The sequence below is a fragment of the Myotis myotis genome, unplaced genomic scaffold, assembly GCF_014108235.1.
Source record: "Myotis myotis isolate mMyoMyo1 unplaced genomic scaffold, mMyoMyo1.p scaffold_m19_p_2, whole genome shotgun sequence".
NCBI lineage: Eukaryota > Metazoa > Chordata > Mammalia > Chiroptera > Vespertilionidae > Myotis > Myotis myotis.
Window position 1 is genome coordinate 68,831,431 of NW_023416324.1, and position 71,803 is coordinate 68,903,233.

Here is a 71,803-nt window from a genome sequence, read left to right on the forward strand (position 1 = left end):
ATCTATAGCATTCCCATTACTGGAGAGGAAGGATTTGACAAGTTAATTGGTCTTTTCTCTTACCTAACAGCTTCTGCCAGCCAAGTCCTCCCACATTCCAGGGCGCCGTCTGTCTCCTGCATAGAAGGTGGAACAACCCACAAACCCTCCTTGCTTTACAGTGTTTAAGGGACAAAACGCAATGGAGGAGGAGAGGCATTTTCCTGGGTCTCAAACTGTGCTAGTCACCAGAGTGGGTCACCTATGCCAATGCTGATCACGCATCCCTGCGGGTTGAGGTGCCTGTGGGTTCTGTACTACATATATTTGTATGTGTGTTTGGCATCTGTGGGGCCCCAAAGCCAATCCAGGAAGTTCCCTTCTCTCTGTGCAGGTCTGACTGAATCTAAGTCTAGTACATGGAACCTACCTATACCTTAACCCAGGTCACATGCCCCTGGGCCTTCTTTGCCCAAAGGGTCCAAGTTTGGTCTCTTCAGCCCCCCCCCCCCATTTCTGCACCAAGTCTTCCAGATATATATATTTTTTGTTGGGAGGGTCTTTGAAGCTATCAGTCAAGATTTATTGGTTTTTAATGGCATTACATTCCCTTTTCTATATCCTAGAGTGGACCCCGTTGGTTATAAAGTTGCTGATAAAAAATTTGCCTCTCCATTAAGGGAGGTTATGCTGTAATTTACAGATAACCTCTACTCGAGACACCCTGCCCTTATTAAAGAAGGTCACAGATAAACCTCCTTGAGGACAAAGTCTTCTTTCTGCTTCCCAGAGTCCAAGAATGAAGGAAGTTTTCAGTAAACAGGAGGGACTCTTTCTTCTTCCTTGTATTTTTGCCTTTTTTAAAAAAATAATTTGTTGTTATGACATGTTGTTCCATGTGCCACGAATCCAGTGCTCTTGATGAAGTTCTCAATACTATGTTCCAGTTTAATAAGATCAGACACGCGTAAGAGTAATCGAGATGTAAGGAAAGTGCTTATTCCAGTGTTTAGCATAAAGTAAGTGCTCAATGCATATTAGCTTTTCTTTTATTAAGATTATATGATTGTGAATTTAAAAAGGGCTCTACAATTTCCAGCGCACTTTCATATAAACTCTATTATATGATCATTCTAATTACATTGTGAGGTGTGCGGGGAAAAATGGCTCCCTTGTACAGACAGTAGAACTGACGATCCGAGAGCTGAAGTTACTAGAAGATCCCACACCTGGACACGGCAGACTAGAGCCCACGTTTTCTAATTCCTTCTGCTCAAACAGAAGCAGTAAAATAACTTTTTTCTTATTTTCACCAAAATACCTCAACATAGGAAAACATCTTGAGCCTAACATCTCCACCCCCCCCCCCCCCCCCCCCACGCCATTGGAGCATCTTCAGCATCTTCAAAATTCTGGGTATGGATTTAATCTGATGAAGTTGAGTTTTATAAGATTCCCAAGTTTTCTACTTATGGAAAGTGTGGGTCAGCGCTGTGTCTGTCATTGAGGATGATGCCTAACAGGTCACCCATCCAAGTCGAAAGCACTTGGCAGACAACGCTCCCTCAGAAGTTTCCCAAATCAAAGCACAACATTGGCTGAAAGCTGCTGGACACGTGGCTTTACTTTCCCTGCACCCTGCCTGATACATCTCCCCGCTGTTTTCTCCTTGTAGCCATGGACGTTCTCACTAGAAGCACAGAAATGCCTTTCTTCTAGCATTAACCAACCCCCAATTACTCTCCTCACCCCAACCTCCCCCTTCCACGTACTTCTACTGCATTGATGCTATCCACTGCAACATTTAGCTTTACAATCTATACCTCAGACAACAAATTAGTCTTATCTCCACAATACCTCAACATGTTGAGGTATTTTGGATTTTAAGCAACTTAAAGGAAAAGATAATATTCATACTGTTGTGTCACTTATAGTAAATAGCACAGTGCTGAACACCTGTGGGGGTTCGATCATGTTCTTCCATTGATGGATTAAACCAGCAATTCTCAAACTTGTTGGTGTCATAACCCCTTTATACTCTTCAAAAATGATTGATGCTTGAAGCATGGCCACTATCATGAATGACACAGTAACTATCCGGACCAGGAAGTTCATGACCAACAGACTACTTCAGTGGAAACAAATGGTCATTGGTGTCCTTCACCCTGGAAGGCAACAGTACCTAAGACAGAAATTTGGGGAAAATTAGACAAAATGTACAAACCACACCAGATGTCATCTTTGTGTTTGGATTCAGAACAATTTTGGTGGTGGTAAGACAACTGGCTTTGGCATGATTTATGATTCCTTGGATTATACAAAGAAAAATGAACCCAAACATAGACTTGCAAAGACATGGCCTGTATGAGAAGAACTCAAGAAAACAGAGAAAGGAATGCAAGAACAGAATAAAGTCAGGGTGACTGAAAAGGCCAATGTTGGTGCGGGCAAAGTGAGCTGGAGATTGGACAACAGGAGTAAATGTTCTTCAGTGACTTTATGGGGTGATTGTGCAGAGTTTTCATGAGAGGCTTAATAAACTAAGCTTGTTTGTGAAAAAAAAAATGTTTGGGAATGTAAGGATGTTTTGTTTAGGGGGGCTCTGTCTATCTAACACCATATTTAAAATTTTTAACTTAGAAAATTCTAAAATATCTCTGCAAAACAAAACAACAGAAGTGTACTTTTTGTTGTTTCTGAATGGATGCAAATTAGACTTTGGGATTTCAAAGTAACAATTCAATGGACAATATTGAGGTTCACAGATTATACCAGGTATAATTGACAATAATGTAGAGCACAGAAATACTTCGAACAAGTGAGTTAATCTCAAAAATGCATGTTTATATCTCTAAATCTACCTTAGAAAATTCTAGAAAACACAAAATTACAGAAGCATGCAATCCATAAGCTGTCAGAGCAATAACATTACCCCATATTATGTAGTCTCTGGAAAACTCTATTGTACACTCATGAGAGAATAAGAGTGAGTAGGCAAATAATATTTCAGTAGCATTATAAAAATAGTTTGACTTCATGGATCCCCTGGAAGAGTCATTGGGACCCCTAGGGGTTCTACTAGTAAGAGTGGACTTTGGAAACCAGCAGATTAAATTATGGATAGTCTTGGCTAATTATACCACTTAAAGATGCTCATTATACAAAATTACTACCAGAGAATTATAGGAAAATTTAAAACTATTTTTTAAATATATTTTATTGATTTTTTACAGAGAGGAAGGGAGAAGGATAGAGAGTTAGAAACATCGATGAGAGAGGAACATTGATCAGCTGCCTCCTGCACACCCCCCACCGGGGATGTGCCTGCAACCAAGGTATATGCCCTTGACCGGAATGGAACCCGGGACCCTTCAGTCCGCAGGCCGACGCTCCATCCACTGAGCCAAACAGGTCAGGGCTAGAAACTATTTTATAGTGATTGGCATTTGTATTAGTTATGTAATACAGGATTAGCTATCCATCCATTTGTATTATTCATCTAGTTACCCCTAAACCTAATGGCTTAAACCCATAAACTTTTATTATCTCTCAGTCCCTGTAGGTCAGGAACCCAGGTGCAGCTTAGCTGGGAGCCTGTGGCTCAAGGTACCTCAGGATGTTGCATTAAACTTTTGACCAGGGCTGTGGTCTCATATGAAGACTCTAGTTGCAGGGAATCTGCTTCCAAGCTTGCGCATTTCTTTGTTGGTAGGATTCAGTTCTTCACAGTCTACTGGATGGAAGCCTCAGTATCTCACTGGCTGTTGCCTGGAGGTCCTTGCCTCATGAGCCTCTCCCTAGGACAGCTTGCAGTGTGGTGGCTGGCTTTCCTTAGAGCAAATGAGTGAGAGAGCAAGGGAGTGGTCCCAAGGTGGAAGCCACAATCTTTCTTTAACTTAATCTGGCAAGTGACATCCTATCTTTTCGGCCATGTCCTATTTGTTGGAAGCAATTCAGTAAGTTCAGCCTACACTCAAGGGGAGGAGACTTCAAGGGTAAAAATACAAAGAAGCTGAGGTCATGGATTTCCACCTTAGAGGCTGCCTACTGTAGCATTTTCTTTATTGAAAAAGGGAAGGTATGACTCTGAAAATGAACGATAAGCAAAAAGCCAGTTCCTCACATTATTCTGTTCTCTTGCCCTGCTTCCTCTTGTTATATAACACAGTTCCTTCCTTCCATGTCTAAAACTGTTACCAATGAATGAAGTGGTTTCATATTGGTGAGAAGAGCCTTTTGAGATATTTTAAGGTTAGAGCTTTATGGCTTTGGTTCCTCTTAATTCAAGTTCATCAGACTGTCTATTTTAATCAATAGTTCGCATCCATGGGTGTGTCATACTACTAATCATCCTTCAAAATCCATCTTTTTCAGATTTCTGGGCACATGGCCACCTACCTAGCAATTACATTTCCCAGTCCCCTTGGCAGCTAGCAGTGACCATGGGCCTAAAGTTTAGAATAATGGGATGTGAGAGGAAGAGATGTGTATAACTTCTGTGTCATCAACAACTTAAGAAGGGCTCCCTGTGCTGGATTTTGGCTCATCACCCTCCCTACCAGCTGGAAATGGTGACAACTGGAGCAGCTTGGAAGCCATATGTTGGGGATGGCAGACCCACCCTGGCCTCATGGAGCAGAGCTACCCCTCCAGCCTGACTCAGCCAGACTGTTCCTTGAGAGAGAAACAAACTCCTCTCTTATTTAAGTCACTATTTTAGGGACCTCATTATTTTTATCAGCTTTGTTATTCTCCAGCTATTACATTCCATGTAAATTAGACTGGGAAACGGAGCAGAACTGTTTTACTCTTAGTTTAAAACACTGTTTTCGTCTATAGTGGGGACTGGGACCACGTGGGGACTCTGTACTTTCCATTCAATTTTGCTGTGAAGCTAAAATTGCTCTAAAAAATAAACTTTATTACTTTAAAACAAAACTTTGTTTTACTCTTAGTAAACAACAGCAAAATATTTCATTCGGTCATCCTATATAATAAAAGGGTAATATGCAAATTGACCCTAACAGCAGAACCACTGGGAATGACTGGTCACTATGACACACACTGTCCACCAGGGGACAGACGCTCAATACAGGAGCTGCCCCCTGGTGGTCAGTGTGCTCCCACAGGGGGAGCTCTGCTCAGCCACAAGCCAGGCTGATGGCTGCCAGCACAGCGGTGGTAGTGGGAGCCTCTCCTGCCTCCTCAGCAGCGCTAAGGATGTCCAACTGCAGCTTAAGCCTGCTCCCCGCTGGCAAGTGGACATCCCCCGAGGGCTCCCGGGCTGCCAGAGGGATGTCTGACTGCAAGCTTAGGCCCAGTCCCCCGGGGAGTGGGCCTAAGCCAGCAGGTGGACATCCCCTGAGGGGTCCAAGACTATGAGAGGGCACAGGCCAGGTTGAGGGACCCCCCCCCCCCCCGAATGCACAAATTTTTGTGCGCATGGCCTCTAGTTTGTTTATATCATTCAATAAATATATGAACACCTACTATGTGCCAGATACACTGGGGATATTGTTGTGAAAAGCTAGTCACATTTATTATCCTCATTGAACATTCTGTTTAGGGAAATCAAAGTTAAATAAGCAATTATGCATGCATTAATTAATTTGTGATAAATGGTAAGAAGGAAAGTACAGAGTGCTATGTGAGTGTATAACTAGAGACCATAACCTGTAAAGCTCTGACAGAGATCATGTACATTTTAAAAGAAAATAGATAAATGCTCAATAAAAATAATTCATATTGTAATATATTTTACTTCTTGAAAGAGATGCCCTAGGGCCTAGGGGAATAAAGTATAAAAGTTGGTATGTGACCTTAGCTTCAGTTTTCCTCATCTGTAAAGTTTAGACAAAGATACAGTTAACATTCATATGGTATTTAGCTTTTTCTCCTCCTACAGCTCTGTCTCTACACCAAATCTTCACGCACATAGTATGACCTAATTTTTTCCAACAGCATTTTTTCCCCAATAGCACTGGATTTATTATTAGCACCACGCTCTAACCAACTGAGCTAACCGGCCAGCGGTTGGATTTAAATAAGAGAGACTCTTTGTCCCCAACAATAATCTGAATATGTATGGAAAAGGACCTGTATCCATGTTTCAATGACATAAAATAAGCTCGAAGGAGAATAAGTTTAAGGTTAAGCTGACATTTCACTTTTTTTGTGTGTTGATGTGTGAAAAAAAGAGCAGAATATTTATCCTTATGACACTTTGCTAATATACTGATGACTTGAGTAAATTTGTGAAGTGCAGTGAGCTCTTTGGAGGACAGACAGACCCCAAATCGTAGATCTGGGTTAAGGCCTCCTGAACACAAGCACTTGGAACAGTTGGGCTTTCTATTTGCTGTGCATCAGTTGTCCTTTTGCTCTTCTGTAGTTCTTTCCCCATGGAGATAACATGGGAAACAAGCTGGAAAGTTAAAACAGAGGTAACTTGAAGCTTTGTACCTGTGAGAAGTCAGGCTGTATGTAGTCAATAAGTACATACTAGTAGACACTTTATCCAGGCTACTTTGATATAGAAAGGGCTCTCACACTTTCTAGCTGTGTGACTTTGGGTAAGTTACTTAACTTCTCTGTTCTTCCACTTTCTTATCTGTAAAACGAGGGTAATAATAGCATTGACCTTAAAGGTTGTTGTAAAGATTAACTGAGTTTTAATCCATGTAGTGTTCTTAAGAACCAGGGCCTGGCATGTAACAAGTGTTTGTTGGTAGCTATTTTTAATTCCACTTGAGTAATATTTTTTTCATTTACAATAGTTAGAAAATGTTAAGTTAGGTTAACTCATTAACGAAGGGGGGCACATAGGGGCAACAACAAACAAGTGCAGAAAAGAGTTCTTTGAATAATCAGATGTTTTGTTTTCAGAGAAAACTCAGTTTGTTTTATACCAGATCCCAAAGGCTCCACCTGACCTTTCCTGGTTAGAAAAACGAAAGAAAAACATCATTCCTTGTTTTCTGCTCTCTATTTTGGTCAAATTTGGACCCCTAAATTTAAAGTATATGGCCCATGGTCCAATTGAGTTTTCCCACCAAACCCTACACTTCGCTTGACAATACATTCTTCCTAGTTCATAGTTTCCCCTGCATCATTCGAAAGAATTTAAAACCTCATCAAAAGCACCAGCCTTTCTCAGCAAGTCCCACATCCCCAAAGTCAAGTTCAATCACACCTCCCAGTGGAAGGAACCCAGTCTCCGGAAAGAGAGTGACGGCCGCGCCTCAGCACAGCGTAAATTAATATCACAGCTGCCACTTTCATACGAAAATCAAAACCAGCTTTTCAGTTTGTAAACATAAACTTCACAGGCCCACGGTAGGGTAGCGTGTTCCTAAGTATCCTGAATTTGCAACACCCAGAAAAACCTCGTGAGTGTTATTTACAGCATTTGCTTCATAGGGAGGAGAATTAACGTTCAGGGAACAAATGCGCAGATAGGAAAGAGAGCTAGCAAATTATTTAATGATTACTTTGTAAAAATATGTCTGTGCAAAAAAAGTGTGTGGAGATACACTGAAGGCCCCTGTCACTGTATGGCACTTCTTCATTATCACTTCAATGGCCACGAATCCAGGGGGTGGGAGCACAAACTCGTGCTGAAACACTTCATACAAAAGTAATGCCTTCTGTCCTTGGAGCCCCGCACAATATTTTAGAAAATACTGTGTTTCTACCTTAAAGCAGTACTTTTTTTATTTTTTTGGCATCTCAAACATTAGATGCGCTGTTTTCGGTTATATTGAATGAGCATTTATTTACATTTCACCAGTCCTGATGAAGTACTATCAGTAATGTATTCTTCCCTTATTCCACCTTAAAAAAAAACACACACACACACAAAAAAAACCATTTACAATGGGATAAAATAAAAACTCATCAGATCGTCTGCCCTTGCCAATGCCGAGTGAATTTTAAATTTCCCTTTCCACAACGCAGCCATCGCTGAGGCACTCCGAGGGCGGATTAATGCTTTTCTGGTACTTCAGTGTATCAGAACATGGATTTGCCGACAACAGCTGCGGCAAATTCCCCTGACTGAGAAGAATTACAAGTATTATCACCTAGATCATTAAACTGGGTTCATAGATTGCAGAATGTTTTCAATCAATTCATCTAAGTTAACGTGAAGCCAGCTGGACCCCCTCAGTGAGAACTTGACTTAATTGGCCAATAAGTGGCTGGGAAAGGTGCATGCTATTTGATAAAATTACCGAGTGAGCAAGTGATTACAGTTTGGAGAAGCACTGAGTGTAGACTGCGGGTCAGCCCTTGTGGGGAGGGCTAAGCTAATGTCCACTATTAAGTGCTGCTGTGAAAAATGGTGGCTTGCTTGGAGCTCAGACGGAAAGGGGGATCCAGGTCAGGCTTCAGCTGATGGAGTGGGTGAGAGGCACACATTTATCATCTCCTTGGCCTCATTTCTGCCTTGGTAATAGTCCCACACTAACCACTTCTGCAGTCGCCTGCTTTTCTGTCTCCCTTTCATTTTATTGGCATAACTAAAAATATTGCCCCAGCCAACAGATCCATCTGGCAGGAAAAAACACTTTTTCCTCAATAATGTCCCAAGAGTCTTTTCCACAGAAAGGTTAAGGAATCAAGGAGTTGAAGAACATACCATTTATACCTACGTGTCAATAATTATCTCTTCCTCTAGTGAGCCGATTGAAGTATTATTGTCTGCATGTTAGATGTCTACATTTTATCAGCACACTTGAAGAAAATGGGCAAATAAAAATCAGAATACCAAACTGTTGGCAGAAATTATTAAATAAAGCCACTCTTTCTTCATGTTGAAACAAAGGTTTCTTAGCATATTGCTTCCATGGCATTTTTCCCCTGCCACTAAATGTTTTAGCCAGTTTGCAAAAAAAAAAAAAAAAAAAAAAAAAGAAAGAAAGAAAGAAAACTTTTGACAGATTTAGTACAAGATTTCAGGTTAACAGACCTGCAACAACACATTGTCACTTGAATTATTGGTGTTAGACAATAATAAGGTATTATTCAGGGGGAAGTCCCAGGATGACGGTTCCAGCACACAATGCACTCATTTACTCTTATCCAGAAATATACTTGTTTTATGGATTTTTACTAAGCATATTAATTTTACTAAATAATCATCATCACTGGGTTCTTAGAAAGTAGAAAGATGGAAAATAGTTCAATCCAAGGCCACAGTTTGAATTGTAGCCTAAGCAATCAGCCACATCCTTTTTTTAAAATAAAAATTTTATTTTAGAGAGAGAAACAACGATTTGGTGTTCCATCTATTGATGCATTCATTGGTTAGTTCTTGTATGCGCCCTGACCAGGGATCGAACCCGGAACCTTGGCATATCTGGACCACGCTCTGACCAAATGAGCTACCCAGCCAGTGACAGATATATCTTACGTCTGCCTCAGATGAATGAGTTCTTCAGCTTGCAAATGCCAACAGAATCACTGATATCCCTTTAACTCTATTTGTTAGCTTACTTTTGGAAGAATGATCAATGATTCTGAGCTCTACATTGCTCATTAGTATGTCGTTTGGGCAGATGTGACTGGCGTGCTGTGGAAGAAATCTGTGCACGGCACTCAGTCATATTCACTTCGTTCTAACTGCACAGACCTGCTTTCCAAGTGGGAAGTGTATTCCCACGTCGGAGCCTTTGCACCGCTGTTCCCTCTGCCTGAAGTACCCGTCCTCCAGTCTTCGGGCCTGTGCTCACAGGTCACACCCTCAGAGAGACCGTCTCAGTCACGTAAAATAGCCACCTGCCATCCTAACCCTGTTCCTTGCCCTGCTTAATCTCTACTGATCATATCATGTATTTATGTGCTTATTTTATATCTCCACCAGTGGAATATAAGCTTTATAGAGACTGGGGTATAGTTTGTCTTGTTCATATCGATAGCCCCGTGCCTGGCATATAGGATATACTCAATTAACATGAGTGAATGAGTATCTTGTCCCAGGGCCACTAAGAATGTAACCCACAGGCTGCAATACAGACAAGCCACCACACGCTCACCAGAGGCACTCCCGAGGAAAATGTGCCTGCAAGTAACCAGGTTAGCTCAAGAGCGGCTCTCATATCATTTCATTGCTGGGCAGCTCATCACCCTTCTCAAAACTCACAGGTCCCCCAGGGTCCTGCCATGACCCCATTTATTTCTCCTTGAAGACCTTCCCCACCGCTTCCCCCCTTTAATCTCTCCGGCCGTCCCCACGCCTGTCTTCTCTCCTCTTTCAGCTGACATCGCTTGTTTGATTTTCATCATATTCTTTCTTCATTCTCCTTAGTAGTTTCCTGTCCCCATATCATTTTCCCAATTAGTTTGTAAGCTCATTGAAGTCAAGAAATAAACTCCAGATAACTTTCTCAATCCTCATTGTTTCAATATCATGAAAGGAAAATGATAAGCATATGTAAAAATTGGAAATATTTTCGAATAGAAACTATTCATTTGCATAGTAAAAGCAGCTAACGTTGCCCTGGCGGGTGCTCAGTCATTAGAGCACAGGCCTGTACACCAAAGGGCTGTGGGCTCAATTCCCAGTCAAAGGCATGTACCTGGGTTGCAGGTTCGATCCCCAGCCCTGGTTGGGCCCCATGGTTGGGGCACATGAGGGAGGCAGCTAATCCATGTATCTCTCTCACATCAATGTCTCTCCGTGTCTCCCACCCCCCACCCCCCCATTCCACTCTCTTTAAAAATCAATGGAGAAAATATCCTCAGGTGAGAATTAACAACAACAAAAATACAAGCAGCTAACATTTACCTAGAGCAGTGATGGTGAACCTTTTGAGCTCAGTGTGTCAGCATTTTGAAAAACCCTAATTTAACTCTGGTGCCATGTCACATATAGAATTTTTTTGATATTTTCAACCAAAGTAAAACAAAGACTTATATTTTTGATATTTATTTTATATATTTAAATGCCATTTAACAAAGAAAAATCAACCAAAAAAATGAGTTCACGTGTCACCTCTGACACGCGTGTCATAGGTTCGCCATCACTGACCTAGAGCCTAACCAGCCAGGCAATGTATGTTCCAGTTATGGAATGAAACTGTGCCATGTATTCCTTCCAGCCACTATGTAAGTAGTTTCTATTGTTAAGCTACACCTTTTACAAATGAGGACAAGACCTAGAACAGCGGTTCTCAACCTGTGGGTCGCGACCCCTTTGGCGGTTGAACGAGCCTTTTACAGGGGTCGCCTAAGACCATCCTGCATATCACATATTTACATTACGATTCATAACAGTAGCAACATTACAGTTATGAAGTAGTAACGAAAATAATTTTATGGTTGGGTCTCAACATGAGGAACTGTATTAAAAGGGCCAGGAGGTTGAGAACCACTGACTTAGAGGAATGTAATCATTGGGCAAGGTGCCAGAGAGACTAGATGCACCTGAATTCACACCCAGGTCTTTCTGTCCCAGAGCCTGACCTCGTAAGGGCATTACTCTGGGGCTTCTGTGACTTGCAGCCTTTTGACTTCTCTGTGGATCCTTCTTTCCTTCGGCCCCGAGTCTGCCAAGGACAAATTGAAAGTCAAACATACTCTGCAGTGTATGTTTTCGATTGTCTGATTTTTATCGTAGCCATGACCTAGGTCTGACTAATGGGAAAGCAAGTCATTTTCAACGCAGTGCCTTATAAATCAACATCTCCCTATGCAACTTCAATCTGCATTGATTTTCCGAAGAGGAGACTTTCACCTCCACACTACCCATCTCCTGCTTCTAAGATATTGTTTTCACAGTGACTTTTGAAGAAAAATAAGGTAGGGGTTGGGAGATCGTCTTTTTAAGCTTTCTGATGACCACACTGCTGTTCTATCAGCTGTTTGAAATGGAAATCCGTTTCTGGGTGGGAGAGCCAAGCAGAGTTATAATTTCCTCCTCCATCGGATATTCCTAGAGTATTTCAGTGAAGAGTTAAATCAGGGAACCCTGGACTGGTGCACTCATTTTTCTGCTACCCTGAGATCTTTCGGGTGAAAGGGCAGCACTGAAGAAGCATTTAGTGTATTCAAAATCCGTGACCCAGAGCTGGTGCCTGAAAGCATCATGGATAATAAGGTTGGAAGCACATTACACTTTCCTGGTATTTATCTCATCTTGCCTCGGACAATCTTCTCCAGGAATCATAATTATCCCAGTAGGAAAACTGTCCCCGTTGTCTGCGAGTCTTCACCGGCAGGAAGTTTGTCTTGCTCCCTCTGACTGTATCCTTTCTCAGCAGGGCCCATTATTTCTCATTTAATTAGTAGCACTTGATATAAATAGCCCTTTCTATTCATTTATGCTGTTTTCATTTAAATAAGTACACAATACAATGTTCCACTCCCTGGAGGCACTTGTCCTGGAGGCTGAGAAATAGGGTTGAAAACCACAGGCTTCAGTATTTCTTTCAAGCAGGACGCCACCTTCTTCAAATGAACAAGGCAAATACCTTTGTGCTGATGGTGGGCCTTCAGGAATGTGGGAAATTATGGTTCCCTCCAGGAAGGAACACAGATGCTAACTGGCTGGCAGGCCAAACTACCCAGTGATGATGCATCCAGTGGAATTCCCACTCTGGCCTGGGCACCATGCAAGTGCTGAGGGTAGGGAGGTTGGGCAGTCCAGATGCAGGCCTCCCTTCATGGGGTTTGCATAGACTCTAGAAGAGAGAGAACTCGGGGGAGACTCTCAGACAGTTCTTCTCAAACATTTATGTGCATAGGAATTTCCGAATTTCCGGGGACTTGGTTAAGAGACAGGTTCTGATTCCATAGATCTGGGTTGGGCCTGGGAGTTTGCATTTCTAACAAGCTCTCAGGTGACATTGGCACTGCTGGCCCAAGGACCACACTTGGAGTAGCAAACAGGTCTAGAGCAGCGGTTCTCAACCTGTGGGTCGCCAACCTGTGGATCGCGACACTTTTGGGGGTCGAACGACCCTTTCACAGGGTCGCCTAAGACCATTGGAAAACACATATATAATTACATATTGTTTTTGTGATTAATCACTATGCTTTAATTAGGCTCGATTTGTAACACTGAAAATACATCCTGCATATCAGATATTTACATTACGATTCATAACAGTAGCAAAATTATAGTTATAAAGTAGCAACGAAAATAATTTTATGGTTGGGGGTCACCACAACATGAGGAACTATATTAAAGGGTCGCGGCATTAGGAAGGTTGAGAACCACTGGTCTAGAGAATGAGGATCTAGACTTGTCTCTACTGCCTACCTGCCAAGTGACAATTTGTCATATGGGCAGTTTCTTTAAAGAAGTGGAGACAGAGAAGCATCAATCAGATGCTCAAACCTCAGAGGGAAGGTAGGGGAGGGTTGGGGTAAGGGGGAGAGATCAACCAAAGGACTTGTATGCATGCATATAAGCATAAGCAATGGACTGGACACAGACAACAGGGGGTGAGGGTGAGGGCAAGAATGGGGGGATGAGGGGACAATGAGGCGATAAAGACACATTTATATTACCTTAATCAATACAAATTTTTTTTTAAAAAAAAGAAGTGGAGTCTTACCATCAGGCAAATGGGGCGCTAATATTCACTCCACCAAGTTGCTGTGAAGTCAAATAAGTGTAAAACCATTTGATAAAATTTTATTTGCTATACAACCTCATCGTAGTATAAGGAAATGATATACCTGCACTCAATGCATCTTTGAATATGCAGTGAAATTAAGCAAATTCTGATGTGACATTGTTTTGAACAATGATTACTTCCATGTCTCTTAAACTGGGCTTTCTAAACACATATCTTTAATTTTAAGACCAAGGGAGTTGTGCTTCCAAGTTATGGTGTTATAGGCAAAGCAAGGCCTCTATTCATTAAAGCTCCAGGATATTTTGACTTCTCTGAGGACCAGGGACCACCAAAAAATGGATTCGAGACAGGACTTGAATTTTTGGATACTTTTAATTAAAAGGAATAAGACATCAAATTGGCTGGAAAATACTGATATATTGGGGGTAATTTTAAATAAATTTTCAAGCTTTGGGTTCTCTGTTATTAAGTGTGGTTAAAGGCAAGGGTTTTGGTTTGTAACTTATTAGCTGAGTAACCTAAGGCAAATGACTTAACCTCTCTGAACCTAAATTTCCTCAATTGTAAAATAGGCGCAATAACTACACCTAATTAAGGATGCTGTGAGAATTAAATAAGCTAACGCATTAAAGGCTCCAGGTACCTAACAAATAACATCATTGCGTACTTGCACCTGGGATCTTATGCATATTTTGGTTCTTCCTTTGACCAGGAGCTCTGTGCTGGTCTGTGCCACCTTCCTTTGTGGGCTCCCATTGAAATTGCATCTGAACTCCATGAGAACCAGGGATATTTTAAACCCCAATCTTGAAGAAAGTGGTCTGGTTGATAGTGAAGATTATTTTCAGCGTCTAAACTAACCCTCTGTATATGAATAATGGTATAAAGATAAACAAGGGGGAAATGAGCTATTGAGACTATTGAGTATTATTACGTATCGGGCACTGAGCGAAACACCGTACAAACATTACCTGTGCTATTAGTTCCACTCTCCAGATGAGGAAACTGAGATTCAATGATGCTAAATAATTTGTCCAAAAACTATAGCCAGTCTGTGAAGTCACTCATTTCACTCCAATGTCTGTGATTTTAAAAACATTTTTATATGCCTCAGTTCATGTGGTGCTTGCTCAAGGCGAGGGCAATATATCTGCACCTGCTCCTGGAACCATTCAGGGGATCAAGCTCTGTGCCCAAAAACACCCTACGTGAACCATAAGGCCAATGAGGCCCAGGAGTATCTGCTGCTTCAGTGCCCACCAAACTGCATGGAGGTGGGCCAGCTGATCACGGTGCCTTACCTGGCTGAGATTTCTACATAGGAGGTTTATCAGGCAGTGCTCTCTGGAACAGCATCTGTGAGGAGGGATGAGGGGTGCAGGATAAAGGCCCCAGAAGATCCCCAGGATACTCTGATATCAGGGTGGTCTTCAGAATTATCCCACCTTGAGGCAAAGGACTCCAGACTTTAAAATCCCCCTATTGACCAGCTACTAGGTGCAGGATGCTTGGGGGTGGGGATGGGGTATGACCTTGATGACTCAAAGAGAGTGACTCAGCGGAGCAGGGAGGAGGATGTCTGCCGAGGAAGGTCTGGGGGGTACCCAACAGCAGCCACTACAATACTCCTTTGCTTCTTGCTCCCTCCTCCTCCCCGGGCATTCTCTTCCCTGCCAAGAGGTTAATGCTAGAGACTGGGAATCGTGGGGTAACCACATCTCCTGAGATGCCGCAAGCTGCATTCACTCCTTTTCTCGCCTGTAAATGATGTGATGGAGAGGGAGGCAGGGAAGAAATGGGAAATGGTACCCAGGCTCTGCCAGCTTGGGGGCAACAACACAAAAGCACACCTACTCCCAAAGCGCCACCCATGGGCATTTTATCTGCATCTCGGGGTTTTTGTTTTTAAAACATCTTTCCCCTATGTGAAAAAATATTTTTTTTAATTTAAAAAAGAGCCAGAAAATAGTCTAAAAGCACGTTACCGGGAAATTGTTTCTGCTGTGTTTAGGACTGTTCTTAATGTTTTATGAATAAGCTAAAAAAAAAAATGCTCAAGCATATTTCCTTGGGCACTCTAGTTAATTACTTATTCCGAGTGCTTCTACTCCATTCCTTGCAAAATGTGTTGTGCATTAATTCTGATTATGTACAAAAACCCACCTGCAAGGAAAACCTCTGAATCAGTAATGCTGCTAAAATGAGCAGGCCTCCTGGGGCTCCACTGAGAAAGAGGGTACTGGACAGAATTAGAATCTTGTAGCTAAGGCTATTCATAATGTCATTAACATAAAGGCAATTAAATGCGTTTTTAACCTACAACCCTTTATTGTTATTAATGAACATTAGAAAAACACAGGAGATAAAATTGGTAATTATCTCTGCACCAAGCTATGCAATAATGTGTTTAAATATGAAAACAAAACAAATGATTATTGTTAGTATTTTCCGTAGCAGAAACCCCAGGAGCAGCTCCGTCATATTTAATCACATGGGCCTACACCAAGAGGGTTAATTAAAAGAGGGCTCTGCCTTCTATGTGCCTGGTTATTCAGTTTAATATGGAATCAACAAATATAAATGTAAATTTGCAAAATATCCTGAGCAGCTGTTTCTGCCTGCGGGTTAACCACCTTTACTGAAACGCGGACTGATTCCTTCTCCTTCAGCACCGTGGTCTGTAGCTCCATAACCAAGTGTTTCCGTTTTGAAAGGATCGGAACGCTTTCAAAACCTATTCCAAGAACAACTATATAAATCCAGGCGCATCACCTATACAGTTCGGTGAAAATAATTAAAGTGTTTGAAAAAGGCATGCAGATTTTTTTTAAAGTGACAAACGAGAAGGTCAGCACCGGGCTCTATTCAAGGAGCACCAGTTCACTCTGTCCCTTTCTTGCTGCAAGCTGGAACAGCCTGTGAGGAAGCCTGGTAGGTGGGCTTGTTGAGGAGGACGCAGTCGCTAATGGCCGGCGAAATACCCTGCATCTAATAATGGGTCGATTCCCACTAATTAACTCAAGCCGTGTATCTTACAATTTAAAACGTTTGTCTCACATTCCTTATAATTTTGCTCCAAACTGGTTTTGTTTCCAAGACCTGTTTTTTAAGAAGACAGATACCTCTAATTGGCCTGTGCAGTGGATTTTGGGGCAAACAATACCGCTCAAGTGTGACCTTTGGAAACAGGTTTTGAACAACTGCCACGCGGCAAAGCTAGCAATTGTTGGGCTCATCTTATTTTTCTCAAACAACCAATTCACTCCTGCATTTTTTTAAAAAGGCGTTGTATAAAATAAAACAACTATAGCAACAGCTGCTGACATCTGTATATTACTTTAGCGTTTACAAAAACACTTGATAATTGTGGGTGATACTAAAATCAAAAGTATGACAGTCTGCATTAATTTGCATAGACCTACTCTGGCTTACACATTTGATTACATACGTAGAGCTTCCCTGCCCATGTGCATGGAAGTACGGGAAATGTAGCCACGCATTGGGATCAGAATGTAGACATGGGAAATAAGGGGCAGAACGTTTCTTTTCTTAAGCGTCAATTATGCCACCCAAAGATGCTGGGGTTCAGATTTTAAAGCCAAGAATGAATCCCACAAGGGCAGCTACCTGACTGTCTGACAGAGATGGAGGTTGGTTCAAGTTATCCTGGAACAGGAAGAGGTACAAGGATTCGCTCACAAGCTGCACAGGGAAGGAAGCAAGCACCTGTGTGAGGCGGAGCAGCAGGCACTCCTGGACTTCCCTTCCCCCAGCACACACCCCGGCTTTGTAGGCTGTTCTCGCTGGCCCGGGAGAGCAGGGCCTACAAACCACCCCCAGAAGCACACACAGCTGCCCGTCTCATACAGAGGCCCAATCCCAGTGTCAGGTAAGCAGTCCACAGTCTGACCTGCACCCGCAAGTACCAGGTAAGTATTCTCACAGAAACCTCTTTATCTCTAGTCTCCTTTGCTACTGCCTGAGCTGGGATCAAGTCACGGAACATGGCACATGGCACTTCTCTATGATCCAGGGAAGTCACGCCTGTGAGGCTCAGACAGCAGACGGAGGCCTTGGCGGGAGGCGTCTCTATTACACTTTTAGGCTCAGAGCAAGTGGTGACTTTCCCGCTAAGCTGAGAAACGTTCCTTCTTGCACACAGGACAGTAGGGTAGGGGGTAGGGAGGGGAGGGGAGAAGCAGTCATTAAAAATCATTTGCATTTTCGAGTTCCATTATTCCTGAGCCCTCAGAACAGAACAGGCTGCCCGGCTGCCCTGCTGCTGCGTCTGCCATGTGGCAGACGAAAGCTCAAGGTCAACCTCTGGCTGTTAGCCAGACAATTGAGAACTACACACACTAAACTTCCCCCTTTCTTGTCGCCCTCCCTGGCTATTAACCACCCCCAGGGCACCCTCAGGGGCCGCAAATTTTCTCCTGGCGCCTCCTCTGACTTGTGAAGATTCTAGAGGCCTGGAAGGTGAATGATGAGGAAGCACAGAGCCATATGCAGAGCCTTTGATGGCCTGACATCAGACAGCCCAGAGAGGAGGGACAGTGGCTGGGCGGCGGTTGCACGGTCACCCCTTTGATTTGACTCCTTCTGGCTGCTGCCAGCGGGCCAGCCAGAGAGAAGGTGGCCAAACAGCAGAACAATGGCGCAGCCTTTCACAGCTGGAAAATCATTTTTTAAAGACCTCCAGGAGGCACCAGTTGGTCCTGGCAGCTGACATTTGATCCGGGGAGTGCGAAGCAGCTGATGCCAAAGAAAGAGTCTCCAAACCCACTGGCCGGCAGGCCAGCTGTGGAACCCCTTGTTCTTTCACCTTCCCATCCACACCCGGGGGCGGGGGCGGGGGGCGGGAGGGACGATGGGGAGGGTAAGCCGGGGGGGGGGGGGGGGGGAACTCCTTGCTAAATTTTCTGTGGAAAGAGAGAGACACCTGGGCTCCTCCAGCCCCCACTCATTTTTCACTTGGCTCTCAGAGGAATAGACGATAAATGCTATTTATAAGACAGATTCCTGCAGGAAAGAATGGTGTCAATTTCACATTTCAGCTACTCGGGGAAAGAGGAAAATTCTTTGCAAATGGTCCCGTTTGGACAATTTTGATGTGTGATTCATCTCTGCCCGGGAGAGTGACACACAATCACTTAAAAGTGACAGTCGCTCTTTAAAAATACTAATTGAATATAGTTTGGAGCCTGTGCCATTTGGTCTAAGTTTAAATGACTATAATTAAGAGTGGTGAGTGTTTGGTTTAGAGAGTGGCCATATGGTTTGTCACCCAAACTATGACCATTAGAGGGGGGAGGGGGCTATTAATAATTAGCCCCCGAACTGGCATAAACAGGCACTGTTCTAGATAAATGGGGACTTCTGAGCCTCCTTATTGTTTCCCATCATCCTCACAATATGCTTCTCACAGAAAAGAGTGCAAAAGCTGTGGAGGTCAAATCGTATTTATAAAACGTCAGGGTGTTAGTCTGGCCTCCTCATTCTTAAAAGGGAGGGGCATGGTAAGCCTGGAGCCACACATTGATCACCACAAAGCTAAGTGGGGACAAGCATAAAAATCACATTGCCATGTTTTGGAAAGAGCATTGGACTAGGAGTCAGGGTGTATGTTTTAAGTCCTGGTTTTACTACTACTACTACTGCTACTACTACTTCTACTACCCTTGCTTGTTGGGAGCCATTAGAGATATTGGCTTAGACAAAGCCATCTTAAGAATTGTAAGTTTCTGGTTCCTCCAGAAACTCCTAATTACCAGAAACTAAGTATGTCCTGCGATTCGGCCAGCAGCTAAAGATAACCATCCTATTCCCTGAAGCAACTACCGCCACATCGGAGCCTGCTACAACCCTACTGATAAGCTAATAGGCTTCTCCACTCCCCCCCCCCCCCCCACCCCCGTCCCTAAAACAGTATATATCCTGCCGCAGTAAGAATAAAATTTGAGGCTTGATCAGAACTTGTCTTGCCTCCATTCTTTCGTGTCCCTTGTTTGTTTCATTCTCCTAGGGTGTCTCTTGGTTCCCCCGTTGTTGTCCCGCGGGTCGGGACACTTGCTGTTACTTGTTCTACTAAGAGCTACCATTTATTGAGCATTTGCTGTGTAGTAGGTATGATGTTAATTAAGAATCTGGGCAGAATCTGTATGGAGCCTAATAATAGTCTTCATGAGGATGAGCAGGAGTTTACCAGTAAGCTAAGCAACTTACAGACACAATCTATGGAGCCATTATCATCCCCATTTTACAGAGAGGGAAATGGAGGCTCTGAAAAGTTAAGCAGCTCTGATACCAAATTCATGCTCTTAAACCACACTGCCATAAAGAGTTTGCCAGGAGCTGAGAGAGAGACACCTCCTCTTTCTACTCTCCACTGGCATTCTCTTCATTTTAGCTCTTGAATATTTACATATGAATAACATTTTATTTTGTAGTTTCACAAGCCCTCAAAACTGTAGAAGGTGTGGCCAATGACCATTAGTGCAAGATGATGGAGGGCAAAATTGTTGAGGATGGGGAGGAGTGATTCCATATAAACTGGAGTCATCAAAACATAAGACTGTAAGGGCCAAAGAAACCACAGATTCAGAGGAGTTTCTGGCACATGCAGATCCCTGTTGAGGGGTTTGCCCAACTGATGCTCAAAACCCACTAAGGGAAGCCATTTCCTTTTACATCTGAGTGACTATTTTAAAATATTTTCTAATGATGAACCCAAATTCCAACTCCCTGTAATCGCCACTCTTTGGTCTTGGTTCGGTTCTTTAAGCCCCTAACATAATGTGTTCTGCTTTACACACTTTCAAATAGAGACGCTCCTCTATTTACCAAGTGCGGCTCTCCAAGTCTCCTCAGTGCATTGGTTTCCAAGTCCACAGTGACTAAGAAGGACTATGTTTTCTATCCCTGGAGGCATTTTCAATAGAAGAATAAGTTGATGCTTCAAAGCTTTCCAACCAGGCGCACTCTTTCCTTTGATGCTATTATTTTTATTGGGCTTCCTTTTCCATTTATAATCCAGCCCTATCTGTTGAGGTACAGAATCTTCCTTTCCTGTTGATCTCTGTCAGGGTCCTGGAAACCCCTTCAAAGAAGTACAATAGTTGTGTGTTTTTTAGTTCAGTTTTATTTAATCTGTACTCTGAGCCCTGCGATTTATTTTGATGCTGTAGAGGGATTCAAATGACCTTCAACCTAAGAACCCTCTACGGCCTGTGACAAGCTTTCATTGTCACTGTGTTCACCAACGGAGGCTCCACGTTCTTGAATGAAATCTGAGGCTTCCACATCAGACCGGGGAGCCCACCTTCTTTCCCTTTTGAGAACTAGAGATGAGGGGTCAGGCCCAGAGAGCCCGATAAGGAGGCTGTTCCTATACTCAAGGGAAAAAGTGATAAAGTCTTAACTGAGGTAGTGACAGTAGGAATTGTGTGACCACCTCAGGAAACAGTTCCCAAGTAGAATTGACAAGATTTACAGGCTGATTGGATGGAAAATGAGAAGTCAGAAACTGAGAATGACTCCATGTTTCTGGCCTTGGACTCTGGTTGCACTAAAATGTTATTGACCAATTGGAAGAGAGAAGAACCAGGTTCAGTTTGCTCCTTTTTGCCTGACTGATCTGTGATAAAATCATTTTCTAAATCATTACAAGAGTAGCTGTTGTAGTTACAATTAATTTATAAATTCAGCACCATTATAATCACTATGACTTTTTTTTTTTTTTTAAATATATTTTATTGATTTTTCACAGAGAGGAAGGGAGAGAGATAGAGAGTCAGAAACATAGATGAGAGAGAAACATCGATCAGCCGCCTCCCGCACATCTCCCACTGGGGATGTGCCCGCAACCCAGGTACATGCCCTTGACCGGAATCGAACCTGGGACCCCTCAGTCCGCAGGCCGACGCTCTATCCACTGAGCCAAACCGGCTTCGGCATCACTATGACTTCTTATTGACTTCATATTAATTCCGTTGGGGGGGAATTCTAATTGCTCTATTGAAATTCTAATCAAACTGAGGAGAGAAGACATATACATCTATACAAAAAAACAATTTATAAAACAAGTCTGTGAAGATGTTCCGAATAAATGCCAAGCGTGTTTCTGGCAATGAATTCTGTGAGCTCAGGAAAGAGCAAGAGCAGAAACACACATCTAGAACTTAATGAGATAGAGGGGGACCTTAAAGGGTGCATACAACTTGACATTGAAAAAGGGTATGGTGGATTTCATCTTAAAACAGCAGCTCTCATAATATGGTCTGGGGATGCCCAGGGATACTCCAGACCCGTGGTTGGCAAACTGCGGCTCGCGAGCCATATGCGGCTCTTTGGCCCCTTGAGTGTGGCTCTTCCTAAGCCTTAGGAGTACCCTAATTAAGTTAATAACAATGTACCTACCTATATAGTTTAAGTTTAAAAACTTTGGCTCTCTCACCCTAACCGGTTTGGCTCAGTGGATAGAGCGTCAGCCTGTGGACTCAAGGGTCCCAGGTTCGAATCCGGTCAAGGGCATGTGCTTTGGTTGCAGGCACATCCCCAGTAGGGGGTGTGCAGGAAGCAGCTGATCAATGTTTCTCTCTCATTGATGTTTCTAACTCTCTATCCCTCTCTTTTCCTCTCTGTAAAAAATCAATAAAATATATTTTTTTAAAAATTTGGCTCTCAAAAGAAATTTCAATCGTTGTACTGTTGATATTTGGCTCTGTTGACTAATGAGTTTGCCGACCACTACTCCAGACCATTTTGGGGGGGGGGGGCGGTCTGTGAGGTCAAAAGTATTTTCACAATAATATGAAGACTTAATTTATCTTTTTCCTCTTATTCCCTTTTTCAAAGGTAATATGATAAGTGATGACATCATTACTCTGACAACTAATGGATCATGTCTTTGTTTATCATTGAGTTTTAAATTTTTCTGGTTTTTTTCCTGGCTGGGTGGCTCAGTTGGTTGGAACACCGTCCTATATACCAAAAGTTTAAGGTTTGATTCCCAGTCAGGGCACATACCTAGGTTGCAGGTTCCATCTCTGGTTGGGCATGTACAGGAAGCAACTGACCAATGTTTCTCTCTCACATTAATTCCCCTCCCCAAGTCAATAAAAAGTAAAATTTGTTTTAATTTTTAACATGGTAAATATCAACCTATATATAACCCACACAAACAAAAGCTCTTTTGAGCATCAAAAATTTTTTAAAGTGTAAAAGGGTCTCCAAACCAAAAAGTTTGAGAACCACTGCCTTGGATAGTCTACTAAAAGGCATGTTTGTGACGGATCTAAGCTACAACCTGTTATCTCAGTAACCCATAATGCCTTGCTCTAGGTCTTTTCGTCCTGTTGGCTCAAAATCGGCTCTGTTGCTGGTAATTTGGCTTCACTGTTGATCTGAAGTCATTGTTCTGTCTCTTATTTTTACTTTTTGTTGCTGATGGTAAATGGCTCTTCTCAATGTTTCCTCAATATTATGTCTCCATAGTATGAGTCAGTATCTTAGGCTTCAAAAACTCATTCAGAAACATGGCCATACCCTTTAAAATTCTACATACATACTTATGTTATTGGTGGGGAGCTCTCCATGTCCCCACCAGTTGCTGGGGGAAGAGGGGTTCTTGCAATGTCATGAAAAAAGGAATTTTCTGAGACTCGCATGGAGAACGACTGGCATTTGTTTGCATGAAATTACATCCCTGAGTTTCCAAGGTCCCATTTCCCTTTGTCCTGCCAAGGAATAAGTCCAGCTGTGTCTTTAGCAGGGCTAGGATTAAAGCCATCTCCCACAGTATCCATTCCATGTTGGAGCACAGTCACACCCAGTTTTAGGCTAGCTCAGTTTGTGTTCCCAGATGCAGCCCATCAGTGGGGTCTGCACGGTCATGGGCCATGTGTCCTCTAGGGCCACATGACTATGAAGGGAACTCGGGTAAATGCAAGGAGCAAAATTAGAGGAACACGAGAAGAACCAGCGTGTGAGATCCTTTCTCTGGGAGATTATGTATTCCCAAATTTTTGTGCACTTGCGGTGGCCCCACCCCACCCCTTCTGGCCAATGATTTCTATTCCTGGTTAGACTGACAGGTACCTTTCTTATGTCACCCCAACTTTACTGTGCATCATCCATCTCCCCTTTATCCCATCCCTTCCCCCAGTGATCTGCAGGGAATGGACCAGTGGTTCCCTGGGGAGTGCAAAATTACAGTTTCCTGGTGAAGCTTCACAAATGACCATGCTTATAATGTCTGGCCTCCCTTTTGCTCCCTTCCTATTATTAATAACTAGCTAATTACATTTATACAGTATGTACTAGTATAAAGAGTCTAAATTAAATTAGGTCCTATTATCCTTCCAAACAAAACAAAAACCTTAGAACAATACAACTTTCCTCAAAACAACCCACCTTCTATCCCCAACAAATGCTCACATAATTGACTAGAACTTTAGCTTCAACTTGCTTTAAGCACAAACATTATTAGTAGTATTACAGTAATATAATTGTATTACCAATATTGATTTGTGAGAATCTGAAGGCTGTAAATTTTCAGAGTCCTTATCTACCTGAAAGTATTATTCTATCCTTACTCTTGAATAATAATTTGGTTGGGCATAGCAAATAGGGATTATCTAGGGATGCAAACATACCTGGTTGCATCCCTAGATAATGGGCAAAGTGATTTTGTTCCTGGTCACAAGCAGACAAACAGGTTTTGGCTTCCTGTGTCATGTGGCGAGCCCAGTCTCAGCTTCCTTCCACATGCAGCAGGTGTTGGGTCCCAGTTCCCAACCGGTATTAAGCCTCTAGCCCTGGTGGCCTTATCCACTCTTGGCTCCTTGTGGGCTGTGTAGCTTTCGTCCCTGATAAACACTGGGTGTTCCTCTCTAATTCACAAAGATTTTCCTTTTTTGTTTTAGATATGGCTCTATATTTTTTATTTTAAATATATATTTAATATTTTACTCATAATTCTTATGTGTTTGAAGAATAGTAATGTTTTTGCATGTGCTCAACACACCGTTGTGACCTGGAGGTCTGAGCCCATACTCTCATCATGGAACTGTGGGGCATATTTGCTGAGGTCCAGAAAACTAAATCTTTCTGACACATCAAAGCAGGCATACAACGCAAAGCACCAATTTAGATTTTGTTAAAGATCCTAAATTAAAGCTGAGCAATGCTGTACTTGGATTGGTCGCTATAAATTAAACAGAACTATTTCATTTCAAGTTTATGGTCATGTAGGTTAATTAAAATTTTCTCCTTAGAAATACAGCCCCAAAGACTCTATGTAATTTAAATAAATTCTACATTCATGCAGAGTGAGAATGGCAGTTTCAATATTTAATTCTTACTTTGTAAACTTTGAAGGCTAAAAACACATCCTCCCCAAGTTGTGAATACTGTTTATGTTGAAAACAACTCGCTGAAGGAAACTTGGAGTTGCTAGGTAACTTGGTGCCTGTGGAAGACGTCTGATAAAATGTATTTAAATCAGATTTCCTGGAACAGATGGCGAACTGAAGTGGAAAATAAATTCAAGTGATCTGCTATTGGCTTTTGATGCTAAAATTAAAATCTCCTTGCAGCCAAAGTGCAGAGATTTTTTAACTGGTCAGGTTTAAGGTGACCTTCCTGCAGAGCGCATCATGCCTCATTCCCTACAACACAAAGCCATCCGAGCTTTATGAGCTGAATTTCTTGGCAGATATTGGGAAAGATCCCTAAAGAATAAGCATCCCTTGGAGAAGGATGTGTCTCTGAATGGGTCTGCTTTCCTTGGCTCCTCATTGGGTACAGTATTTTCCTTAAAGTTAAAGGACCTGTTTGGGGTGGTCTTCTCATTAGTTCTAGATTTTTTGTGGGGTTAATCCTCACCCGAGGATAATTTTTTGCATTGATGTTTAGAGAGTGGAAAGGAGGGAGGGGGGCAAGAGAGAGGGAGTGGGAGAGAGAGAGGGAGAGAGAGCACGATCACTTGGTTGCTTCCTGCGCATGCCCAGACCAGGGCCAGCAATAGAACCTGTAACCCAGGTACATGCCCTTGACCAGAATCAAACCTGGGAGGGACTCTTCAGTTCTGACCACTGAGCAACACCTACCATGGCTAATTCTTCCAGATCTTAAAAAAAATCAAATGGTCAAAGTGTGGCTGAGCTGCTGGGTAGTAAAATCAGCTAAGCTAGAATCCCCTCATCACCAATGGTTAGAAATCAGAAGAAACTGTGAATCTGTACAAGGAATGTATATACTATAATGTAGCTAGGAGCATCACCCAATAATTGAATTGCTACTCCTTGAGCTTACATGGGCAGAGAATGAGAAGAACTGCCACTTATTTCTCAGTATATTTTGCACGAGACCAGAGGTATTTGGGGGCAAGTGGTGGGGACAGTGAGGGTTACACATAATCCTTTATGAAGAATTCTTCAGAAATCTTTTTCTGAAAGAGAAACTTCACAAGAGTCACTTCATCACTCAATTCCCTATAATCTTTTAGAGTTGGTGAATTTGCACAAAAAGAGATCATTTAAAAGCAATCTGGTGGCTAACCTACCGGTTCTGGAACCAAGTACCTAGGGATGCCCACATTCCTGGAAACAGTGCAGCAGGGAAGTGTCATCACCTGGCGACATGCACGGAAAGCACAGATGAAATAAAAGCAGCTTTGGCTAAGGCAGCTCAGTTGGTTGGGCGTCGTTTGGGTGCACCGTTCAATTCCCTGTCAGGGCACAGGGCACAGGGCACATGCCCATGTGGTGGGCTCAGTCCCCAGTAGGGGGCGTACAGGAGGCAGCTGATCAATGTTTCTCACATTGATGATTTTCTCTCTCTCCCTCTCCCTTCCTCTCTCTCTCAAAATCAATTTTTAAAAATCTTTTTTAAAAAAAGAAATAAGAAAAGGAAAGTGACCCTCAAACCTTAGCATATGTGTCTCTTGTTACTCCACCAGGACAGTTGTCACCATGAGAATAAGTAAAGGGCCTTCCAGGAAGAGGAGACAGAGCAATGGGAGCGTATGTTACAGAGCTGCAGTGAAGAGAAATAGCTTGTGCTGAGGGGCTACTGCCGGGCAGGCACTGTGCTGGGCTCTTCACTTGTGTTATTTTGCTTAATTACCACAGCAAACCTATCCAAAAGATGTTGTTTTTCTTCATTTTGTAGGTGATAAAACTGAGGCCCTAAGGGGCTTAGTGACTTAAAAGGGGAAACACAGCCTATGAATGGCAGAGCTGGGGTCAGAAGCAGTTCTGCCTAATTTCAAAGCCAAGGCTCCTTCCTCAGGAGACTCCTTGGGAGTGAGTGGGGTGATAGGCACTCTCATACACTGCTAATGAGACTGTAAATTGGTTCAACTTTTTAAAGAGAAATTTAGCAATATCTGTCAAAATGTACCCAGCATGAGATTCAACAAAACTGTAAACTGCCTTCTGGGAATCTATTCTAGGGATGCACTTTCACTGTATATATACTAGAGGTCCAGTGCATGAAATTCGTGCACGGGTAGAGTCCCTAGGTCTGGCTGGAGATCAGGGCCGATCGGGGCTTTCAGGCTACCAGCTGGGGCCTTCCTTCATTCCATGCTGCCCCCTGGTGGTCAGCAAGCATCATAGTGAGCAATTGATCTCCCAGTCTTCTGGTCAAACTCCCCAGGGGACACTTTACATATTAGCCTTTTATATATATAGACTAGAGGCCCAGTTCACAAAAATTTGTGCACTCGGGGGGAAGGGAGGGGGTCCCTCAGCCCAGCCGATGCCCTCTCGCAGTCTGGGACCCCTCGGGAGATAACGACCTGCTGGCTTAGGCCTGCTCCCGGGTGGCAGAGGGCAGGCCCAATCCCTAGGTGCAGCCCCTGGTTGGGCTCAGAGCAGGGCCGATTGGGGAGTTGGGGCACCGCCCTCTGTCATGCACAGAGCAGGGCCAATCAGGGGGTTGGGGCATTTCCCCCTGTCACGCACAGAGCAGGGCCCATCAGGGGGTTGGGTGCCGCCACTCTCACACTCAGGGCAGGGCCGATGGGGAGGTTATGGCTCTACCCCGTCACACACAGAGCAGGGCCCGTGTGTGGGGGGGGGGGGCGTTGGGGCACTGCACCCTGTCACACACAGAGCCGTAGGGTGATCAGGGGGTTTGGGCGCTGCCCCCTGTCATGCTGATCCTGGTGCCAGGAGGCATATTACCCTTTTACTATATAGGGTAGAGGCCTGGTGCACGGGTGGGGACCGGCTGGTTTGCCCTGAAGGGTGTCCTGAATCAGGGTGGGGGTCCCCACTGGGTTGCCTGGCCAGCCTGGGTGAGGGGATGATGGCTGTTTGCAGCTGGTCACACACCCTTCAGGGTGGGGGTCCCCACTGGGGTGCCTGGCCAGTCTGGGTGAGGAGCTGAGGGCTGTTTTCAGGCTGGGGGTGACTGAAGCTCCCAACCGCTCCTTTTTTTCTTTTTTCTTTTTTTATTCTGGGCCAGCTTTAGCTTTGAGGCTAGGCTCCAGCTATTAGGCCTCCGCTGCTGAAAGTAGGTTTTTGGCCTTTGCTTACAATGTTGCGATCCTGCTGGCTGAAGCCCGGCAGGTTTCTGGGGTTTTGTTTAGCTTCTATGTTTGTTACATAGTTGCTTGCAGCTCAGAGGCCTGCAGCGGCAGGTGGGGAATGTTGGAGTCCTCCGTCACTGAAGCAAGCAAGCCTCATGTTAGTTTCAAGCTGCCTGGCTGCCGGCCACCATCTTGGCTGGCAGTTAATTTGCATATTGCCCTGATTAGCCAATGGGAAGGGTAGCGGTCATACGCCAATTACCATGTTTCTCTTTTATTAGATAGGATGTGTGTGTGTGTGTGTGTGCGCGCGCGTGTGCATGTGTGTTCATGCCAGCATGTTTTGCAATAGAGACAAATTGGAAACATCTTAGGTATTCATTAATAGGGGATTGGTTAGATCATTTTTGCTAAAACCACATAAAAAATACTCGGCACTCATTAAAAAGAATGAGGTAAATCTTTATGGACACATGAAAAGATATTCTCAATTTTGTTCAGTTGTATAAGAGCACATATTTGCATGTGTAGTAGGGGCACAGTCCTCTTTTAAAAAAGGCGGATGTCTGAAAGCACACACATTTGTGTTGATCATGGTGAACTTGCAGGGAGTGGGATGAAGGTGGTTCTTGGTAGGGAAACTTGTACTTTTCCTTTTGTGTCATTCTAAACTATCTGATTTTTTTCTAATAAGCAAGTACTACTTTCATAATAAAAGAAAAAAATTAAAGAAGGCCTTTTTTGAACTTAGAAAATAATGGAAGGTTTTTATAACACAAAAATGAAGTGGGTCAGGATCTGTTGGAGATAAAGGGAAGGCAGATAATGATTAAGGAGCTAATGATTGCCAAAGGTCATTTATGTCTTCACGCTAATTGCCAAGGCAGATTCACAAAGAACTTTAGATTTGGAGACAGTGCGCCTTAAAGGCAGAAGACCAAAAAGGAAATTCTTCGTGATATTTTGGATAACTTGTCAAACCCATGTCTAAATGCTTTGATAGTCTCTCAGCCCTATTCAGTGCCTGGAATCTTCTACACATCTTTTTTTGTTCATACAAAATATGAGCCATATAAAGGAAGCCCAGTAGGCAGCTCAGGTAGGAAGAGAAGTCTTTTTCCCAAAAAAAACTTGGCTGAAGCAAACCATTCTATTCCCAGAATGCATGAGGGGTCGTCACTGACAGCTGTAGCCCTTTCTGCATGGAAATATTCTTCCCGTGATGTGGAGGCAGATTGCATTTGCCTGGCTAATCCTGCCATACACTGGAGACATGAGAAAAGGCCCAAGCTACCCATATGCGCTATAGATTCCAAAAGGAGATGAGCCTCTTTGCCACTGCTTATTCTGATAATGTCAACATGGCCATTATTGTTTCATTAGTTTTCTTTGCTCTAAGGCTAAAAAGAATTTCTACTGAGTGAATGTCTCTGAGATGCCTTGGTATCTCAGAGCACTTTTGCAGAAGACATGACTGAATACTTTTTCTGAACTTCGTTGCATGGAAATATTATTTATCTGTTTTCTCCTAATTGCTAAATGCTTCCTGGTCTTATTATTTTGTTCTAGTTAAATTTCCTTTGACTATTAAACCCATTGTTTTCACTTTCTCTAATAAAAAAATAATAATGATAACAATAGTAACATATTTATTAGGGCTTATTATGAGCAAGTCACTGTTTTAAATGACTTGCTCATAAATTAATTAAATCCTTATTATAAGTCTTTGAAGTTTACAAAATAGGTATTGTTATTATCTCCATTTGAAGAAACTGAAGATTGAGGAGGTTAAGGAACTTGCCCAAGCAATAGAGCTAGGATTCAGAGCTGATCTGTCTCACTCCAACACATGTTTATTTAACCATGTGCTTTACTGCATCACAGAAAAGATGGCAGTCTAGCTTATAGGAGACAGCAAAACAGAAAATCTACCTAAACCAAGAGAATCCCCGTATACTCACCAGTCTAGGTATCTCTTTCCTGTCCTTGACTTCCACTCTTCTTCAGAGTATTCTCCATTCAGCTTCTTTGGTGGAACCCTTTACCCAGAATCCTCAGCTTCTCCATCCACTATGCCTTAAGGCTCTAGCTTATTTCCTGCCAATTGGAGCCCACATTGATCTCTTCTTCTCTAACAACGTTTGCCTTTGTTGGCAGCACCACACAATTAGCACACATTTTTAAATATCCTATTATCTAATGATATGAAATACATAAGTTAACACGTTCTTACAATCAGGCTTACCTCACCAGGCTTTGAGGGTTTATCAGACACCTTTTCAGCTTTGCCTCATATCCTCTCGGCCTACCTTTTATTCCAACTTTTCTGCAGCAACCAAAGAATAAATAGACAAGCATTGTGTCTCAGTTTGACCATGAGTCTTTTATCCTCTCTAGCATGAGCTTCTCTGATAATCTGGCTGGATATCTACACAAAACTGCTTAGCATTCACACCCACACAAACCTAGACACTCAGACAGACTAACGCCCTTCAGGCTACCCTTGACTAATAAGAATGGCAACAGATGGGTAGAGTTGCTTCTCTTTTGCTCCTTTGGCAGACAATTCTGAGACACATTCTCAATGGCCCACAGTGATGATCAGTTGATAATGTCCATTTTTGTAGGCTTTCTTTATAAGGACATTTGGGGAAGAGGCATATGGACGGACTTACAAGGAAAGGCGTAGAGTGAGAATGATTGATTCTCATGTTAATTTGCATGAGCATCCTTCACAGTGAATCAACAGAGTGTCAACAATCAAGTAGGGAGGATGACTTGTCTTCTGGATGTCAGTGCCTCTCTCCATGGCCACTCCTTGTGCAATGAGTTCATGAATGGCCTGGCCAGGGTGTCAGGGATAAAGCCTAGGCATGGACACAACAGCATCAACTCCCTCTCACTGAAGCTGATATAGGTCCTGCCGTGGCTGAATATTCACCCTGCCAGCAGTGCAGGCTAGCACAGGTAAGGCATCATCCTTCAGGAGACTAGCCAGTCAGTTGGTGACAAGTTTATTATATCAGACCCAACTCCATTATTGGAATTGACACCTATTTTGGGTATAGTTTTGCCTTCCTTTTTCTCATTACTATGGCCAACACCACTATCTGAGTACTTATATAATATCTTCCTTACTGATACTGGACCCCACACAACATTGCCTCAGATTAAGGGACCCATAATAGTAAGGAATGGTGTGACAATGGGCACATGACCATGGGGTTGATTGGTCTTACAATGTACTTCATCACCCAGAGGTAGCTAGCCTAGTAGAATAATGGGATGGCGGGTTAAAGTTTCAGCTAAGGTGATAGCTTGGGCATAACACCCAATGTGCCTGGACTGCATCCTCCAGCATGCAGTATGTACACAGAACCAACAGTGCTGATTCTTTTATAGCTAGAATACATGGGTCCAGGAATCAATGGGTAGAAGTAGGATTGGTTACTTTCACCATTATTCTCAGCAACCCACTTGTGAAATTTTTATTAAGGGCAATTTACCCTGATTACCAGTATTCTGAAGAACTCGGGTTGCTACAACATAATGGAAGTAATAGGGAAGAAAGGAGTATGTCTAGGACATAGAGATTCAATGGGGCATCTCTTGGTGATAACTCTATGCCCGATTATAACTGTAAATGGGAACTGCAGCAACCTCAGTCCAAAGAGGCTAAAGCAACTCAGACCCCTTGGGGATGCAGGTCTGGATCACTACTCCCTGAAAGCAACCTAGACCAGCTGAGGTGTTGGAAAAGAGCAAGGGAAGTCTTGAGTGTGTGGTGGAAGATGAAGATGATAAATATCCATTATGGCCTTGGGACCATTTGTAGGGGTGGGGACTGGAGCTCATTGCATTAACCATCTTATCCTAGGAATTAAGCCTTGAAGGCCCTATGAAGGAAAACAAAGCAGAGCAAGGGGATAAAGAATAGCAGCATGGGTGACTATTTAAAAAGAGAGACCAGGGAAGCTTTCTCTGACTATGTGACACTTGAGCAGAAAACGAAATGAAGTAGAAGAGCAAGCCTGATGAGTATATGGGGAAGAACATTCCAGAGAGAGAAAGTAGCAAGTCCAAAGGTTCCAAAGCAAGAGTGTGCTTGGGTGCTTGGTGTATTTAAGGAGGCTGGTGTGGCTGGAGGGGAGTAAGCAAAAGAGAGTGGTTAGAGATGTGATCAGGAAGGGTAAGTAGATCCTAGACCATGAAGGTCTTTGGAGTGGGGACTTTGGATTTCATTCTGTGTCAGAAAGGGAGCCATCAGCAGCTTTTGAGAAGATGACATGATGCATCTTACATTATGCAGAGCTTCTGGGTGTTCTGTGGATTGGCTGCACGGGGCGGGGGGGGGGGGCGGGGAGGCGGCGGGGAGGGGGTCAAGAATGGGTAGAGGGAAACCATTTAAGAGACAACCACAATAGAGTATCTGGATCTCATTTCAGATGGGTTATCTGGGTGCATAGAGCAAAGGCATTGCTGAACATTGGGTCTTAGATTAAGAGTGGTATTACTATTCTTCAGGGCTGACTTTAAGCTATTTCTGAGCAAAAACCCAACTCTTTTACTTCATACAAATCTTTTATAATGCCTAAGGCAGCCCAATGGCTTTGGAGGTGAAGGCTTGGAAAATGCCTATGATTTGGTGATTAAAATATCTATTTAGCCTTTGCTAAGAATTCAAATGAGTAATGTCTCTGCATTGAAAAACATAAATGATATGTAGTTCTCAAAATCAGGCCTATCACTGTAATATAGATACCCTGATGGCAGTAGGTATGCCCCTTGCTACTTAGATATCTTCTCTTTTAATTCCCATAACCACCCTGTAAGATGGGGGTACTATGTGCAAGTTTATAGATGAAGAAACAGATTTGGGGGAGTTGTAGGGTTAAGTCGCCAAAGGCCATTACTGAATAAGGGAAAGAGCTCTGGATCAAGGGGTGATTCCAGAGCCCACACTCAACAAGGACAACTCTGAACTACTCACCACAGAGCATTCTGAGGCATGCTCTCATTCCTTAGTGGCCAAATCTTATATTTTATGATCTTTCAGATTCTTTTGGTTATGAAAATTAACTAGCATTAATAGGAAGGGTTGATTTTTTAAAGTTTCATTTGCTTGGAAGAACACAATTGAGGCAGTTAATCCATTTGTTTATTAAGATCCTCTAAGTTAGAATGTTCTTTTTGCTGCTGCAAAATCATTTGCTCCAATGACAAGAGTGGGTGGGCATTTCATTCTGAGCTCCTTTTATGATGTCTGTTGCAGTTACCCTGCTTTGTGACTTTCTTTTTCCCAGAAAGCCATTGTACTCCCTATTCCTACTTTTAAAAAAATCATTAGTATCATTGCATCCCAGAATAAGGAAAAAAGGAGATGTGTGATCTGCCCATGAGTTTGAGTAGTTGGCCCACATGAGCTCAGCCTTTTTTCATGTGTTGGCTGGGCGCCTGTCTGCATGCTGGGGTGGAGAAGCTCATTACCGCTCATAGCAACCAGGAAACAGGGCTGGGCAAAGGGGAGAGGGAGACCAAAGGCCCAGAGTGCTCCCACCAAATTGGATCCTGGAGAGTCAGATACTGAGGCCTCTACTAGAGTTGCTCAGCAGCCACTTGCTGTTTACAATGAAACTGCAGGAATAAAAGAGGTCATTCTGGTGGACTGGAGCATCGCCCGGTATTTGCCCATGGACGGAAGCGTCATGGTGTTGGCTTCATGCTGCATGTGTGCAAAAGTCACAGACCCTCCTTTGCTCAGCCTGTTAATACCCAGTTTTGATGTTTTGTTGAATCTGGAGCTCTCCTCCTAGAAGCATAATGAAGTGCCTGCAACTCAGAAAATCTTTCAAAGCTTTGACACTGCACTTCCCTTTCACTCCTCCTTTCCGCTTCTATCTTCTTGGCCGCCTCCACTGTTTGTGTTCATGAACTTCTGCCACTGGACTTGGTATGCCCTGCCTAAATGGCATTTCAACATGGATGTCCCCAGGTGCCTAGCATCCTTGCCTAGATTAACGTGTCAGTGGCATATGGCACAAATGGCCTGTCGTTCGGCCTCAAAATCAGTTTAAAATATCTGCCAGGCTGCTGGCTCCTTTGGCATAATGCCCCGCGGCCCCAGTGCTTGAGGAAGGAGAGCAACACTGAAAATTATTTAGAGTGAATTTTCTTATATAAGAGCCAGAATCTAACTGTCTGCTTTTCCCTTTTTCTCTCCTATCTGAGCTAGAGATATAAGCATACATTCTCCTCTCTCTCTCTCTCTTTCTCTCTCTCTCTCTCTCTCTCTCTCTCTCTTAGTTTTTGTGTTTTTATTTTAATGGTCTTTATTTATTTATTTTAAATTCTTTTGTTAAGTCTCACCTGAGGATATTCTTACACTGATTTTTAGAGAGAGTAGAAGAGGAGAGACAGAGACAGAGAAAGAAATATTGATGTGAGAGAAACACATCAGTTGGTAGCCTCCCACACCGGGATCGAGACTGCAACTGAGGTGTGTGCCCTTGACCAGAATCGAACTTGGGACCCTTCAGTCCACGGGCCAACACTCTATCCACTGAGCCAAACAGGCTAGGGCCGTGGACGGCAAACTGCGGCTCGCGAGCCACATGCAGCTCTTTGGCCCCTTGAGTGTGGCTCTTCCTAAGCCTTAGGAGTACCCTAATTAAGTTAATAACAATGTACCTACCTATATAGTTTAAGTTTAAAAAATTTGGCTCTCAAAAAAAATTTCGGTCATTGTACTGTTGATATTTGGCTCTGCTGACTAATGGGTTTGCCGACCACTGGGCTCGGGCAATAGGCATCCATTCTGAAGCTGAGTGCTGTTTGAGAATAATTTTCATTGTGAGGTTCCCTTTTTGGCCACACATCCTGCTCTTTTCCCATAACAAGAAGTACCCAGCTTGTGCTTTTCAAACACTGTTGTATTTGATCCTCTTAAAAGACCCAGTGTAGGTCTCAGCTACTTTTTTGCAGATAAGAAAAAATGAGGCAGGGATTTTTAAATGTTGCCAAAGCATACTAGAGAGAAGTGGCAGAATAACAATTCAAACCCAGGTCTATCTGACCCCCACAGTCCAAATTCTTTTCACTCTGTTATATCCAGACATAGTCCATTGCCTGAACTGTGTCCACATCCACACAGCTCTGGGGAGGGGGAGAGTTTTTATTGCAGTTCAATGGGCAGAGCTCACTGTGGTCAGACATTGTCAGCGAGAACTCCTGGACTTTTCTTGTACAAATTCCTCATCACGCTCTTCTCTCGGTGTGTTTAATGGTGGGCCATTGTTACTGTTTAGTGGCCTGATGGGCTTCTCCCTCCTAAATCCAAGGGATGAAGTAGGTCCTGCTGTCCTTGGGATTATCCCCTCTTGATGAGCGATGACCTCGGGACTGGAGACCGCTGACCTGCAAGCAGAGAGAGGGGGATGTCAAAGGCTCCTCCAGCTCAATTTGGATTGATGAACCGGAATAATTCCGGCAGCAGGGCTCACGGAATTGGCCTCACCAGCAATCTTTCTCAATGTTTGTGTGAGGTGCAATATTTTGGCAATGTTTTACTTATACTATCTCTTCTCCACCGTAGGTGCTTATCACCTGGATTAGTCACTAGATTAGTTGTTGCCAGAACATCACACAGTTATCATTGAACAGACGGTGTTCACTGGCTACTCTTTCCTGCATTTACGCTCTAATTTGCAAGAATCTTTCAGTTCTTTATTGTCACCAAAACTCTGTAACTGCTCCAAGGCCCTGCTCAATTCTTCTCCTCCAAGAAACCTCCTCCAAATCCATCTACCTCACTGATGGCTTCTTCATTACAAATTCCTTACACTGATAATAACAGCATTTCTTTAAAACATTATCTGATTGTTTGCTTGAATAAGTAATATCATATAGCTCAACATTTAAATGTGTACAGCATGTACAAATAATCAAAGCGAAAAATGAGGTTTTTTTGTTCCAGCTTCCCCTTCCAGAGATATCTTAACATACATACGTGCTTTTAAAAATCCATCAACAATACATAAGAATGATTGTTAACATATATTAGCAGTTACATGAGAGCTACTATGTTAAGCTTTATAGAACTATGTCATTGAGTCCTCTCAATACCTTTATGAGATGGGTACTTATACATGTTTCACAAATGAGGCAATGAAGGCTCAGGAAAGTTAAGTAACTTGTCCATGACCACACCGTTATAATGTGGTAGAATTGGAATTTGATCTCAGGATGTTTGACAAGATTAAAGGGTATTTAGAAATGAAGCCATGTGATATACCTGAAAAAACTTGCACTCGGGAATAAAATTCTGGCTATGAAACTTACTAACTATGTGACCCTAGGTAAGTTTCCTAAACAAACCGAGTCTCCATTTCTTATGGGGAAATGCTAACCTCGGAAAGAGCTGGGAGTGTTGTGGGGATTAGGGGAAATAAAGAACGTAAGGCACCTGGCACTTACAGGCATTCAGAAATGAGAGCTACTTTATCAAGAGCCATGTCTTTTCAATCTGCAATTTTCAGCTTCAGCTGCCCCATGCAGAGCAGGAGGACACACTCAGGTGATGTCTGGAGTAGCAGAGATCTAGCCTGTGGGTGGCAGAAACATCCCACACAGAGGTCCCTGAGAGCAAACACAAGGCAATAGGCTCTTTCTTGCACCTAATGCCCATGGGACTAGCTCAAAGGGACGAGTTGTTCATGTGTCGGCTGTTCAAAGAAATGTATGGAATAGTACAAAGACTGGCCTAGAAACCTTCTCTGAGCTCAACAAGCAGAAATGTGGTGTGGAGGAAAAGAAAGACTGGGGAAATACCCTTAGGGACTTTGCCTGGACCTTTCTTCCTCCAGATACCCTCATGGTAGGTAACCCCTTCACCTCCTCAGGGGATCCTTTTAACCGGCAACCAGCCCCTACCCCCCACTTTATTTTAATTTTTTTCGTAACACTTTTCACCATCTATTATATGGTGTTATCATCTGCTGCCTGCATTTGTTCCCACTGTCTGACTCCTCCAGAATGTAAGCTCCCTGAAGGCAGGGTCTTTGTTTTGTTCACTGATGTGTCCTAAGCACTCACTACAGTGCCTGGTACATGGTAAGTACTCAGTAAGTATTTGTTGGAGAAACATATTTTTCAGATAAGGAAATGGAGGCTAAGTGACAACTCAGGTAAGTTTGCTGGCTGACAGCAGAATCAAGACTAGAATTCAGTTTTCCTGCCCAAACCCTCCAAACCAGTTGTCTTTCTACTAAGTCATTTTTCAGGATAGAGGAGCATATGTCTGGGATTAAGGAATGAGTTGGCTGTTGAGGAATCCAGACAAAACTGGGAATGCATGCATATAGACAAAATAACTGAACCATAAAAGTGCCAGCAGGGAAAAAAAATAGATGTGGGTGGTTGTGTTGATTCCCCCCCCCCCGTGCCCCCCCAAAAAATTTAAGTACCTGAGACTCTGCTGTCAGTTTATCTAGTGAAATAAGATTCATGATCAAGGCGTGGAGATGGAAATTTCAGACCTCATTATACACAAGCTGAAGATTATTCTTTGCTGTCACTGCGGCATTTGACATACCAGTGGAAACAAAAGGAAATCTGTCTCAAGCCCCGTTTAGCTTTGACAGATATGGACATGCATGAGTTCGGGGTGCTAGATTTTGGTTGGATATTAAATATGGGGCGGGGCTACAGTGTTTGGACAGGTTCAAGCCTTAGACTGAGGAGAGGGCACAGCCCTCTCATTGCCACGTGCAAGTCCCAGCTTGGAGGGCAGAGCCTACCCAGCACAATTATAGCCAACAGCTGTAGTTGTAAGCTTGAACCTATGGTCCGAACACGTGGCCCCATGTGCCTGAGTGATAGAGTTCAGGTGCATGTAGTTGAGTAGGATCGAAACCCACAAGAATGTTGTAAACATCTTGATCACACCTTTACTTTTCCTCGTGGCATCTGCTATAAAATAAAGACATCGTTTGTGGGTGCTGGCGGTGTCCATCAGAGGAGCAGCGTCCCACCGAGACCCAGCTTTCATTCTCTTGTCTGTCTTTTCTAAGCCTTTCATCGCCCCCACTCAGGGTCACTGAACCAGGCTGAGCTGGCATGAGTATGCCATGGCTGTGCCGGCTCCCCACAGTTAAATGTGAGCATGTCCAGAGATGCAGCTGAGGAAGCTACCACCGAGTCAGAGTTTAGGGCTGAAGCCCCAGTGATGCACCCAGTTTAGCCCAGGACACCCTACTCCCGTCTCTTCTTGATAACAAAGGAGGCCCTCTGCCTTCCCCAGGCTCATCTTCCACCTGAGCTGGAGGCCACATCCCATCGCTCATTTCCCCATTTTTGGATCTTAAATCTATCTTTAACCCTCAACATACAGATATGCTCAAATCTCCTCCAGGCCAAAGCAAGGTAATAAAAACCTTCCAATTATCTCTTGAATCAGTTAACTATTGATGTGTAGCAAAGCACCCAAACATGGTGGTTTAAAGCAATAAGAATTTTTATTACTCACAAGTTGATGAGTTGTGGGCAATTCTATTGCTCTGGGCCAGGCTGCACTGACATCAGCTGGGCCTGAAGTACTGACTGCCCGGCTGGCGGGTCAGGTGATCAAGGATGATCTCACTCAGTGCCGGGCGATGAGCAGGTTATCCGTGTGGTGAAGTGGGAGACGGGCCACGGATCAGCTTTCTGGCAAGTCAGCTCAGGCTTATTCTCTTGGTGACTGGGCAGGATTTTAAGAAAGAGAGAGCTGAAGTACCCAGCCCTTTAGAACTGGCACAATATTCTCCCCCCCCCCCCCCCCCAAGAAAGCAAGTCACAAGGCCAGCCCAGGAACAAAGAAATAGACTCTACTTTAGACTCTACTTCATGATGGGAGGAGCTGCACAGTCACATCTTGAAGGAAGGGATGAATAATCGGGGTTGGTTTTGCATTCAGTCTCCTAACTCTCTTCGACCTTAAGCGTTGCCCAGATGTCTCTTTTCATTCACATCCAAATTTCTAAAGAAAGTAGCTGTCTCTTGCTTTGCCAACTTCCTTACCAGCCACTCCTTACTCAGGGTGACCGCACCTTATTACCGCTATCTCCATTTTGATGAACCTGCTTTAAAGACAACATTGTCTCAAATATGAAACACTATGAACTACTTTCAGCTTTCATCTTGCTAAACCTCACTGCACAGTTTGACCTATGTGGTCACTCCCACTTGCTCAAAGCTCTCTTCTCTTAACTTTCTGATTCCCTCTCTCCTGGCTCTCCTGCTACACCGCTGACCACTCTGTCCCAGATTCCTGGACTGGCTCATGTCCAGGCAGCAGGCCTAGAACTCAGCATTGCATAGGTCCAGATGGGTGTTGTACAAAGAAAGCAGCATTTGGTGCTAGGTGGTCCTTGGCTCTAAATCCCATTCAATAGCTGGGTGATATGGAGCAAGTTGCTCAACTTTTCTGAGCCTTAGTTTCTTCAACTGTATTATGGGGCTACGAGTCTTACAGTCCCGGGCTACTATCATGCTTTCAGAGGGTCAGCTTGTAAAGTAGCCACCAAAGTTAGTTTCCAACTGAGGACATATGTCACTTCTCACCATGAGACCCACTTTCTCCTAATGTAAAAAGAATTATAAAAAAAACATTAAAAAATGATAAGCCTGACCGGCACGGATCAATGGTTGAGCATCAACCTATGAGCCAGGAGGCCACGGTTTGATTCCCAGTCAGGGCACATGCCCAGGTTGTGGGCTTGGTCCCCAGTGTGGGGCATGCAGGAGGCAGCCAACCAATGATTCTTTCTCATCACTGATGTATCTGTCTCTCTCTCCATCTCCCTTCCTCTCTGAAATCAATCAATAAATAAATATACATATATATACATATATACACATATATATACATATATACATATATATATATATATATATATATTTTTTAAAGAACATAACAAGTCCACATTATACGCCAGTCCTAATTCATCCTAAAGAGAGTGCAGGAAGCCCAGCTCCTAACCTGCACATGGGGCAACGTGTGCTAGAATATATAACCGAAGAGAAACACACCTGGAAGAAATACAGGCCAATGTAATAAAACAACAAATGAAACATTTGCATATGCTTATTCTTTTCACTGACCAGGGAAATGCAGGCAGTTGATGTTTGGAAAGGACTCTGAGGCAATAGAATGGAGTCTAGCACTCCCGCACATGAATATCATGAGGCCCCACAGCCTCCAGAGCCATTGTGGTCATGCTAAGAAGACCATGCCCAGGCTGCCTCATTAAAACTGTCTTAACAATAGCTCTACCACCCACGGAAATCTGTTTTCTTCTTTCTTCCTGTGATACCATCCCAGTTGCCTTGAATAGAGGCTCTCAAATAAACAACTTTGAAGTATAATTAATAATGTTTCCTCTTAGATTCCTACTTGGTTGTACACCTTAATGATATTTCACCATGCTGAGCATGCACTGGAGGGGAAGGCTCACCCCTCACCCCAGGCTCTGTTTGTTTATTCCACTTTCTACTTCCTCAGAGAAGCCAGCAGAAACTTTCTGGAAAGTAGAATTAGTTTCAAAGCCATCAAGCCTCTCTCCAGCACTTTGACCTCCCTAATGTCCTTTTAATGTGGATTTTTTTAGTGCTGGGGCTTCAGTCCAAGAAACCAGAAGAGAAATATTTCTTTCTGAGAAGAATTGGAATCAATTGACCTAGAAATCTTTGTCATAGAAGGACTGAGAGACGGTGACATGGGGACGACACAGCCAGGCAGTGAGTTAGGGACTCAAAAGGCTTTCTTCTCTCGAACTGGCCTATCCGTTGCCACAGGCTTTCTGCCTTGTGACATCTTGTTTTCCTTAGTAAAATAAAAGTTTTTCATTTGGAATTCCTATCTCCCCATTATTGGTGACAGAGCCATCAGAGCCCCCTTTACAACCGTGGCCCTATTTCTGTATCAATTCTTGTGCATTATTCTGACTCCAAGCCACCCAAACAGTCAGAATCTTCACAGTCTGTCTGCAGGGTACTCGTGGAAACACGTTTAGCCGCCCTGCTTCCTCTCTGCTCTCGGCCTTTGATATGGGCCTCTCTTCTAGCAGGCTTTGTGTAAGGTGGAGACTTTCTGGAGGTATTCTTTGCATTAAGAAAGAAAGATAAAAAGGAAGGAAGGAAGGAAGGAAGGAAGGAAGGAAGGAAGGAAGGAAGGAAGGAAGGAAGGAAGGAAAAGTATTATCAGTGAGCATCAATTGTAATGAGGTATTTTTAGTGAGACTTGATAATGTTGAAACCAGGGAACTGTGGCCTCTGAGCTGAGATCCTGGCAGTTGCATTTTATTAACCAGAGTCAGGGTGCTAAGCTGATTTTCAGTCTTGATTGACAGAACCCTCTCAGCATAAACCCTGGAAAACTATTAAGAGGACGGAATCCCATCGAGTCATTCTGCCTGTAATAGTTTCAATGCAGAAATGCATTTGATCAGCAGCATGCTGAGCTCAGATCATTTCCAGAGTGAATAGCAATGTGGTTCCAGTGTCATTTACCACGACCAATTGTTACATCCTGACAACATTTAAAACAACTAGATTAAGAAAAAGGCACTCTTAATACCAGAATTTTCAGTGGATCCCATTTCACCTCTCTTTTATTACAAGAATAAGCTGAAGAAGATGGAGGAAAGAAAGAAAAAACACTTTTAGGGTCAAGAGGTTGAGAAAAATCATAAAAAACATAATACAATTGCAATTCAGTGACCCACCCTTTCTTTAGTTATCTTTTCTATTGCTGCAAATCTTTCCCATATGGAAGAATCAAAGTCTTTTTTTAAACACCAGATTCACTTCCCAAAATCAAAATATACTTCTCAGCCCTCCTCACCATTCTGAACCTCCACAAAAGGCACTGGTTCTAATAAGAAAAAGTCCCTATGACCTAAAACATCAGCCATAAAGCCCCTGAGGGCTCTACTCCAGTGGCAATATTGCCTGATCTATGGACCAACAGAAAGATGTCATCTAGATAATTTGCTTATTAAACAGATCAAGCAGCCATTGCTATCTTCTGAATTAACCAGCCACAAATTTCAATGGGATGGTACCCTTGAAATATCTGTCCAGCAAATCAAATATCAAATACTTTTCTGTTTTTCTAAATAGCTTTATTCAGTTATCTATATAATAAAAGCCTAAGTGACCGTTACGCAGAACGACCAGAACGACCGGTCGCTATGACATACACTGACCACCAAGGAGCAGACGCTCGATGCAGGAGCTACCCCCTGGTGGTCAGTGTGCTCCCACAGGGGAGCGCCGCTCAGCCAGAAGCCAGGCTCACAGCTGGCAAGCGCAGCTGCGGTGGTAGGAGCCTCTCCCACCTCCACGGCATCGCTAAGGAGCAGTGAGCTGAGCAGTAAGGAGCAGCGAGCAGGGGGCCGGTAAAGAGTGAGAGGTCCCGGACTGTGAAAGGGATGTCCACCTGCTGGCTTAGGCCCATTCCCCTCAAGTCCAGGACTGTGAGAGGGTGCAGGCCTGGCTGAGGAACCTTTTTTTCCCCCTCAGTGCATGAATTTCATGCACTGGGCCTCTAGTTAAAATATAAAAGTAATGCATGTTCACTACAAAGGAATCAGAAAATATAGAGCAAAGCAATGGAAAATAAGGGTATTATCCAGAGATAAGCACTGTTGATCATGTTGATATTCTGGCATTGCCCACACATATTTAGAAACAAAGATGTTACTAGATAATATACACTGTTGTGTAATCCGCTTTTTGTCATTCAGCAATATGGTGTGAACATTTTTCTATGTCAATAAATATGGATCTACACATAATCAAAGCTGCAGAATATTATTGTATCACTAGAGGCCCGAGGCACAAAATTTATGCAAGAGTAGGCCTTCACAGCCATGGCAACTGCCTTGATTCTCCCTCACAGTCTTGGGTGGCTGCCTGGATCCCTCCCTCACAGCTGCAGGAGGCTGCCTGGATCCTGTGGCTGCAGCCCTGGCTTCACTAGAAGGACATCTGGTCTAATTAGCATATTACACTTTTATTATTATAGATCATTATTTGACCTAATCCTCTTCTGGTGAACATTTAGGCTCTCCTCCTTTTAATCCTCTTTTTTTTTTTTTAAATATATTTTATTGATTTTCCACAGAGAGGAAGGGAGAGGAACAGAGAGTCAGAAACATCGACCAGCCGCCTCCTGCACACCTCCCACTGGGGATGTGCCCGCAACCGAGGTATGTGCCCTTGACCGGAATTGAACCCGGGACCCCTCAGTCCGCAGGCAGACGCTCCATCCACTGAGCCAAACCGGTCTGGCCTTTTAATCCTCTTTTAAATAATATTGCAATAACATCCCTATATATCAATGATCTCCAAACTCTAATGTGACCAAGAATCACCTGGGTTATTTTAAATACTAGAGGCCCGATGCATGAAAATTCATGCACTGGAGGGGGGCCCTCAGCCTGGCCTTCCCCCTCTCACAGTCTGGGAGCCCTCAGGGGCGGGAGGTGACCCAGCGATCAGGGGACAGTAACGCCCCATCATACCTCTGCTGCTGCCACTGCCGGCAGCGCAAGCCTCGGCCATCTCCTGGTTACCTGAGCCTCGGGCTGCCCTGGGCAGCTGAACAGCCACCATCTGAGGATTGCCTGTGCCTCGGGCCGGCCCTGAGCGGCTGGAGGGCTGAAGGGATTGGGGGACTCCGGAGGCAGGCACCCCAGCAGGGCTGAGGGGACTGGGCACCACCATCTTGTGGCTGTGGGCGCTGCCATCTTTGCAACGGCATGAGGGTTAATTAGCATATTCCCTCTTTATTCGATAGGATATGGATGCATGGGCCCCACATCTAGAGATTCTGCTTCAATAAGAAAGGCATAACCGAACCAGTTTGGCTCAGTGGATAGAGTGTCGGCCTGCGGACTGAAGGGTCCCAGGTTCGATTCCGGTCAAGGGCATATATCTTGGTTGCGGGCACATCCCCACTGGGGGGCGTGTAAGAGGCAGCTGATCGATCTCTCTCATTGATGTTTCTAACTCTCTATCCCTCTCCCTTCTTCTCTGTAAAAAATCAATAAAATATATTTTTTAAAAAAATAAGAAAGGCATTGCCCTAACCGGTTTGGCTCAGTAGATAGAGTGTCGGCCTGCAGACTGAAGGGTCCCAGGTTTGATTCTGGTCAAGGGCATGTACCTTAGTTGCGGGCACATCCCCAGTAAGGGGCATGCAGGAGGCAGCTGATGATGTTTCTAACTCTCTATCCCTCTCCCTTCCTCTCTGTAAAAAAAAAAAAATCAATAAAATATATTTTAAAAAATTCTTTATAAAGAAAGGCATAAAACCCAGCCACCTGAGTTTTGCCAAGTACTACAGGTGACATCAATGTTGGTAGTCCTCAAACCACACTGTGAGGAATATACATCTTTGCAAACTTGTCTGGTGATTTCCTTAGGATAAAGTTCTAGAGGTGAGGTCGTTATTTTGGCAAAGGCTAAAATAACATGCAGTGTTTTAACCATCTACTTCATTTGTAGTTTCCATATTGATTTAAAAAAAAAAAAAAAAAGGTTGGGTAATGAAGAGTGAAGAGTGTCTGTGCTCTAAATCAGGAGGTATGCTTGAGGATGTCTGTCCAAGAGCCCTCAGAATCAGTCCTGCAGGTGTCTATGGGACACATAAATCCTCCTCGAGCAGTCCCTTGGTTCTCCCACTGGAGCTGGCAATGAGAAGAGTTGAGGAGGAACGGGATGATGACACACGGTAAGAATATGTTCAACATCTTGGCTGGAGAATTTGGCTCCTGAAAGGGGAGGGTGCCTGCCACTGCTACTTACACAGAAGATTGCTGCCAACAGGGGTCACCAAACAAGATAGCTCCACCCCCAAGCTCTACTTATGCAAAATTCACATTTGACTAGCATTCAATTTCTACCCCAGGTTTTCCAAGTGTTTGAGAGATGAGAGCTGGAAAGTACAGGTATTTATTTATCTCCAGGATAGCTTAAGAGTACACACACTCAGAGGAACAAAGGCAGGCACGGGTTCCCCTGCTCAGAGTCTCCAAACTCTAGAAGGAGAAGATTTCCAACCATAAGCTTCACATAAAGGACAATTTTGCCCAAGGTGACAAAAATATGGAAATCAAACCAGTAGACATTCAGTTTGAATCATGTAAAGAAGAAATGCTGTCTTCCAGTTTGCGAGGATAAGTGTTATTGAAGTATGATATACGTACAGGAACGTGTTCAAATGGCAAGTTTACAAGCTTGACACAGTTTCACAAAGTGAACACACTGGCAAAACTAGCATCCAGATTTAAAAAAAAAAAAAAATAGAGGAATACCTCCAGCCCAGACATCCTGTGGTGCTAGCTCACAGTCACTATCCTCCCCAAAGTTAGCGACCACCCTGATTTCAGACAGTTTTAATTGGTTTGACTTGTTTTTGAGCTTTATATAAATGGAATCATATAATGTATGTACTCTTTCAGAACCATTTTTGGCTAGATTTTATAGATATAGTTCATCTTTTCATGTCATGTGTAGACATGTCCCACTATTGAAGAGCAGATATCCTCCAAAAATAAATTTTAAAGTACATATTTCACATCAATCAGTGTCTATTTGTGCCATCAGAATTGGGTGGCTTTTTCTAAGTTGAGCCCATTGAATCCCTGGGGCCCTTGTGCCTGTCCATAGTAAGGAATAAGGACCCTAACAGGCTACTTCCAGTGTGCATTACAGACAACTTGAGAGGTGATATCACGCAGTGGGAAAAGGATTAGCTTTGCAACCACACAGAACTAAGTTCAAATAGAATCATCTCCACTTACCAGCCACGCTCTGCATTATCTCTCTGGGGCTCAGTTACCTCTGCAGCTGTAAAACAGGGGCGATACCTCTTTGGGTAGTTGTGAAAATTAAGTAGGATTACCAATGTAAAGCAGTTGGTGTATAATAGGCGCTCAAAAAATGTCCATTCTCTTTTTCCCTTCAGAGACCAAACCTTGATTACCCATCAGATTCAGCCTGTTGTATACACGCAACCTAAATAAATGCATTTTCTTTTTCTTTCTCTGTTTGTAAATAAATATATTTTCAATTGCAGCTAATTGAACCACTAACTAGCAAGTATAAAATTAATTGGAAACCAGCTTTATGATCCAAGGGAATTTAAAATGGTTGATGTTGTCTTTTTCAGAACTGAAAAATGTCATTGCTCATTCTTTAGAAACCCGGATGGCTTCATGTCCCTCACATTTCCCACCATGCTGGCTTAGCTGTTTATTTATTAATGACTTCTCTCATAAAACCATTGTTATCTCAGCTTCCTGTGATGGCCTAGGAGAACAGAAAATCATCATGTTCCAACAAGACTACAAAGCATTCAAATGCCTGTGCTTCCCGAGACATTATCATTTTATTAATGGCCATTATGCCAATCCACTTATAATGGCCTTTTCAGTCAGACACATGCACGATCATGTAACAATCAGGTAATTTCTGCATTCTCACCCGTATACACATGAACATTTCTGACAGATTGCTAATGAGCTGATGTTGGAATTACAGAGTAGTCTGTTATCATTTGTCCATTCACAGTTTCCTCACCAGCCCATCTGTGCTCGGAACGGAGCCACCGCAGAGCATGCAGGCTGGGACAGTTTCTCCATTGACACCTTTTGCCTTCAGAGGCTTCTGGAAAAGCCCGTCCCTAATTAAAGATTTTAGCAAACATATTGCCAGCTTTCTAACACTGTTATGAAACTGCTCGTTTGTTAGAAAAGGTGCTGTTTGTCAGCAGTTTGTAGATTTAGATATTTAATGTGTTTCCATAGCCCTGCATAATATTTGTGTTTTTAGAATAATTTAATTAGTATGTTATGCATGTATGTACCTACAAGCTCAATAAATACACAAGGCACACGCACTATCAAAACCTCGTATAATTATTCAAAGTCACAAGGACAAAGAAACATGGTGTATTTTTGTGGACACACAGACTTCTCTACAGAACAAGGTAGAATTGAATACTCTGAAAGGTGGGAACTGTTAAAACAAAATAATCAGATTGAGATACAGGCTCAGATAATTTGGGGCCAGGGCAAAGTACATTTTACCTGATATCTATATATATATAAAAGGCTAATATGCAAAATGTCCCCTCAGGGGTTCGACCAGGAGACTGGGAGTTCGATCACTCACTATGACATGCGCTGACCACCAGGGCGTGGCGTGGATCATGGCGGGCGACCAGCAGCGGTGGTGGGGCACTGAGGGAGTGATAGAAGGGGGAGGCAGGGAGGTAGGAAATTGCATGGTGGCAGCACGCTGGCAGTGAGGGAAGGAGGAGGCAAGAAGGCAGGGAGGCAGGGAACCTGATTGGCCCTAATCACCAGCCAAGCCTAGGGACCCTATCTGTGCACAAATTTTGTGCACCGGGTCTCTAGTATTTGTATAATTAAGGTACATTGGGAAAGAATCTGATTTCCCTGGTAGAATATGCCTAGTTGAGTGGACAGATGTTTGCTCCCACTAACAGCTTAACTATTAGAGTGGAGGTTCTCAGTCACTGTGGGTGTGGTTGGGGCTGGGCAGGGAAGGTGTCAAATGGGGAGCTTTGCAATACTGTCTCCCACGGCTGCCATCGAATTTAGACATTCTCCCATTACACCCAGTTGAGAATTGCTGCTTTAGAACTCTGAGGGAACAAGAGAGATGCCAGAGCTAAGAGCTTTCAGCCCCAGGAAAAGACTCTCAGACCATTCATCTTGGAAATGGGTTCATTTTCACTCTCCCCAGGGGTTATCATGCAGAGGAGTGGCCCTTCTGATAATAAGCTGTGTAAGGTTTCCCAGACCAAAGTCACCTCCTTAAAGAACATGGAAGAGCCTGGGGCCTTCCCCACCAAGGCCAGAATAATACCTCCCAAGGGTCCAGCACCTTGGGGATCAGAAGGTAACTCTGCAGGCTGCTTTGGAGTCATTTCCACCAGGGCACTGTGACACTGAGAAACTGTGAGATGCAGCTCCCCATGTGAAAGCTTTGTGACCACTTATCACTCTGATGTTTTAATGTAGATTTTAATTTAATCTTTGAATTAAATACAAGACTGAGAGAGGTACCACAAATCATAAGGTCTGTGTCCTGAAAGAATTTGCACATCAGAGAGCTGATATACATACATAAAAACAAAATGCCCTTCCTAATACCACAGGTTAGCCAATGATAAGAGCCAGAGGATTAGCATAGATGCAGGGGCATTCAGGGACAAGAAACATCATCTTTAGAAAGGATGACTTAGGGGAGGTGTAGGACTCAGTGCATAAGAGAGGGGGAAGTAGACTCTATGGGCTAGGAAGACAATGGGAAAGGACAGGAGTATTTGGGGGATCTTGAATTGGCCTCTTTGGGTAGAGCAGAATTTGTGACAAAATACTGAGAAAGCAAGGTTTTAAGGGTAAAGGGCTACTCCGTCACTTGTGTTGTTGTTTTTTAAGATAGTTAATTAATTTACTATCCCCTTTTATTTATTTGTTTTTAAATATATTTTTATTTATTTCAGAGAGCAAGGGAGAGGGAGAGAGAGAGATAGAAACATCAATGATGAGAGAGAATCATTTATCTGTTGCCTCGTGCACACCCCACTCGGGGGATTGAGCCCGAAACCTGGGCATGTGCCTTGACCGGGAATTGAACCATGACCTCCTGGTTCATAGGTCAACACTCAACCACTAAACCATGCCCACTGGGCTATTATCCTCTTTTAAATATACTTTATCTTTAGAGTTGTTTTAAGTTCACAGCAAATTTTAGCAGAAAGTACTGAGGATTCCTATATACTCCCTCTACCCACCACTGCACAGCCTCCCCCACTATAAACATCTCTCACAAGAGTGGTACATTTATCACAATTGATGAACATACTACATTATAATTTCAACGGATGAACCTACATTGACACATTATTGTTAACCATTCCGTAGTTTACATTAGAGTTCAATCTCAGTGTTGTATATTACATGGGTTTTGACAAATGCATAATAACATATAACCATAATTATCTGTATATATAAAAGGCTAATATGCAAAGTGTCCCCTCAAGAGTTCAACTGGGAGACCAGGAAGTTCGATCACTCACTATGACATACGCTGACCACCAGGGGGCAGCGCACAACGAAGGAAGGCCCTGGCCAGCAGCCAGAAGACCCTGATTGGCCCTGATCGCTGGCCAGGCCTAGGGACCCTACCGAATTTCGTGCACTGGGCCTCTAGTAGCAATATAAAAACCCTCTGCTTCACCTACTCACCCCTCCCTTCCCTCTAACCCTTGGCAACTACTGGTCTTTTTATTGACTTCAAAGTTTTGCCTTTTCCATGTAGTTGGAGTCTTATAGCATAAACTCTTTCAAATTGGCTTCTTTCATTTAGTAATATCAGGTTACTATAATATTTCAGACTAAGATTATTTTGTCTTTTCATTGCTTGATTGTTCATTTCTTTTTAATGCTGATGATAGTCCATTGTCTGGACATAGCAATTTACTTATCCATTAGCCTACTGAAGGACATCTTGGTTGCTTTCAAGTTTGGGTAATTATAAATAAAACTGCTATAAACACCATGAGCAGGCTTTGCATGAACATAGTTTTCAAAATACCAACAAGTGTGTTTGTTAGATTGTATGATAAGAGTAGGCTTAGTTTTATAAGAAACTGCTAAATTATTTTCCAAACTGGCTGTACTATTTTATATTCCCACCATCAATGAATGAGAGCTCCTAATGCTCCACATCCTTGCCAGTATTGAGTGTTATCAACGTTTGGCCATTCTAATAGGTGTGTAGTGGTATATTATTGTTGTTTTAATTTGCATTTCTCCATTGATAATGATATGAGCATCTTTTCATATACTTATCTGCCACCTGTATATCTTCTTTGGTGAGGTGTCTATTAAAGTCTTAGGTCTACTTTAAATTGGGTTGTATTTTATTGTTGAGTTCTATTAGTTTTTTATATATTTTATATAACATTCCTCTATCAGATATGTCTATTGCAAATGTTTTCTCCCAGTATTAGGTTTTTTCTCTCATTCTCTTGACGTTGACTTTCTTTTGTGTGTGTGTTTTTTAAGATATATTTTTATTGATTTCAGAGAGGTAGGGAGAGGAAGAGAGAGATAGAAACATCAATAATGAGAGAGAATCATCGATTGGCTGCCTCCTGCACACCCCCCATTTAGGATCAAACCCGAAACCTGGGCATGTGCCCTGAACAGAAATCAAACCATGGCCTCCTGGTTCATAGCCACACTGGCAGGGCTGATGTTGACTTTCTTAGAGCAAAAGTTTTTTGCTTATTTTTTATTTCAATGAAATCCAGCTTATCAATTATTTATTTTGTATATATGTCTAGGTGTTGTGTCTGAAACATCATCATCAAATCCAAAATCTACATTTTCTCCTATCATCTAGTCATTTTGTAGTTTTGAGTTTTACATTTAGGTCTATGATCAATTTTCAGTTAATTTTTATCACAGGGGTAAAAATTAGATTCTAGTGTTTTTGTTTTGTTTTTTGCATGTAAATGAATGTACAGTTGTTCTATCACCATTTGTTGGAAGGCTATCTCTTCTGTATTGTTTTGCCTTTATTCCTTTGCCAAAGATTAATGTGTTGTTTAGGTCTATTTCTGGGCTTTCTATTTTGTTCCACTGATTTATTTGTCTTCTTTTTCACCAGTACTATTCTGTCTTGTTTTCTATACTTTTATCATAAGTCTTGAAGTTGGGTAGTATCAGTCCTCCAACTTCATTCTCCTCCTTTAATACTGTGATGGCTATTCTGGGTCTTTTGCCTTTCCACATAAACTTTAGAATCAGTTTGTCAATATCCACAAAACTACTTGCTAGAATTTTTATTTGGATTGTGTTGAATCTATAGGTCAAGTTGTAAAAAACTGACATCCTGACAACACTGAATCTTCCTATCCATGAACATGGAATAGCTGTACATTATTGAGTTGGTATCTTTCTTCATAGTTTTTTAGTGTTTCTCATATAGATCTTGTACATATTTTGTTAGATTTATACTAAGTATTTCATTTGGGGGGGTTGTTAATGTAAATAATATTGTATTTTTAATTTCAAGTTTTATTTGTTCATTGCTGGTATAAAGGAAACTGATTAACCCTGCAATCCATGGTTGAGCTCAGCCTCAAGGGGTAGGGAAATGGATTCCACTTATATTTTTTTAACATATTTTTATTGATTTCAGAGAGGAAGGGAGAGGGAGAGAGAGGTAGAAACATCAATGATGAGAGAGAATCATTGATTGACTGCTTCCTGCACGCCCCCAACTGGGGATTGAACTAGCAACCAGGGCTTGTGCCCTTGACCAGAATCGAACCTGGGGCCCTTCAGTCTGCAGGCCAACGCTCTATCCACTGAGCAAAACTGGCTAGGGCTGGATTCCATTTCTTGATAAGAGAACTACAAATTCACATGGAAAAGGACAAGGGTACTGGAAGGGGTGAAGAATCTGGCCATAAATGCAATGTTTACAACACCTGGATTCAAATCCCAGCTCTTCTCGCCATGTGACCATGAGTAAAGCACTTGAAAACTGGCTTAAAAAGAGGACTGACCTCTTAGCATGGTTTTTGGAATTAAATAAAGTGACCCATGTACAACACTTAGCATAGTGCCCAGTCTACATACGTAAATAAATATGAAGGCACTATGCTGCCAGCATCATGGTGTCAGAAAGATGAGTTGGGATACATGTGGTCTTTTGGGGTTGTGGGCCTGTACTAGGTTGATGTTGATGAAAGTTGAAAGACTCTGCCATATTTGGGAACAATAAAGGATGAATCTTTAGGAATCGGTGTCCATAGAACTGAATAACTAGGACAATGATGGTGCCATTGACAGAAGCAGGAGAATCAGGAAGGTTGTTGGCTTGGGGATGGGTGACAAGATGTCCACTTCACTCGATCTCTGGCCTAGTTTCTGGGAGTTTTATGAAAGGGATGGGGAGACAGAGTTTTCAATGACTTTGCTTAGTATGGCACAAAACACAGTATTTAATGATCCACCAAACCAGAGTTTTCATTTGGAAAACCTGCTATTGCTTACCATTTCTTCTACATTAAGGATGGTCACTCTGAAGAAAACTTAGGAAGGAGCCTCCCCATTAGTCTGATTTCCCAGAGGGACATTCATTCAGGGCTCTGTGGCACACTTGACCACGGTCCCAGCGGAGAGGTGATTGTCTTTACATTCACAATACAACCTGGGTTTCAAGGTGCCAGAGGTCAGGGTGATGGAAGCGTTTTTACTCAATCTCATGGCTCTAGTTTTTATAACAACTTTTAATCTAACCAGTGCTCACTTGCACTAGAATAATTCAAGCGCTAACTCCAAGGAAGACTCTCAGAGCCTATTAGCTTAACCAATTGCCAGCCAAACAAAATAACACATTTCCCATGTAGAATGATTTAGTGCAGCACGACTAGGATAAATAATGAAGGCATTTGTTTATGCCTACTTACAACATTCCTCGTAGGCAAAAAGGGGATGAAACATTATTCTAAGCCTGAGAAGGCAGCCGGTGCAGGCTCATCAAAAATATGCATTTTCTTTTGTAGTCAAAGAGTGTGAGTTTGCTCTGCTTCACCTCTGGCCTGAGCTCATCGGATATCCATGTAATTTAAATGAGAAAGTCATTCTAGGGAGCTGTCACATTTCAAAGAGGTGACCTGTTTTGGATGTTGAAAGGATCCCTAGTGTTTGGGCTCACTCCTGGGTGAGGTGGTGTCATAGGGTTCTTGCAATGTCATCCAGAGAAACAGACCTTGGAAAGTCTAAATAGAAGTTCTTTACCTTGTCCTTTTTGCTTGTTGTGCAAATGGGCCTCAGTTTTGGAGGGGAAACAAGCACATTTCGAGCTCAGTCTACGTCAGAATCCACCACTGCTGCCAGTCAAACCCTGACAAAAAAATTTAAAAATCGAGTTTTTATTCATTCATGGAGTTGCCTAACTTCCACCGTGAACTTTGTGGCCAAGCCATCCATAGCATCCTCCAAACTGACCCCAAGCTAGTGGGTTCCACTTCAAAGGACAACTTGGTTGAGATACTTGACTCCTTGTTCTTTCTTCTGAGAAACTGGTTCTTCTGAGTCCCCCTGCTTACATCTGGCCCCAGAAAGGAACTCCTGGTCCTGCTGGGAACAGAATCTCTCAGGCAAGCATGCTGCTCAGAGTACCTTATTTCAAGCTGCAGCCAGAAATGTGGATTTCTAATCCGTCCTAAACTTTACACATCTGTACACTGTCCTAGAACCACCACTTTCCTAACATCCCCATTGGTCCATATGGGTGAGGTTTGTTGGGAAAAGTCCTGACTAAAGTCACTCTCCGGACAACCCAGTTACAGAAGACCCTTTCTCCACTTAGGGTTCATCCCGCAATAACTGGCTTCTGTCTTGGTGGCACAGCCTCCTGTTCTTTCTCAACTGCTCAACTGGAAATGCTCTTTCCCTTTTACCTGCCAAATTAGGTTTAAAGAGAGAGTGCCTGGTTCATGGATCCTAGGAAGGTGTTAAATATCTCTGCTTCTAGGAATCCAGCGAGAAACATTAACACCTACCTCCTGGCTCAAGAGTGGGTGTGAATGTTCTCGCTGCCAGGACATCTTTGATCCAGGGCCTTTACTCAGCTAGTGCCAGGGCCAAGGAGAGCAACTCACACCAGACTGGCTTCCTGACAGTGAGGAGCTTCATTTGGTGAGCACTGAAACAACAGTTCCGCCTTTTTAATAATTTCTAAAGCACCTTGAAGAGGAAGACAGTTCCAAAGACTGAGAATATAAAGGACATGGGAAACGTTACTTCTCATTATAAATTTGGGTAGTATTCTAATTTAGCAAAGCAAGTTTGCATAAAAACAATACAAACCTTTTACTGAAGGTTTACTTAACATACTTGGATTTTTAGCACAATCCTGAGAGGCAAGTATCATTATTATCATTTTACAGACGACTTCACAGGCTCAGGGAGAGTAAATGGTGGGGACCTTGCACGCTGATCTCTGTTTGGCTGCCAAGTCCTTGCACTGAACCACAGCTCCCTGTTGGATTGCTGATCCTGACAATAGCCTTGTGAGTGATGAGGCAGGTGCTGTGTTATAGAAACCGAGGGCATTTTGATGGAAACAAAAAGTAGAAGACTTTCTATTTGACCTCAAGTCCCACCGAGTCCAGACTAATGTACTTTCTACGGGAACACACCGTCAGTGATCACCCCAACTAACAACGCTTTCCCCAAGGCTTCATCATTCATTCATCCTTTCAGACAACATATATTCACTGCCATTAAAAACTTTAAGAAGATTTTAGATGCAAAAATAGTATTGTGATTATGGTTTTTGTCCGTGTGTTTTTATTTAAAGTATTCTGCCCAGCCAGTGTAGCTCAGTGGTTAAGCATCAACCCAGGAACCAAGAGGCCGCTGGTTCAATTCCTGGTCTGGGCACATGCCCGGGATTGTGGGCTCAGTCCTCTGTGGAGGGCATGCAGGAGGCAGCCGATCGATGATGTTTCTCTCTCATCGATGTGTGTATCTTTCTATCCCTCTCCTTTCCTCTATTTCTAAAAAAAAATCAATAAAAACATATTTTTAAAAATTGAGTATCAAATAAATAAATAAATGTCCTTATTTTTTTCAAGATATGTATTGAACAAACTATAGACTGACTAACCCAGGTATTTATGGGCTCTGAGCTCTTGGACCTGATGCATAATAAACATCCTGCCAACTCTCGATTATTAAGAATTCTCTATTACATGGTCATTAAAAATCTCAATAAACCAACCAACCAATCAAAACTTTAAATGTGCTTTTCTGTCGTGTCTTAGATTAAAACATATGAGGTAGGGGGAAGGATTAGGGTGAGGTTTCATATTTCTGAGGATATTTTTTGATAGCTGTATACAACCTTTTACATTGTAATTGCACATGTGTAATTCCCAGTAGGCTAATAACAGTAATAGTCATTTCTATAAAAGCAAACAAAACAGAAACAGCCAGAAAAAACTTGCTACTGTGGGGTAAGTCACTTCTAATTATTTTATAGTGAAAATTCCTTTATAAAGTAGGAAGTTTGAGTTTGCCTATAGTTTCTAGTTTAGAATCTTGTGGATTGAATTTCCTTCAAATGGGGCTCACTGGAGACTCCCCAGGGGCCTAGTGATATCAAAATTCGAGTCGAGTCCAGGTTTGTAGTCTCGCAAAATCGAAGAATGAGTTTCACGGACCAAGAGGTAAGCAGAGTTTTTATTACAGAAAAGCTCCCTGCAGCAGGGCGGGGACCCGAGCGGGTCACCGCAGAAGCTCACTGCTGAAGGGGTTTAAGTTGTCCTGCTCTTGCCCTCTATTGGCTCTTTCAAAGAAACATCAGCCAATCTCCTTTTGCCCTCATCTCCCCACTTTTGGTTCCCGCTTTTGGGTTCGGGGGGAGGGAAGCTCAGTGGTTGACTGGCACATTCCGCCTATCTTGCTCACATCCTGGCCATCTGGTTTATTTCCTTCTTATCTACCATCTTCTCTCCCTAAACTGCCTGATCCCGACTAACTCCTCACCAGTCCATCCACCTGTCCCCCCTGCTATCCCACACCAGGAGACCAGAGATTTCTCCATAGCACTCTCAATTCTTGCAGATAGATCCCTGCAGTGTTTGAATTAAAAACCTCCCAGTCTGTTCCATTTACCCAGTGGCTTTGATACAGGCCCTGCCAGGGCTGGGACTAGAGGCCCCTTAACTTGGAAGGAAACACCCCAGCCAACGGCAAGTGCTCACAAGACAATAGAACTATAGCACTTCACTGCAATACACTTTGCATCCTTGAGCACTCAAGGGGGTAACCTTAATGAGCACAAAATATTCATCTCTAATAAGAACATGCTGTCATAATCACCCTACATGTGATAAATGTCCTAGAGGTTTTCTCTTTGTTAGGTTAATGCTTTTCCACAAGGTAATTTAACCAATTCTCTAACAAATAATCACGTTCTCAGGCCCCAATATAGTAATATGGTGTCTCTGTGTGTGTGTGTGTGTTTAATGTTTTGAATCTTGCTTTAAACAAATTTCATCCAAATAAATGCTCGCTTTTTTAGCTGGCACCAAAGCTTGTGTTGTTCATTGTAATCAAGCTCCCAGTTGGCTAATTCCTCATCTAACAGTATGTCTTCTGATTTCATTTGAGCAAAATTTATCATCCACACGCAAAGATAGGAAATGTGTGAATGTCTAAAGCTTATGAAAATTAAGAGGCCATGCACGCTGGTCCTAAAAATAGTAGATAATTATAGGCATTTCTTTCCCATACAATAATTACAGGCCTCCTGTCATCTTTTCTATTCTGTATAAGGTCAGAGTAGTATTATACAAAATTTACAGTATATTACAAGTTAAAAACACAATAATTAGCAACTGTGCATCTCCAGAACCAGTGATGAATGTTCACAGTAAAAGTTAGAAAAAAAGAGCATTATTTGTTTTATGTGGACAGTACACACTTAAATTTAATCATCAACTCCTGCTACCCAATAGGCAATATTCTCTCACTATTATAATGCTATTTGCCAAGTTCATAGTACACCCTTGGGCCAAATTCATCCTTAACGAAGAGACAGGAAGCCAAATCTCTCACCGTCATCTCAACCAGGTGCACCATATTATTTTAAATTTAATAATTCTGCTGAACATATTGAATGATAATGAGCAAGCTTAGAGAAAGTGCCAAGGATTATTTTGACCATTATGATCAATGTCTGATTCAGGAAAAAATCCTCTCACTAGATAATGTGGGTAGTTTAGAGGTTGGCTTATTTAATGCATGGCATAGGGTTGTTTTCTGCGCTTGTTTATATCATTCACAGAGGGGAGGAAAGAGCTATAGATATTCTGCTTTAGTGGAAAAAAAATAGCATTTTAACAAGAAAGAGGGTTTATCCTTAGCTCTTAATTATCTGTACTAATGGGGACAAAGAGACACAGATGTAACAAAATGACCGAAAGGAACTATCATTTCTATTTTACTTAAGGAAAAAATCATATACCTTCACTTCAGCCTTTCTCAGCTCTGTTTTGCTGTCAAAAGCAGCTTAGGAAGGATGAGGATTTAGCAAGAATGGCTCAAGAGAAGGTTCTAGAGGCCCAGAATCCCCCATTACAAAACTCACTCATGGTTGCCTGTGTCATTTGGTTTGCTCAGCTGTTTCACGTCTCTGCCCGTGACAGCTCCTTCCCCCCCTGCCAGGCTGCTGTCCAAGATGACCACTGCAAACAGGACTTCTCCCCTCCAGGGCTGCGCTGCCTCAAAAGCAGTTCAGTCCCAAAGACCAGCATCCCAGGGAGAACTGAGAATCAGAGCAACCATTCTGCTTTATGTAAGAAACTGATCTACCTGGTGGCCATCTTTGCCACTCCCCTCCTGTTTCTGTAGCTGAGAGAAAAATAGTATGCTCAGACATTATGAATAAGGACTCTAGGTCAGATTTTCTTCATTCAAATCCCAGTGCTACTCTTCATTAGCTCTGTGAGCTCAGTTGTAACCCTTCTATGTCTCAGATTTAACATCTCTAAAATGGGAAAGCAATAGCGGTGAGCATTAAAAGAATATATATTACAAGTGAGCTATAAATATAACTGTTATGTGATTAAATGTTCCCTGGCCACAGAGAGTTGCTATGGCAATTGAACAGACTTTAAAACTAATGTAAAATATGCCTTCTGATTAGAAGTACAAGTTTTGGGATCAGGTAAGTCAACAACACACAAATCTCTGTCTTTAGCCAGGACCTCTGTTCTGAGCTGCAGGCTGTCTAGTTGGCATCTCCTCTTGGATAGCTTGAACTCATCATCTTCTTCCATAAACCTGCTTCTCTTGCTCCTCACCTCAATGAACAATACCACCAGAAGTTTATTCTGATTGTGATCTCTCTAAGCCCTGACTTCCAATCCATTAACAGAGAAGACCTTTCCTGGGTCCTGGCACACACTCCTCCCTTATCCTTTCTCCACGGTCTCCCTCTCCATTCGGTGAGCCACGTGGTTCAGGAAAGCTTGACCCCAGAGTTCCACTCCATCTTCCAGCTCAATAACTGGCTCAGGAATGGGCATGAGACTGAAGCTGGTCCAATCTGAGTGAGGCTTGAGGCATTTGCTGGGAATGCTGAAACAAAGATATACTACTCTCTTTTTCAAACAAGATATAAAGGAAGAAGCATGTAGCCATGAAGCCGCTGGCCGCCACCTTGGGGGCGTGAGGGTGGTACCCTTATGATACAGCACATACAGCAGGAAGTAAACAGAGTCAAACAGGAACCAGTTCCCTAAGATTTCATTGAATTTTGCCTGAACCAAGCCCTACTTCCACATATTGCAATTATATAAAGCATTAACTTCCCTCTGCTTTTAAAGTCAGGTTTTTTTCTAGAAAATAAAACAGTAATAAGCTTACAATTCAATTAATAGCAACCAATAATTATGAAATTAGCAGTGGTTATCTTCAAGTTATTGTACTAGCTGTGTTGTCATTTCTTGGGGTTGATCAAAGTCACCTAGAGTTAGACATTTCCCACTTAAGATGCATCATATAAATCAGACTTGGTTTATCACCACCATTTATAAAACCAGACCTAGGGAAAGAACTAGGTCTAAGGACGCATGCATGGTCTTCATAAAGCAAATGTATAGCCTACTCTGATAATTACAAAATCAGAACAGTGAGAATATTCACAGTAAGTCGGGTTTTATTACTTGCAGTTGAAAGCATTCCAAGTGATTCAGTCAAAAAGTTTACCTTTTAAATATTTCTGGAATCCATTCACTTCTCTCTATCCCTCCACCCTCACCCTGGTTCAAACTATCATTATTTCCTATCTGGACTATGGCAGTAGCTTTCCAATAGTCTTCCTGCTTCATTAGTTGTCACCTTCTCACTCCATTCTCCACAAGTAGTCAGCAGGATCTTAAAAAAAATAAAATTCAAATGTGATTAAATCATTTCCCAATTTCAAGTCCTTTAATGACTTCTTATAGAAATGGGAATAAAGTCCATATCCCTCATAACGCCAACTAGGTCCCATGTGATTTGGTTCCTCACCTTCTTTAACATCTTTATCTTATGTCAGTCCTGCTTGGTCTTTAAAAATCCTGGCATTATTATCTTTTTGCAGTTCCTTAAAGACACACCATTCTCTTTTCTGCCTCAGATCTTTTATACATACTGCCTAGGACAGTGGTCGGCAAACTCATTAGTCAACAGAGCCAAATATCAACAGTACAACGACTGAAATTTCTTTTGAGAGCCAAATTTTTTTAACTTAAACTATATAGGTAGGTACATTCAACTTTAAATTCATGGTTTTCTTCTTCCGTTTTTCTTTGCTTCTTCTTTGTAGCCATCTCAAACAGGGCACCTAAAAAAATGTTTCATTTTATAATAATAAAGCCACCAACACAAAAGAATTACAATTCTTAAATTGATGACAAAAATACCTGTAGGATTTGCAACTGGTTGGAAAAATAAGGTAACTTTATGCTTCGAGTAGGTACTTTTGTCACCCGCGTGCGATTTGCAGACGTGACTAGCACTAACCACTGCACATGAGACTGCTGACTGACTGGCTCACTCAACTCCTGCATGAATCGAGTGCCTCCCCTGCGTTGCGTATCCCGTGGCCCGCCTGCGCCCCGTCTCCCGTCGCCCGACCGACTGACACCCCCCACTTCTTCTAATGCCACTTCTTCAAAATAGACTTGCCCAGGCCGAAAACCGACTTCTGCGCATGGGCCACGAAGTTTCAATCGCACTGCATGTGCGCGCCCGCACATGGTATTTTGTGGAAGAGCCACACTCAAGAGGCCAAAGAGCCGCATGCGGCTCGCGAGCCACGGTTTGCCGACCACTGGCCTAGGACAGCCTCTTCCCCAGTCAATGACCACTCACCCCTGAATACTCTTTTGCTTACCTCACCCTTTGGATCTCAATACTATTCCTCGAGTTTGTAGGCCCTCCTGTCTTCCCACTGTCCTCTGGTATCTGTCCTTCACAACAGCTATTATCTCTGATTACTTATTTAACTGTTTGCTTCCCCCACATCAGTCTCCTTTAATGATATATCATCACCATCTACCCCTGGAAGATAACACCTATTCAATAAATGGATTAATAAAGTAATTGAGATAAATACAAATTTGGTCTATGTCACTCTTTAGCTTTATAACTCTGGGTAAATGACTTAACATCCTTGAGCTTCTATTTCTCCATCTTCAAAAACTAGAAATGATAATACCCACTTCACTCACAAGGCTGTTTAAGGATTAAATTAAATTTGGGCACATAGCCCTGGCTGTGTTGCTCAGTGGGTTGGAGCATCACCAAAGGTTGCAGTTTGATTCCTGGTCAGGGCACATACCTAAGTGGTGGGTTCTGTCCCCTGTCAGAGCACATATGGGAGGCAACCGATCGCTATTTCTCTCTCACTTTGATGTTTCTCTCTCTCCTCTTCCTTCCTCTCTCTAAAATCAATAAGAAACATATCCTCAGGTGAGGATTTTTTTTTTAAATTGGGGGCACATAGCAGGTGGTTAATAAATCCCTGGGAAGTAGGATATTCCAAGTCAAGGATCTCTCTAGCTCTCAGGAGGTGAAAAGGAACCCTAGAATCAGGTGCTTTATAAAAGAATCTCAACTTCCAATAAAACTAGAGTGACATGATGAGTATCCACTGTGAGAGGTTCTTTGAAAAGGTCTCAAAGACAACTACGCCATTCAAAGGAGCTAGAAAAATTTGTAAGCAAAACACCAGATGACTAGGAAAAACTAAATAAATGACAAGAATAACTAGTACCTGTCCTATGAGACATCAAAATATGACTTCAAAATATTAAGGCTGAATTTCAGCCCCAGGGGACCCTTACAATTTTTAAGTCACCAAAAAATACACTATGGATCCTCCCCATGTATTCAATTGTACAGTGACCTCTTACCTCTTACTGAGATCACTGTTTTAGAAACCTGCCAACATTGTCTTGTTTCGTTGAATCCTCAAACTCTATAAAGGTCTCATTATTTACATTTTACACATGAAAACTAAGGCCTCAGTACTCTCTGACTTCAACACTAAATCTCTTAAGAGAATTTCTCATTCGTAATTAGATTTTCTACTTCCTTGTTCATTTATCGTCCTCACCAGAATGTAAATTCCTTGAGGGCAGGCACCTTTTTTGTTTTGTACTCTTTTTTTTTTAAATATATTTTATTGATTTTTTACAGAGGGGAAGGGAGAGAGATAGAGAGTTAGAAACATCGATGAGAGAGAAACATCGATCAGCTGCCTCCTGCACATCTCCTACTGGGGATGTGCCCGCAACCCAGGTATATGCCCTTGACCGGAATTGAACCTGGGACCTTTCAGTCCGAAAGCCGACGCTCTATCCACCGAGCCAAACCGGTTTTGGCTGTACTCTTTTTTAAGAGTCCAGATTAGTGCCTGCTGTATATTCACTGTTTGTTGCTCAACATTTATTTGTTGGATAAGTGAGTGAATGGACTCTTCGAGTTAATAGAGCAAAGAGATGAGAATTTGGTATCCTATATAATAAAGAGGTAATATGCAAATTAACCCTCATGCCCTCACAAGATGGCTGCCTACTACCAGGCCAGCAGGGGGGTTAGTGGGGGACGACCAAATGACTGAACAAGCAGGCTGTGTGGGGCAACCAAGCCAGTGGGGGGGCCATGAGGGGTGACCAGGCTGGCGGGGGGGGCAGTTAGGGGTGACCAGGCCGGCAGAGGAGGGCAGTTGGGAGTGACCAAAACAGTAGGGGGGTAGTAAGAGGTGACCAGGCTGGTGGGGGGCAGTTAGGGGCAACCAGGCTGGTTGGGGGGGCAGTTGGGGGTGACCAGGCTGGAAGGGGGGGCAGTGAGGGGTAACCAGGCCAGCAGAGGGGGGCAGTTAGGAGCGACCAGGCCAGCAGGGAGGGGGCAACTGGGGGAGACCTGGCCGGCATGCAGCAGCAGTAAGGGGTGATCAGGCTGGCACAGGGGGCAGTTAGGGGCGACCAGGCAGGCAGGCAGGTGAGTCCAGGATTGTGAGAGGGATGTCTGACTGCTCGTTTAGGCCTGATCCCCGTCAGACATTCCCTGAGGGGTCCGGGATTGGAGAGGGTGCAGGCTGGGCTGAGCCCCCCCACACACACACACACAAATTTTGTGCACCGGGCCTCTAGTATGTGTATATATATATATATGGTTGATATGCAAAGTATCCCCTCAGGAAATTGAACGAGAGACCAGGAGTTCGATTGCTCACTATGATGTGTGCTGACCACCAGGGGGCAGCGTGAAACATGGCGGGCAACCAGCGGCAGGGGGTGGGGGGCACTGAGGGAGAGAGAAGGAGGAGGTGGGGAGGTGGGGGCTAACTGGCCCTAAACGCCAGCCAGCCTAGGGACCCTACCCATGCATGCACCAGGCCTCTAGTTTGAAATAAAACAGTATCCAAGTTAAACTAAATATTCAGAAATACTTAGCTTTCTCTATAGCCCATTTGGTATCTCAATATCTGGGACCTGGTAGGGAATATGCTGACAACCCATCGAAGAGTCAGTGTTCAATGTGTAAAGACCTGCTTTCCCACAAGTCCCAAATGGCTGTTTTGTTTCTGAAGAGCATGCTCTGTGGAGCCGCAGGGCCCTCATTTGTATTAGAAGTGAGAACTAGTTCTTAACTCAACTTGGAAGGGACAAATATATTCTTTTGACTTAATGATATAACATTTTATCAGCTACATAAAAAATGAAATATATGTGTTCATTTGCTATTTGAGGCACTTTTCCGACATGTATGCAGGAGCTATGTCAGCTGCTAACTGGTGATCCTTTTTTGACACCTGTTCCCAAGAGCATTGCATAGATAAACATACTCTATTTGAACAAGACCAATGACAGCAAAATTGCTTGCTTGTCTCTAAAAAGACTCTACTAATGTGCACCAAGGGAGAGGCCCATGGTCTGACAGAATTTTCCCCCCAGTGTAAACCATAAAATCCATTTCAATAGCCAGAATAAAGCAGTTGAAAGTGCATCCCTAGTTAATTATATCCAAAGAGAAATAATAAAATCAACTATTAAATTTTAGAACTTCCTCTTTAAAGTATTAAATATTTGGCAACTGCAACGCAGTTAAATTTCTCTCACAACAATGCTCTCCCTTGCTTAGCTAGCCTGTAAGAACACTTACGCAAAGTCTCAGTGTGACTAGAAAGAGAATGCATTTTTCCTGTGAAGAAATATTTCAAATAAGCCCTTTATTTCTGCCAGATGTCTATGATTTCTTAATTATCCAAGAGCTTAGTAGAAACCGTCACTTAATAAGAGGATATACCTGAGTCACAAATCCTCTATAATAATTGACAGAACATGGCCAAAAAATTTGTAAAACCAAAACCAAAATGTTGCTGAAACTGGTTTGGCTCAGTGGATAGAGCGTCGGCCTTCGGACTGAAAGGTCCCAGGTTCGATTCCGGTCAAGGGCATGTACCTGGGTTGCGGGCATATCCCCAGTAGGAGATGTGCAGGAGGCAGCTGATCGATGTTTCTCTCTCATCGATGTTTCTAACTCTCTAACTCTCTCCCTTCCCCTCTGTAAAAAAAAAAAAATCAATAAAATATATTTTTAAAAAAACCACAAACAAACAAAAAAAACAAAACCAAAATGTTGCTTAAGTCCTAGTCCAGTGTTTGGAGCTTGACTGAGTTGCCCCAGCAGCTTTCAAGATTCAGGTATTATTTTTGGCTTTTGATGATGTCAGTCCACACCAATGGGAAAGGGGCATGCTGTTCATTGAAGCATATGTCTATACTAGACCAGGATGAAAGACCTGGGTTCTGTAGAATCACCCAGGAAAATAGTGACTTTGCTTCCTGGCACACATTTGGTTAGTAGCTAGGAATCTGCTCCCTTCTATAACCTCATTCTCAGATGTGAGGAGAATTAAGCTGCCCAGAGGAAGAGAATTGAGAACACGATCATCTGAGGCTGAGGGCAATGGTTGCCAACATTCTTCTACCCCCATGTTATTTGCTCTGCTTCAAATTCCCATTTGAAAAGCTGACTCTGTCTCTTTGAATATGTGAAGAGAGACAGCACTCTTTCCTAAAGAGGCAGGAGACTATATGGGTCACATCAAAGCCATCCTACTGGCTCCTCAGGAAACCTAGAGGAGAATGGAAAGTTTACTATTGCTTTTAAGGATAGAGGTTCTATTTTGGGGACGCCTTGCTGGGCAGCTTTATAAAATAGTTGTGTCTGTGAACTCACTGAATTGTGGACCAGGTAACAGACTGAACTTACATCAGAAGTAAGCCTACCTGGAAATGTCTCAGGCAAACAGCAAACAGAAGCCTCCAAGACAAGAGGAAGTAGAAATGGTGTTGTGTGTAGGATCCTCACAGCTACTGTGCATCTTTCCAGTGGGCCTCACTTGCCTGCCAAAGGCTGCTTCCTGCTCAGCAGCCCATGCAGGGGGAAAGGTGCAGGTGCCTGCTGCACCCTCCCAGGCACTAGACATGGGGTTTAAGGGTATTTCCAGAGGCAGAGAGTGGAAGTGGATGGCCCCTTATAGGGTTTCATTCTGGGACCAGATATTTAGCTAGCCAATCCAAAAAAGACTCATAGATATAATGATGCTCTTATTTTACAAAGAAAGTAACTGAGTTAATGCTGTACCAGGGCAATTCTTGGGGAAAGGGAGAAGGAAGTGAATTTGTCCTTAAGCAGTCTCAGCCTAAACTCTCAATTAAACATTTATTAAGAGCATAATAGATGCCTGGTGTGAAGATATAATAACAAATAAGACATAAGCGGTCCTGCCTTCTAGGGACATGATTATCTGGTGGAGAACTACTCATGTCCAAAAATAAATGCCCTTCAGTCGTGAAAGATGCTATCACAGAGCTAGATACAGGGAAGGGCAATTAGAAGAGACTGGCACCTCAGTTTAGGAGCTCATGAAGGCTTCATTGAGGGGGGTCAAACTGACCTTGAAAGGACATGTATAAGATTCCTAGGTGGACACAGGATGGGGTAGAGAGTATTCCAGGAAGAAACAGGCAAGGTATGTTGTAAAACATCTCAGGTGATCATGCACCTAGAAGTTCAATATGGTTGGATTGATCAGGGTGCGTCATCATGTACCTACATACATGTGGGGTTTTCTGTGAGATGCCAGATTGGAAAGGGGACAGGCTGCAGGAGTTGGATCATGAAGCACCTTGCATTCTAAGCTACGTGGTTTGAATTGGATCCTGTGAGTAACAAGGTGCCATGAAGGATTTTAAATAAGTCAAAATTGACTTTAGAAGGGTCTTTAAGGAGGCAGCATGCTGACAAATGGGTGCAAGGGGCCAAACCTGGAGGCAGAGACCGGTGGGAAGCTATTTATTCATACACCCGTGTATTTAGGGAGCACCAATGATGTACCAGGCACCTTGAGAGAGTAGTTGAGTGATTTTGCTGGTGGTGGGGTTAAGGTGAGAGAGACTTAAGAGCCTGCAGAGAACTGCCTTCAGGAGCAGTAGGGTATGAGGAGTGTGGTAAGCCTGGGTGCTTTCTGTTCTCTTTCTATACTCTGTTGGTATCCAGAGGCATGTTCTTCCCCCTCTGTCATCCTCATCCTCGCCTGGTAACAAAACTCACTCTCAGGGAAAGTCTAGTAAACCTTAAGATTTAGTGGGTTACTCCTCCCAGAAGCATCTTTCTTAAAGAAGTAACCAAGAAGCCTGGAGTCACAGGAAGGGAGTCCAGATGGCAAATTTCCAGGAACTGGGTGAGGAGGTCCTTTTTAATCAGTATCTCCTCCATGTGAGAGGGCATCTGCTCCACCTCTCAGGACAACCCTGGATTCCAGGCAAAGCAGTGAATACCTGCTTTGACTTGGTACCTTTCGCTCCCTGGGCCCAATCTCCCAGGTCTAGACTTCCTCTTTCTTGCCCAGAGTACCTCTTCTTGCCTGTGTACACACGCAGGCACACACAGGCACAGGCACATACATGATCCTTCTCCTAAGAAAAAACTTTTTCCATCACAAAATGAAATGTCTCTGCCCAGGAAGGACAATGCTTTATGAAGACCGTCCAGCAATATTTCACTTGCTTCACCCAAGTTGGGGCTGCTAGGTGTTTCCTGAGATGGCAGACTGCTCTCCTTGAAGCGAAAATGATCTCAGGATTTGAAGACCAGCAGGCACTGATTATTTACTCTCCGTCCTCTCTGACTCAAAACCACTTGCTATCATTTCCCTCCTTTCCCCTCCATCCACCTCTCAGACCGCCCTCATCTAAGCCCTTTCTTCACCTGTGCCGTAGATGCTGCCAACTATCCCTTCAGTAATTGTTTTAGTTTTTTTTCTGTTATTTTATCTTTATTTTTGTTCTTTCTATTTTCCCTTTTGTTTATTTTCTCTCTCACTTCCTCTCCCCTAATCCTTCCTTTCTATCTACAAACCTGTTTTGATCAACTTCACCCTCCTTTCAAACCTAGTGTCCCCTCAGATTCCTATCAAGTCATTCTCCTTCCATTCAGCAGGGTTCTGCTCCTTATCTCCCATATCCTTTGTATTCATGCAATCTTTTTCCTACCCAACCTACCTCACCCCACACCACCCCAACCCTCCTGAAACTGCTGCTTTAAAGGCTGCTGCTGACTTCCCTTTTGCCAGATTCAACTAGAGTTCTAATGGTCTCTTACAGGTGAAAATAGAATGCATTTTAAGACATTTGAAATTGGCCATCTTACCAGATGAGTAAATATTTGTAAAGCCTGTTTTGTTATCTACAAAATGGGCATAATAATGATGCTGACTCTATGCCACTAGATTGAAATGAGATGTATGTAAATTGACCTTGTAAATTATAAATTGCACTTCAACTATTAGTCATTATTATTGTCATGCTTGCCCTTTCTGGCAATCGGCTCTGCTGACCTTTCACCTGCAATCTCACCAGCCTGCGCTTCCACGACAGGATCCTGTGCTCCCTACCCCTCATCCCTCCTTCTCTGTTTCCTTTGCCTCTTTTCTAACAGGCCACTAAAACCAGGACTCCCACTGAGTTTTGTCCCCCATCTTTTTCTGCATTCTCATCCTATCCTACAACTTCCTCTATCCCTTACATACATACTCTCAACTCCAACCCAACACCTCTCTGGAAGTACTGACTCAAACTTTGATCCGGACCAACCCAAATGATAAAAATTGAATCCATTCTCTCATTTCTGAAGACTGAGAAGGTTTCTTTGCTTCCCTATGTCTCTTGGAGATGCCATCACTTCCCCTGCTTCTGTATTGTCCAAAATTAGGCACCAAACATATGTCCTCTGGATTTCTTCTAAATTTAAGCAGTGATATAGATAGCCTACACTAGTGTATCAGTTATCTCTTGTTGTATATTGAATGACCCCAAAACTTGAAGTTTAATTCAGTAACTATTTAGTTCAATTCGTGTACCATTCTTCTGGTCTTGCCTGGACTCACACGTGCTTGTGTGACCAACTGTTGGTCAGCTAGGCCACCTGACTTCTAGGTTAGTTGACTGTTGGCTGGGGGAAGGAGAGTACTGGACCATGTCTGTCACAATCTAGTAGGCTAGTGCGGGCTCATTCCCAGGGCTGCCCCGCATTCCAAGAGCAGCCTGAGAGAAAGCTCTGATATACAAGCATGTTTTAAGTCTGTGTCTCTCACATGTCTCACTGGCCAAGGCAAATCACACAGCCAAGCTCAGAGTCAGTGTTGGGAGGTTGCTACCACAGGGTGTAGATATAAGGAAAGAAATTGTGGACATTTTGCATCAACCATAACCAGTCAAGCTGGACATCTAATTTGTACAAGTTTTAATTTTTCTGGCACAGACTCTCGATGAAAACCTCCTACACAGAACATTCACCAAGAGGTTCCATTAAAGGTCTCTGATGAATGCTAACTCAGTCCATGTTTCTCAGTCCTTTCTGAAATGTTTGCTGGGAAGTAGCATTGCTTGCTAGACTTTCTAATTGTCAAGAAATACTAATGGTCACTTCCGGGTATGCTCTCATTGCATGTTATAAAAGCCTATACCCCACAAGCCACAACGCCTCAGGGACACATAGGGGCTTTTCATCAAAAGTAATCTTGTCTCCAAACATGAAGGCTGGGAACCCTGTTTGAACCCAGCCTAACCAGGCAAAAGAGCCCCAGGGTTACTACGAAACCATGTCAACATGACTAGCCAAGGACCAGACCAAGCCACACCTCATAGGTAAGTTACACACATGTCTTGTTTTGTTCTAAATTCCCTGGAGGGTCACACTGTGTAAAGGCCGGGGCTTGGAGGAAGAGGATGGTGAGCAAGGTTTGCCTTGCACACACAGAGAATAAGATATGGTTCCTGACCTCAGATGTCTCATCGGTGTAATGCCATTGAGAGCAGCTGTGGGCCTTCAGAGATGAGAATGCACTTGGTAGGCCAGAGTTGCCAAGGCAGACTTCAGAGGAGATGCAGGATTTGAAATAAGTTTTGAAAGAAGAGGTGTGAGGTTTTCAGGTAGGGAAAAGGGCATACAAAAACAGATGAGTGCGATGAAAACAATAAGGCTGGCTTGCCTGGAATAAAAGGCTCCATGGGCAGGGGAGAGCAGGAGATAGACTGGATACGTAATAGGGACCAGATACAGTGGCTTTGACTGCCTGCATGACACAGTCTTAGAGTAACAAGGAATCTTCTTACGATCTTGACAAGAGGCGGAATGGGCAAAGTGTTCTGTGGGAGGAAAATTAATTTAATGTTACTGACTTACAGGAGAAAGAAATGAAAGGAGGGCTATTAGGAGACTATGAAAGTAATCCAGGAGTATTCCAGACAGAAAGAGGAAGGGGTATATCCCAGAAAAATTACAGATGTTTCAAAATGTCATATATTAAGCTACATCCTAGAATTCAATTTTGGGGCAAACTGTACATTCCTTGTGAACTGTGGGACAACCTGCCAAGAGGGCTAATGATATCAGTGTAGGAAACTCAAGCAGATGAATTCACATTCTCCAAGTAAACAATTTGGGGTATTTTTTCCTGATTTGACTATTTGGGAGAAAATTCGTAATCTCCCCTCTGCCACATATATAAATGTAGCCCAAAGATCATCTTGGGGTTGAGATGAAATGTAACATTTTGATGCTTAATCTTATAGTCAATCAAGATATGGTGCTCGGTTGTGTTCAAAGCCAGCCTTACAGGTAATAATAATGAACCTTTACAAATAGTTACCTCACTCAATGTTCACAATAGCCCTGTAAAGTTAGTGTCAGTATTATTTGTATTTTACAATCAAAGGAACTTCAAGAGGTTAAGTGTTTCTAAGATCACTCATTCAGCAAGAGAGCAGAAATTTGAATTCGGGTCTTTTGACTTGAAAGCCCATGCTCTTTTCCCCACCAATGAATTTTCAGTCCAACACTGCAAAGCAGAGGTTTGTTCTCTTTAAAGAATCAGAATTAAAGGATCAAAATTTTAGGTGTTTGTTCTCTTTAAAGGATCAGAATTTTAGGATATAGGCTGGTGAGTCTTGACATTGCCTTAATGTAACAAGTTAAGTCTTCATTTAAAAGGGAACAACTTGCGATATTCTTCAACTGGTGGGCTAGACAGATAATAAAAATGATGGCAAAGGTTATTAAAATTTATATGGAGACCAGAGCAGATTGGAATAACTACAAAGTGAATTCTTTAAGCTGCAATAGAAAGGTGATGAAAGAGCACAATATAAAAGCAAACTCTCCTTTAGCCTCAGATGCCTAAATATGCCATCAAAAGACTGCTCAATTCTCAAATGCCAGTATTTCCTGGCTCCTCTAGAACCTAGTCTTAATGCAAAATATCAAAGTCAGCGGGATAGTAGGTGTCCCAAAATGTCTTAATTCGGAGAATTAGTGTTAACTGAGTCTGATTAGCTCCATTTATCTCTAATTAATTACCTTTATCTAATTAGACACTTTGTTTCCAGTAGACATGGAGTCAAGTAGACTAGATTATTAGTGTAGTCATTGTGCCTTTACAAAATCCTGAAATTAATGAAACGTGCAGACGAATCTGCGGTTCTAATTGCACAGGTGTTGCCTTATGGCAAAGCTTTATCATCCGATTACACCAAGGGGTTATTAGTGACTTTTTATATAGAGGATGAGCCTATGAAATGTACCTTAGCAACAGCTCATTAGTTTAGGGTTGTTACTGTATTATTTATTACATTCAGCCTTCCCCATTATCTAGATTGATTCATGGACCTATATATTTTCCCTCTCCTCTGTGCAGAAAAAAATAAAATAAAATAAACCATCATTATGAAGAGTCCAGATGCAATGTGGAAAAATGCAAAAAGTGTTCATCAGCTACAATTTGACTCTTTAAGATAGGAAACTCTGAAGTTAGATGAGATCAGAATCAAATTTGTGAGTTTTCTATGGAAAAGGAACTAATTTAAATTACTGAGGAGTATAAAATGATTCATATAATGTGATTTAAAAAACACATGTGGCTGTCCTAATGTCTTTACACAACTGAACTGGCATACCAAGGTACGTGGAAAAAGCAAAATGTTTTTGCACTAAAATATATTTGTATGTATTTTCACTTAACATCTTTCTAAAATGGGTTGAGGAGACCATCTGTATATATGATCACCTACAACATTAGTAAAAATATATTTTTTGTTTTACCTTTTTTCTTAAGGATAGATTTGTTACAAGATAGGGAAAACTAACAAATTATAAAAGCAAGCTTTGCTGAAATAGCAAGATTTCAATGCCTGCTTACAAAAATTAAAAGTGCTTTTTCATGGCAAGGTTAGGTGTCTGCAAAAGACTAAATATCCTAACCTTTGCATTTTCAGTCTTTTTTTCTTCATAACCATTTGAAGAAGCACTATTTTTCACAATCATAGAGTAATTAAACAGCTAGAATTAAATCCAGCCACAATCCTATTATTACATGCAAACATATTTATTAAGAAAGCAATAATTTTTTAAATAATTTGTCAAGATAAATATGTCAAATGGGTTTTAAAATAATTTCTCTCTCTGTTCCCCAACAAAAATTCCTCTACTGACATGAGCTATACGTTGCTGTTCACTCACTGCTGAATCTAAACTAGTAAAATGATAATGGGTAACTGCTGTTCAGAGCATGACAACTAATTTGAGTGGTAATAATGAATATTTAATGATCCTCCTTTCAAGCATGAACATATAACTTTTCATGTATTCCTTACCAAAATTATAACCATTAATCTAAAAATTATAGTTGCGACTGAAATAATAGCCAGGAATTATAGATTATAGCCACGTCAGAATATTGCATAAATATTCCACATGAACACAAACATAGGGGCCTGTAGGAAGCTCCAGCCTCCTGTTTTCATTCTTTCCAAATCCTTTCTTTGGAATGTATGGAAGTTGCATGATCAGTAGAGAAGATATTCGAATCAAGATATAAAAAGGCTATTATTTCTATCTGTAAGTATAATAGCCAAGGTCATTTTCACTCTTCACTAGCTCATAATTTCTAAACAAAAATAACATGTATATAACAATAT

General features: G+C 42.7%; 1 long non-coding RNA gene and 1 other non-coding gene across 2 annotated transcripts; both read right to left on the reverse strand.

Moving 5' to 3' along the window:
• Positions 1-34,809: 34,809 nt before the first annotated feature.
• Positions 34,810-53,098, reverse strand: LOC118677310. Its single transcript, XR_004974368.1, has 4 exons — positions 52,995-53,098; positions 45,948-45,993; positions 38,624-38,836; positions 34,810-35,514 (listed from the first exon to the last, which is right to left on the reverse strand). It is a non-coding gene; the product is annotated as an uncharacterized LOC118677310 (long non-coding RNA).
• Positions 53,099-58,786: 5,688 nt separating this feature from the next.
• Positions 58,787-58,918, reverse strand: LOC118677932. Its single transcript, XR_004974638.1, has one exon. It is a non-coding gene; the product is annotated as a small nucleolar RNA SNORA72 (small nucleolar RNA).
• Between the last annotated feature and the right edge of the window lie 12,885 nt (positions 58,919-71,803).